Here is a 72,089-nt window from a genome sequence, read left to right as displayed (position 1 = left end):
TCAAAATTTTTGCGAAAGTAATGGGTACAATCACAACTTCTCAACTCCAAGAAATCCTCAACAAAATGGAGTAGTTGAAAGGAAAAATAGAAACCTACAAGAAATGGCAAGAACTATGTTGAATGAACATAGTTTACCTAAGTACTTTTGGGCCGAAGCCGTAAATACGGCTTGCTACATCATGAATAGAGTCCTAATAAGACCATCCTTATCCAAAACTCCCTATGAATTATGGAATAACAAAAAACCAAACATCTCCTATTTTAAAGTTTTTGGTTGTAAATGCTTTATTTTAAATGAAAGGGATGCTTTAGGAAAATTTGATGCTAAATCCGATGAAGGCATCTTTCTTGGTTACTCTTCCGTTTCTAAAGCTTTTCGGGTTTTTAATAAAAGAACTTTAGTAATTGAAGAATCTATTCATGTAGTTTTTAATGAAATTTCCGATTTAAAGAAAAATGATTTTGATGATGATCTTGGTTTTGATAATTTGAATTTAAATGAACCCTCTCCTCAAAATAGCCATTTGAATGCATCTTCTTCCGAAATTTCTTTACCAAAAGAATGGAAGTATGTAGATGCTCATCCAAAAGAGCAAATTATAGGAGATACATCAAAAGGGGTTCAAACTCGTTCTTCTTTCAAAAATTTCTGTGCTAACGCCGCTTTCCTTTCTCAAATTGAACCTAAATGCATTGACGAAGCCTTAAAAGATGATTTTTGGATCATTGCAATGCAAGAAGAATTGAACCAATTTGAGAGGAATGAGGTATGGAAGCTTGTTCCTAGACCAAGTGACCACTTAGTCATAGGTACTAAGTGGGTCTTTAGAAACAAGCAAGACGAAAATGGTATCGTGGTTAGAAACAAGGCTAGATTAGTGGCCAAAGGTTTCAACCAAGAAGAAGGTATCGATTACGAAGAAACCTTCGCTCCCGTGGCTCGATTAGAAGCCATAAGGATGCTCCTTGCCTATGCTAGTAGTAATAATTTTAAACTATTTCAAATGGATGTTAAAAGTGCTTTCTTGAATGGTTTTATTTCCGAAGAAGTATTTGTCGAACAACCTCCCGGATTTGAAAATTCTCTTCTTCCTAATCATGTATTCAAATTGACTAAAGCTCTCTATGGCTTAAAACAAGCTCCTAGAGCTTGGTATGAAAGGCTTAGTTCCTTTCTTATTTTAAATAATTTTACCAAAGGCAAGGTTGATACTACATTATTTATTAAACATTTTGAAAATAATTTTCTTATTGTGCAAATTTATGTTGACGATATTGTGTTTGGCTCTTCGGATGAATCACTATGTGAATCATTTGCCAAATGTATGAGTCTTGAATTTGAAATGAGTTTAATGGGTGAATTAACTTTCTTTTTGGGATTACAAATCAAACAACTTAGTGATGGTATATTTCTTAACCAATCCAAATATACATTAGAATTGTTAAAACGATTTAACATGGATAATTCAAAAGCAATAAACACCCCTATGAGTACTGCGACTAAGTTAGATATGGATGAAAATGGTGAAAGTTTCGATCAAAAAACATATAGGGGAATGATAGGTAGTCTACTCTACCTCACTGCGACTAGACCGGATATTATGTTTAGTGTAGGACTTTGCGCTAGGTTTCAATCTAATCCTAAATTATCTCATCTTAAGTGTGTTAAAAGAATATTTAGGTATCTTAAAGGAACTCCAAATTTAGGATTGTGGTATCCAAAATCTGAAAATTTTGATCTAATAGCTTATGCAGATGCCGATTTTGGCGGATGCAGGATAGATAGAAAAAGTACATCCGGAACATGCCAATTTTTAGGACATGCACTTGTTTCTTGGACTTCCAAGAAACAAAATTCAGTTGCACTATCTACGGCGGAAGCCGAATACATTGCTGCAAGTGCATGTTGTGCACAAGTAATTTGGATGAAAAATACATTAGAAGACTATGGAATTCACCTTGAAAATATTCCCATAAAATGCGATAATACTAGTGCCATATGCCTTACTAAAAATCCAATTCAGCATTCTAGAACTAAGCACATTGACGTTAGGCATCATTTCATACGCGATCATGTCCTTAACAATAATGTTGTTCTAGAATTCATTGACACAAAGCATCAATTAGCAGATATATTCACAAAAGCCTTGAATGAAGACCAATTTGAATTCATTAGAAGGGAATTAGGTATGTTAAATTGTCCCTAAACAATAAACTTGTTTGATTGGATTTTCCGTAAAGTTTTTCATCTTCTTTCCATATCTCATTCTCCTTCAAATTCCATATGACATGTTGTGAAATCTCGAAATCGACTTTGATGACTTGATTATGAATTTCAAGTTAGCAATTTGATTTAAATAAGTTTTATCTAAATCATAATCTTGATCTTGCAAAATTGGAATCACAAATAATATCTTTTGGCATTCATGAATTGATACTTACAAATATGAAAGTATTGGCATTCATGACTTGAATTTGATTGAAACATTGTATGCTTAAATTCATCATTCTCCTATGTTTCAAAAATTATTTAAATGCCTTATGTGATGATTAAAAAGTAATGTTGAGATTTTCATGAATTTGACGATTTGAATGAGTTTGTATTCGAATTATGATCTTGACTTCGTGAAATCACTACTTGAATTTTTTATCCCAATCTCTCTCTTATACATCTACAATTTCTATTATTCATAGAAAGAAGAGATTAGATAATATGAATGCATGCTGAATTTTCCTCTAAAATGAATTCTGCGTAAATATTTTTGCATACTTAATTTTCAATGATAAAATCGTTGTATGACAAAATATGTGCTTCAAGTCTCATTTTCCTTTTTGTTGATGACAAAGGGGGAGAAAAGTGATGACTTATATCATTCTTAATAGCATGACAAAATATGAATTGCAAAATCCTTGAGAAAAGTGATCGATCGATGATTATCTTATATGCCTTGCAAAATCCTTGAAAATATCATAAGATTGATTGATCATATTGAATGCATGTCTAAAATGTATAATCATGCAATTCAAGTTGAAAATCTTTATCTCTTGTCATAGTAAAATTTGTCTCTTATCTTTCGACTTGAAAAAGATTTTCATCAAAGTTTCGCATTTACATTATGCTTAATGAGAATAACGATAAGTTCTACGGTTAGAACTTATCGGGTTATGCTTTAATCCAATGGGATGGAATTCAAGTGTTTTTTATCTTATCATAATATGGCATATAGATAGGGGGAGTTATGTTTAACTCCGTCATCAATTGATTGTCATCATCAAAAAGGGGGAGATTGTTGAATCTCGGATTTTGATGATATAATCAATTGGTGGGTTAATTGATCTAATCCATATTATTGAGTTAAGTGTGCAGGATTAACTACGATAACCAGAAAACATAAAGCAAGGATACCGGAGTCGAGCTCGATGGACGTTTAAGAGACCGAAGAATCATCGGAGATGCTGCCGGAACCATCCGAGAAGAAATCGGGAACGTGTCGGAAGTTCGCCGAAGAAATCGTCGGAGGCTCGCGGAGATCACCGAGAAGGCTCGGCTACTCGTTAAAAGTCATCACAAAGATTGGGAGCTTGCAGGGAGTCCGTCGGAAGAAGTTCGTCGGAAAGCTCGCCGGAACAAGACTCGACGTTCGCGGTTGAAAATTTGCTTAGGATGTGTTTTGGTTATGTAGTCCACTTGTAATTAGGATTAGGATTAAGAGATAATCCTATATCCTGGTTAGGGGCCAACTGGGCCCAAAGTCAGAGTTGGTTTAGGCTAAAAATTAAGCTAAACCAGCGAACTAGAGAGCCAAGATTGAAGCCCAACTAGTGGCTGAAAACACTGTAGTTGGGCTGAAAACACTGTAGGCGGTGGCACCGCCTAGCTGGGCGGTGGCACCGCCCAGCACCCGAGTGCTGGGCGGTGACACCTCCTGGCTGGGCGGTGGCACCGCCCAGCACCCGAGCGCTGGGCGGTGGCACCGCCTGGTTGGGCGGTGGCACCTCCAGCACCGGAAACCCTAAGAAAATTCAAATTTTGGAGCCCAAAATTTGAATCCTCTTGAGGCCTATAAATACCCCTCTAATCTCAGCTGAGGTTACAACTTTTGAGAAGCATTTTGATTGAGAGAAAAGTCTTAGAAAGTCTTAGCAAGTCTTGTTTTCAATTTGCTAGAGAGTTCTCCTCCTCCTTTCTTATTGAAAATTTGTAAGAGGTTGAGCTGCTTGTAAAAGGTTGTAAGAGGGGTGTTTACCCTTCCATTTCAAGAGACTTGCTAGTGGAAGGTGGGAGCCTCATCGAAGAGGGGCCTCGCAAGTGGAGTAGGTCATTTGACCGAACCACTCTAAAAATCGGCGTAATCCCTGGTTTGCTTTTTATTATTGTCATTTACATTACTGCAAATCTTCTTACTGCTTTAGTTCCTCATTACTCTTACTGCACAATCTTGCAAATACGATTTCTTAAGCATTTCCTTCTTACTGTCAAGCATTTCCCCATTACGATTTCGTATTGTACGAAAGATTTGATTAAAATCGAAGTTTTAATCCGCTGCACTAATTCACCCCCCCCCTCTTAGTGCCGCTCCGATCCTAACAGTTAATCCTGCACACACAAATCAAAACTCAACTCCGATCTAGACAATTATTACAACGCGAATTGATATTCTGTTGCCCGGCACGTCATTGGTTGGTGCTTCGTCAGATTCTTCGGTGCATCGTCCTTTCTTGCGGCTTGTTGCCCAATCGGCGGTTGACCTCCGCAACCCCGATATCGTTGGCATAATTTCGCTCTCCTTGGCCCGATGCCCGACGTCCGAAGCATTCAACCATCCAATATCCTGACGTGATCTCTTCCGGCGTAATGTCAATTCCTCCTGCGTCAACTGTCTAAACCTGATCGAGTAGACCTGCATCGCTAAAAATGCAGTTTAAATCATAAACACATATCAAGTGGTTTCATCATCAAAATACGAGATTCAACAATCTCCCCCTTTTTGATGATGACAACCACTTGATGACGGAGTTAACCTTAACTCCCGGAGTTTAAACAAACTCCCCCTATCAATATGCCATATTGATAGAACCTTGAATTCAAACTGAATTCAAGTCATTGCAATATTGATCATGAATACTTGCAACACATCATCATGAACATATACATAAAACTTATGCATCACATGTCATGTCATCAACATACTTCTCCCCCTTTGTCATCAACAAAAAGGAGAAGTACCATAGTAAGTGTTTGTTATATGGGTTCAACTTATTGCATAAAAAACATAATATCAAGTTTTATCATCATGCAATCTAACGATTAAAGATGTGTAAGTTTAGCATGTTTGGTCTTCTTGAGATAGCTATTGATTGCTTCTCTTTAGACTATAAGCTAGCAATTTTTATGATATGCAAGTTTTACTACATACAAGCTAGCAAAAAATTATGAAAGCAAATACAAGATAGCTTTCTTGTGTAAGCTCATGATTCTTGCTTCCTATTGCAATGTGCAAGTTGCAAGTTTTGCTTCTTTTGCAATGTGCAAGTTTTCAAATTTTGCATCTTGAGCAAGCAATATTTCTCCCCCTTTGTCATTGTCAAAAAGAAAAGAAGAATACAGTTTTGTAGTTCTTTTTCCTTTTACAACGATTTCAAAATCATGACAAAGGATGAATAATCAAGTTATGAATGTCAAGACAATTTTTCATCATGAATATTTTATCATTGCATGCATCATTATCATAAGTTGAAGTATTACATGCATAATATCATATCATCATTCATAATTAGCAATTTCTTCTCAGAATGTGTAACTTAGTACTCATTGCTTCTCTTGATATTTGCGAGCTAGCTAGCAAAATTTGCTCCCCCTATGTCATTATCAAATAGAAGGGAATAACAATACAATAGTGTAATTCATTTCCCTTTACTATAATCTTCAAATCATGACAAGGGTTAAGTGTCAATCTTATTTGTGCATCATTATATTTTCAAATTAAAATATGCATATTTTCAAAAATCTTATATTTCATTCGTGCACGATATTGAATAAATCGATCGACATTATGAGGATATCATACATGATACTAAATTTTTAATTATTTATCAATATTTTGATCATGGTACCAAACAATCATCATTTAGAGCATTCATGATACAAAACATTAAATCAACATTTATCATTTTAGCAACAACTCATAGCATTTTAAATCATGATTTACATCATATGCAATACATCACATCATAATTAGAAAGCACAAGTATTGCATGCATCATTGCAAATCATAAATGTTTCATGATGGCATAAATTTTGTCAAATTATATCCTACCATGCATGATCAAAACTTCTCCCCGTTTTATCATTGAAAACAAGAAAGAAGTAGGGAAGAGCATAAAAGTGTAACATATTTCAATCATTTCAAGACATTTATATCATAGATATAAAGAAATCATATCATCAAAGATAAAACCATTTGAATACTAAAAGACATGATTCATTTTATCAAATCTCTTCCTTTTATAAATAACAAAAATTGTAGGTGTACAAAGAAGAGATTGTGATTAAAAAAGAATCTCAAGTAGTAAATCCAAGAAATCAAGATCATAATTTAAATACAAACTCATTCAAATTCAAATCATCAAATTCATCAAAATCTCAATATTACTTTCAAGAGATTCAAAATGGTATACATAGATTTATCATAATAATCATCAAGATCAATAAGATAGAGAAAAAATAAATTTTCAAGGAAAAAATATTTTTCTCTTTTTAGTTGTTTCAATTCATATGATTTTATTTCATTTATGCCAAATAAAAACATATAACATGTTTAAAACCGAAATGTAAGATTTATTACAACAAAGATCAATAAGGCACTTCCATTATAGTAAAAATCAATAATCCATAAATCGCAAGATTCATCATGCATAATTTTAAAATTTATTAAGCATGATCATTATGCATGACACTAAAACATGGTTTCAAAATATTTAATATTTTTATTGCACAATTTCATCATTATGCATCATCATATTTTCAAATTCGAACATGCACAATTTCAAAACTATATCTTTTATTTTTCATGCATGGTACAAATAACTCAATCATCAATATCGGCATATCATGCATGATATTCAAGCATTCATAATAAATCATTTTGGCAACATGATCATAGCTATTCAAATGATAGTATCTAAATGTCAAAATTCATTACATCCTATCATGCATGATCATTAACTTCTTATTTGAATTTCATATATTATTTCATTTCATCACATAAGGAATATCAAGAAGAGTTATTGGGTGATGAGATAAATATTTCATGAGTACAAGGAATTGCATAAAAATCATATCATGAAAAGATAATAATAGAAGACACGTTTTGTTTTGAAAAATCTCCTCTTAAATAATCAAGGAAAAATCTTAGGAGATCATGATATAGATAAAATTCATTCAATCTTATAATAAGATATTAATTCAAGCATATAAAATTTCTCAATTCATTATGAATCATAAAAAGAATTATGGTTCCGAAATATCACGATTCATTTAGGAAAATTTTCTCTTTAGTGCACGATAAGAAGAAATATAGCAATGATACCAATCATAATTCATTTGGATAATAGATGCTAAAAAGGAACATTGAGGATACAAGATTTTGATTTTTATAGAGTAAATCTCAAGTTATAAATCTCGAAAAATCAAGATAAAGCTCATTCAAATTCAAATCATCAAATCAAAAATTATTTTCAAGATATTCATAAAAAGATGATAAAATAGATTCATCAAACCAAGAATTTTCAAGAAAAATACTTTTATCTATTTAGTTGTTTCATATAAGTATGCCTTTGTCCTTTTTGTGCCAAAAAATATATATATATCATCAATCATTTAGGATCGAAAAATAAATTTCTTTATAACAACCATCAAGATCATTATGTATAACTTTTAAAATCTCATGCATAAAATAGTATTAAAACATTTAATATTTTCATTCCATCATTTTGCATTTTTTTAATGAACATAATTTTGAATGATTCTTATAGATAACTAAAACTTCTTTAGTTTTAATTTATATGATTGACTTTATTTTAGCATGCTCAAATTTTGTTCATATGTCAAAACCATACATCATGTTTGAAAACCAAAGACAAGGTTAAAAAAAAAATCATCAAGCCTTCCTTTCAAAAGTCATGCATCGTCATTGAAAATCAATATAGAAATCGTCAAAATACACATTCTTGCTTCTCAAGCACATATATATGATTATTTAAATCTAACATTTTATTCTATTAACATAAAACATACAATTTTTAAGAAAAATAATTATTCAAAAGAAAAGAGAAAATGCATCATGGAAAACATCAAGTAATTTCAAAATAATTCAAAAGAGTTGAGTTACTTACCTTGTAGTCGAAGCCCGTCAAAGCCCAATTCGCCGTTTCATTTTTGGAAGTTCTTGATTCATCCTTGGGTGCCTTCCTTTTCTTTGGCCTCTTCCTCCGTTCAAGTTCATTGTTTATTTTAGATTTTTGTTTAATGAACTTATTAAGAGTTAGTGTTCGAAGTTCAAGTTCATCATTGTCCTCATCACTTGAGTCATCGCTCAAGTGGTATTCATTTGTCCGGAGTTCCAAATCCTTCCTATTCTTTGGAAGGTGGTTCAAGTGTTCATTGTGTTCATCATGTGCATTACGCACCATTTCATATGTCATCAATGAGCCGATAAGTTCTTCAAATGGAAAAATATTTAAATCTTCTGTTTCTTGTATTACCGTTACTTTTGATTCCCAAGCTTTAGAAAGTGATCGTAAAACTTTACTAACAAGTTCAAAATTCGAGAAACATTTGCCAAGAGCTTGTAAACCATTGACGACATCCGTGAAACGGGTGTACATGTCAACAATGATTTCGCTCGGCTTCATTTGAAAAAGCTCGAAATCATGCATTAAAATATTGATTTTCGAATCTTTAACTCTAGAAGTGCCTTCGTGTGTGATTTCAAGAGTGTGCCATATGTCGAAAGCCGTTTCGCATAAAGAAACCTGATTGAACTCATTTTTGTCCAAAGCGCAAAATAAGGCATTCATAGCCTTTGCGTTTAAAGAAAACATCTTCTTCTCCAAATCATTCCATTGGTTCATTGGAAGAGAAGACATTTCAAATCCATTTTCGACTATGTGCCATAAATTCAAATCCAAAGAAAGTAAGAAAACTCTAATTCGAGTTTTCCAATAAGTGTAGTCCGTCCCATTGAAAAAGGGAGGACAAATGAGAGAGTGACCCTCTTGAAAGCCGTAAAGAGCCATTTCTATTTGGGTGTTAAACCAAGATAGAAAAACATGGCTCTGATACCAATTGTTAGGATCGGAGCGGCACTAAGAGGGGGGGGTGAATTAGTGCAGCGGATTAAAACTTCAGTTTTAGAAAATCTTTCGTACGATAAAAATAATATTTCGTTTGAAACCGTTTCAATTGCGTTGAAAGCGTACGTAATAAGATGAGGGCAGTGAACTTAGCAAAGTAAAGGTTTGCAGAAAGATAAATGCATAAACATAAACGCAAACCGGAGATCACGCCGATTTTACAGTGGTTCGGTCAAATGACCTACATCCACTTGCGAGGCCCCTCTTCGATGAGGCTCCCACCTTCCACTAGCAAATCTCTTGAAATGGAAGGGCAAATACCCCTCTTACAACCTTTTATAAGCAGTTCAACCTCTTACAAATTTTCAGTAAGAAAGAAGGAGGTGAACTCTCTAGCAAATTGAAAAACAAGACTTGCTAATACTTTCTAAGACTTTTCTCTCAAATAATTGCTTCTCAAAAGGTTGTGTTCTCAGCTGAGACTTGAGGGGTATTTATAGGCCTCAAGAGGATTCAAATTTGGGCTCCAAAAATTTGAATTCTCTTATGTTCCCGATGTTGGCGGTGCCACCGCCCAGCCAAGCGGTGCCACCGCCCAGCGCTCGGGTGTTGGACGGTGCAACCGCCCAGCCTAGGAGGTGTCACCGCCCAGCTCTCGAGTGCTGGGCGGTGCCACCGCCTAGGCCAAATCAGCTCACTGGTTGGGCTCCAAACTTGGCCCAAACCAGTCCGAACTCGGGCCCAATTGGCCCCTACTTGGGTTATAGGATTAACACCTAATCCTAACCCTAAATAACGTACTAACTACGAATTAAAAGACATTTTCTAAGCTATTACAATGTCTGTAAGTCAAGACTTCTTCCGGCGAACTTCCGGTGAACTTCCGACGGTGTTCCGATAAACTCTCGGAAACCATTCTACGGACTCCCGGCAAGCTCCTAGACTTCACGATTTGATCTTGGCGAGTTCCAACGAGCTTCTTCGGTAAGCTCCGATCTTTCTCGGTGAGCTCCGCGAACTTCCAACGAACCTTCCGGCGAGCTTCCGAAAAACCCTTCGACAAGCTCCCTACTCATTCTCGGCTAGTTCCGGCAGCATTCCCGATGAACCTTCGGACTTCCGTCGAACTCTCGAACTCCCAACGAATCCTTCGCGCTTGACTCCAGCAGTTTGTTTCGCTTTATGTCTTCATCGTTATCGTAGTTAATCCTGCACACACAAATCAAAACTCAACTCTGATCTAGACAATTATTACAACGCGAATTGATATTCTGTTGCCCGGCACGTCATTGGTTGGCGCTTCGTCCGATTCTTCGGTGCATCGTCCTTTCTTGCGGCTTGTTGCCTAATCGGCGGTTGACCTCCGTAACCCCGATATCCTTGGCGCAATTTCGCTCTCCTTGGCCCGATGCCCGACGTCCGAAGCATTCAGCCATCCAATATCATGACGTGATCTCTTCCGGCGCAATGTCAATTCCTCCTGCGTCAACTGTCTAAACCTGATCGAGTAAACCTGCATCGCTAAAAATGCAGTTTAAATCATAAACATATATCAAGTGGTTTCATCATCAAAATACGAGATTCAATAGTGAAAGGCCCAAACAGTGACCCAAACTGGTGGAATCATCGATGGCATAGTCTCCGAGACTGTGTCAGGCAATGGTATTACCAATCTGGGCAATGGTATCGCCCAAACTCAATCTCCGAGAGACTGTCAAGTGGTGGTACCGCTCAGTGTCAGTGCTACAGGCGATGGTACCACCCAACATATGCGATGTACCGTCAGTACCCCAAAAACTAGGGATGAGACACTTTTAGGCTCTAAGTTTGAATGCACTTGAGGCCTATAAATATCCCTCTCATCCCTAATTAACAAATAGAGAGCAAAAAAAAAGAAAACAATGTTGTAATCTTGTGAGAACTCCTCTAAAAGCTCTAAGTGTTACTGTAGTTTAAGAGAGGAGTAAGTGGGGTGTAAAGGTTCTCTCATGAATCTGTCAAAAAGAGAATCGGGTGTAAAAGGATAGTTGATCTTTGCCTATTGAAGGAAGATCGGTAGTGGAAGCCGGTGGTCTCGAGTGAAGAGGAATCAAGAGTGGATGTAGGTCACGATGACCGAACCACTATAAAAATCTAGTTTGCATTTCTATTTTGCTCTTTACTTTAATTACAAACTGAATTATTAATTTCACTACCTTACAGATATACTTTCAAGTTAACATCTTTCCGAAACAGTTTTTCATAGTATGAACATTTTTGACTCGATGTAATTTATCTACTGCACTAATTCACCCCCCCCCCCCTTTTAGTGTTGACTCGATCCTAACAGTTGGTATCAGAGCTATATTTTTCTCATTTGGTTTAACAACTAAGAGAAATGACTCTTTTCAGCTTTCAAGAGGGTTACTCTATCATTCATCCTCCTATGTTCAATGGGACGGACTACACATATTGGAAAACTCAAATGAGAGTTTTCTTGCTTTTTTTGGATTTAAATTTATAGAGTATTATTGAAAATGGCTTTCAAAAATCATCTAGACCAATAAACGAATGAATTGATCTAGAGAAGAGAATGTTTTCTTTAAATGTTAGAGCTATGAATGCTTTATTTTGCGCCTTAGATAAAAATGAATTCAATTGAGTTTCTATTTGCGAAATGACTTATGAATTTTGGCACACACTTGAAATCACTCAAGAAAGCACTAATAGGGTTAAAGATTCGAAGATTAATCTTTTGATGCATGATTTTGAAATATTTTGTATGAAGCCATGTGAAACTATTATTGACATGTACACCCGTTTTATGGATATCGTCAATAGTTTAAAAGCTCTTGGTAATTATTTTTTGAATTTTGAATTTGTTAATAAAGTTTTATGATCACTTTCTAAAAATTAGGATTAAAAAATAATGACAATATAAGAATCAAAGAACTTGAATCATTTTTCACTCGAAGAACTTATTAGGTCTTTAATGATCTATGAAATGAGTTATATGACACATGATGAATACGAGAACTACCTTCCAAAGAACAGGAAGGATTTGGCACTTCAAACAATAGAATACCACTTGAGTGACGACTCAAGTGATGATGATGATGACCTTGAACTCCTCACAATAAAGCTTAAAAAATTCTTAAAATAAGAATAAAAGAAAAAAAATGAACCTAAAAATAAGAAGCTACAAAAGAAGAAAACACTTAAGGTGGCTTGGGACGAATCATGTTTATCCGAAGATGAAGAATAAACCAATAAAGATGAGGTGGCAAACTACGCCTTTCGACGACGAGGTAACCAAAACCTCTTTGTTTTATTTTGAAATTACTTGATGTAGTTATTTTTAAATTAGTTAGTAAAAAAATATTAAAAAAATAAAAAATATCATGGTTTTTATTTCTAGTGATTTAAAAAAATTAGCATGAAAATTATATGTTAAACTCCTAGCACTAAGCATGAAAAGTTAGATTCATTTAAAAAAAAAATATTACAAACAAATTGATTTTGATTTTGATTGAAAATGCTTAATGTTTAATAAAATCATGTTTAATGATTTAATGATGTATGTTTTGATTTGGTATAAAAACTTGGGCATGATTGTAAGAAATCAAACCACTTAAATTGAAACAACTAAAAAGAAAGAAAATGCATGTTTCTCGAAAAAATCTCTATCTTATCGAGTTTTCATCTTAGAGATCCTTAGTGATGAATCTATTTATATTTTGAATCTCTTGAATTATGAATGTGATTTTGATGATTATGAATTTGAATGAATTTTATCTATATTATGATATTGATTTCTCAGAATTGTTATTTGAATTGTTTTTAAAAATCAAGATCTTTGATCTCCTAAGAATTCTTTTCGTTATTTACTAAAAAAAATATTTGTCAAAGTGAATCATGTCTTTTGGTTTCCATGAATTGATTATAAAGTTTTATTATGAATTATGATTTTTTCATAAATTGTCCTTATATGATTCTTCTTGGTATTCACTACAAAGGGGTAATGCATTCAAATTAACCATGATATATCACTAGACTTCATGATGTTTATAATTTGAAGTTTATTATGTACAATTTCATTGTATTTATGATGTGTATATCTCATCACCCAATTAATTTTTCTTAATATTCTTCATGTGATGATATAAAATTATGCATGAAATACTCTTGATATTATGTTGATACATATAATGAGAAGTTATGATCATTTGTGGTAGGATATAATATAATTTGATATTTTAATACCTTCATGATTTAAAATATTTATGATTTGGAATGATACATGCAATACTATGATTTTCTAATGAAATGATGTAAAAGTCAACAATTATCATTTTATGAAATGATACCTTGTCATTAAGAATGATATTTTATCTTTGTCATGATTTAGAAATTGATGTAAAGGGAAAAGAATTATAAAATTATATTCTTTCCTTCTTTTTGACAATGATAAAGGGGGAGAAAAATTGCTAACTTGTGCATCACAAAGAAAAGAAAAAGTTTCTAGCTTGCATGTTGTAAAATGATGTAAAATTTTGCTAGCTTATGCTTTGCAAAATAAGCAAAAATTGTTAGCTCGAACATTACAAAAGAAGCAAAAAATTGCTAGCTTGGACTTCTCAAAAGAGAAGAAAGAACTCACTAGCTTGCATATTCTAAAGTGATGGGAAATTTACTAAATTGCTAAGCTTATATCTCTAGAACATTGATAGTTGCACTTCTCTTTTCTGTTGATGACAAAGGGAGAGAAGGTATGATGATGATCATGAATGGTATGATCATGCATGTAATGATAACTTTATATTTTGAAAATATACATGATGATTTAGTATTATGCAGGCAATACTTCAACTTATGATAATGATGCATGCAATGTAATGATATGCATATAATATATTGTAAATATTCATGATGAAATATTGCTTTGAATTAAAGTCAACTTGAATTTAAGGTTTTATCAATATGACATATTGATAGGGGGAGTTAAGATTAACTCCGTCATTATCAAAAAGGGGGAGATTATGTTTATGATCTAATCTATGTTTTGAGTGACGTAGAAAGCTTTGATGAGGGAAAGATAATTAAAAACAAGAAGAATCATGTTGAGCCAGAGTGGAATATGTCAAAAGATTGAACATCAAGCCGAAGGATCGGTCGACGTATCGGCAGAAGGCTTTGGGCCATGGGTACGGGCATCAGGCCAAGAAGAGTGGAAATTATGTCAAGAAAATTGGAGTTGAGGAGGTCAACTAGCTGATTGGGTAATAGGCCGCAAGAAAGGATGATATCGGGGGTTATGCAAAATGAGTGGGTGTAGAATAGATTTCGAAAGAAAAATAATGGCATAGTTTTTTCAGATAGAAAATGAACGAACTCACAAGAAAAGTTGACAGTACAATCATATTTGCTAGAATGAGTTTTTCATACAGAAAAGGAGCGAACACATGAAGAAACATCGACAACACAATTGTATTTGCTGGAATGAGTTTTCTAAACAGAAAAGGAGCAAACTCACGAAGCAACTTTTCCATACAGAAAAGGAGCGAACACATGAAGAAACATCGACAGTATAATTATATTTGCTAGAATGAGTTTTCCAAACAGAAAAGGAACGAACTCACAAAGTAACTTTGGGAAAACAAAAAATAGCTCACTACCAAGTTTAAAATCACAAAGGGATACAGAAATATCACCACCCTAAGGATAACAAATAAGGATACATAACTGAAAGTAAAAGACTCACCACGCAAGGATGTATCCATGAGATATAGAGTTTAAGAGAGCACTCCAAGAGAGCTTCTGCCAATATCATCAGTTTCTAAAGTTCTTTCTAACCCCTAAACACCAAAATAAGTACTAGTACATGAAACAACCTTTCATGCATAAGGAATTTCGAAATTAAGTATTTTACAGCCAGTAACTAACTTCTTTAATGCATTCCTTAGTAATGAAGAAAAGCACCTTGAGACAACTGTAACTTTGTGTAGGGAATATGCTCATGAGCTGTCATAATTGACTGTGCTAAGTTGAAAACTATGAGGCAACATTATAGGCTAAAAAATATATCATAGCATCAATAAGGTCCATATGAGCAGATTGTAGAAAATTAGACACTCTTATGTCAATCTCCCCGGGTTGGAAAAGACTTGCCCTCAAGTCCTTATTTGATTCGTCATGATTATGAAAATGACTTAAATCAGCCACATTAAATATTGGGGATACTCCGTAATCTTCAAGTAGCTCGATCTTATAAGCATTTTTATCAATTATCTTAAGCACCTTAAATGGACCATTAGTCTTTGGTTTTAATTTTCCAAATTTTCTTGGTGGAAACCTCTCCTTCCTTAGATGAATCGAGACTAAATCACTTGCATTAAACGCCACATGTTTTCTATGTTTATTGGCAGATTGCATGTACCTCTCATTTTGCTTCTCAATGGTTGCTTTAACACCCTCGTACAACTTCTTTATTTGCTTAGCTCTTTCACCAGCATCTCCACTAAATTGCTTTGGTATAGAATAAGGGATTAAGTCCAAAGGACTAGTAGGACTAGCACTATAAACTATCTCAAAAAGACTCTTACCAATACTATGATGCATGGAACGATTGAAGGCAAACTCAATTTATAGAAGAATGAGATCCGATTGCTTAATGTTCTTGCTAACATAACTTCTAAGTAAGTTTCTCAAGCTTACCTCAGTTTGCCCATTGGTTTGTGGATGATGAGAGCTACTGAAATTCAAAGAAGTACCCAACTTCCTCTAAAGAGTTCTCCAAAAATGATTAAGAAATTTTAAATCTCGATCAGACACCATAGTTCTTAGAATACTATGTAATTTAATAATCTCTTTAAAATATAAATCAGCAATATGAGATACATCATTCGATTTATTACAGGGAACAAAGTGAGACATTTTTGAAAATCTGTCAACAACAACCATGAAAGAATCCTTGTTCCTTTGAGTTCTTGGAGTCCCAAAATGAAATCAAGACTCACATCTTACCATAGAGCATTTGGCACTGGCAATGGAGTGTACAAACCAGAATTTTGACTTCTTGTTTTTGTCAAATAACACACTCGGCATTACTTCACATGTCTCTCCACATCTTTGAATATCTTAGGCTAATAGAAATTTGATTAAAGAAGATCTAGAGTCTTATCCCTACCAAAATGTCCTCCCAAAATACCACCATGAGCTTCAGCTAGAATTACTTGTCTCAAATAATAAGATGGAACACACAAGACATTAGCTCGAAAAAAAAAATCATCTAGAAAATTATCGAAAGGAACCTAATTTATAATTCTGCCATATTGAGCCAAAATCTACATCATTCTCATGTAATCTTTGAACATCTCAAATCTAACCACTTTGACCTCCATTACTGATAATAAATAATTCTTTCTGCTCAATACATCAGCAACTACATTTTGAATACCAGATTTGTGCTTGATTATAAGTTATAAGATTGCAAGAACTCCACCCAAGCTACATGCCTCTTATTTAGCTTGTGTTGTTGATTAATAAAATTTAAAGCCTCATGATCATAATATAGAACAAATAGCTTTGCAAGAAGATACCGACTCCAATGAGATAAAGCTTGATAAATGACATAAAACTCCTTATCATAAGTAGAATATTTTCTTCTTGTATCATTCAGCTTCTCACTAAAAAAGGCAATAGGCATTTCATCTTGACTCAAAACAGTACCAATTCTTACATTAGAGGTGTCACATTCAACCTTGAACATATTGTCAAAATTTGGTAGAACTAAGAGAGGAGCTTCAGTCACCTTTCTTTTTAAAAGCTCAAAAACATCATTAGTCTCATTAGTCCATTTGAATTTATCATATTTCAAGCATTTGATGATTAGAGCGACAATAGAGCTGAAACCCTTAATGAATCTTATGTAAAAGGAAGTTAAGCCATGGAAACTATTCACATCATGCAATGAAGCAGGTGTTGGCCAATTGAGAATAGCTTCTACCTTGATTTGATCCATCATGATTTTATTTTTTGAAATAACATACCCCAAAAACACCACACTATGAGTAAAAAAATCATACTTCTTCATATTAGCATAAAGCTTTTGCTATCTCAAAATAAAAAAGATCTCTTTAAAATGAGTCATATACTCTTCTTCAGTCTTGTTGTATACCAATATATCATGAAAGTAAACTATAACGAATATTCTAATACATGGCTTAAATATATGATTCATAAATCTCATGAAAGTGCTAGGAGCATTAGATAGCCTAAATGGCATAACCAACCATTCATATAAGTCTTTCTAGTTTTAAATAATATTTTTCACTCATCTCTAGGCCCCAATTTATTTGGTGATAGCCACTCCTCAAATTAATTTTAGAGAAAAAAAAAGCACCATATAATTTTATCAAGTAAATCATCTGACCTTGGAATGGAAAAATGATAATCCACTGTGATATTATTGATAGTGTGATTGTCCACACATATTCTCTAAGAACCATCCTTCTTAGGCATCAACAAGGCTGGAACCGCACAAGGACTCATGCTCTCACAAACTAATCCCTTTTTCACCAATTCATTAACTTGTTTTTGAAGTTCTTCATGCTCCTCAGGACTCATTCTATATGCTGCCTTATTAGGTAGAATAGCCCCTGGAATAAGATCAATATGATACTGGATGTCTCTCAAAGGTGGGAGGCCATGTGGAATCTCTTCTAGTATAACATCTTGAAATTCCTCTAGGATTAGTTTCATGATTGTCTGTGTCTCCTTATGTCGTTCGTTCTCCTCTACTACCATTAGAGCCATAATATGACCACCCTTGTCTAATTCACCCTTACATTCACCATAGGACATGAAAGCACTAACTTTCTTCTTTGGTGCACTGATTTCAAAAGGTTGTAATAGAGCTAAAACAATCTTTTTTTCATTCACCTTAAAAAAATAAGTGTGTTTGTAACCATAATACAATACCCTTCTATTATAATGCTAAGATCTTTCCAATAGTAAATGACAAGCGTCCATAGGAGCAACATCACACCATACTTCATCTTTATAATACTTTCCAATAGAAAATAAAACTAAACATCTTTTAGTTACCTTGATGTCATTTCCTTTTTGCAACCAACATAATTGGTATGGATGTGGATGAGGGATTGTCTAACTTTAGCTTCTGCACCATCTTCAAAGATACCACATTCTTAAAGTTGTCGTTATCGATGATCACCAAGCACACCTTGCCAAGAGAAGTGCACTAGGGGGGGTGGGGGATGGTGTGAATTAGTATAGTGGTAAAATACGTCGGTTCCGATAACTTTTCGTACGATAAAAGCCGATTTCGGAAACTTAACTTGAAACACGAAGTAAGAGCATATTAAAGGCAGTTTGCAGTTAATGTAAATTGTAAGAAGTAAATGCAAGCCAGATTTTTATAGTGGTTCGGTCGTCGTGACCTACATCCACTCCATAGATTCCTCTTCCGTCGAGGCCACTGGCATCCACTATCGATCTTCCTTCAATAGGCGAAGACCAACCACCTTTTACACCCTTCTTTTCCTTTTCACAGGTTTAGGAGATAACCTTTACAAGCACACACACACTCCTCCTAAACAGAATTCTAGACTTAAACTAGAGGAGGAGATTTCTCAAGTGATTGCAATAGCATTTCTTCACTTTTAAACTCTCTGTGCTTCTATGTATTAACTAGGGATGAGAGGGGTATTTATATGCCTCAAGTTGATTCAAACTTGAAGTCTAAAAATATCTTATCCCGGGTTTCCTGGGTTCGGGCGGTACCACCGCCACTGACACTGCATTGGGCGGTACCACTACCTAGTCTGGCGGTACCATCACTTGGCACTAGGCCATTGGGCGGTACCATTGCCCAAATTGGCGGTAGCACCGCCTGGCACCCTGCCAGGGGTGATACCCTCGCCTAAACTAGCGGTACCACCACTTGACATAGTCTCAAAGATTGTGCCACGACGGTGCCACTTCTTAGGTCACTATTTGGGCCTTTTATTGGGCCCAACACAGTCCTTACATGTGCCCAACTGGTCCCTAATTAGGTTGGCCCAAATCTAATCCCAATTATGTGCTAACTACGAATTCTAAGATATTTCCTAAGCTAAACAAGTTTGTAAGTCTAGTTTCTTCCGGTAAGCTTCCGGCGAACTTTTGACGATCTCTCGGTAATGTTCTAGCGGACTCCCGACAAGCTCCTAGACTTCACGATGATCTTCTTGGTGAGTTTCAACAAGCTTCTCTGACAAGCTCTATGACTCTTGCTTCTTAAAATATATAAGTCTGTAAATTCTGCTTGATGTGCAAGTTAACATTTTTTGCTTCTTGAGATAGACAAGATAGCACTTCTTGGTGATGTTCAAGATACCAAGTTCTACATCATGTAAACTAGTGAATCTTACAACATTTTAGAACATGCATAATTACCAAATCATCATAAATTTTAAAGTTTGCATTTGTGCGTCTTGAGATTTGCAAGATAGCACTTCTTGCTTCTCTTTTGACATGAGCAAGCTAGCAAGTTTGCTTCTTTTATAATGTGCAAGTTTCCAAATTTTACATCTTGAGCTAGCAATTTTTCTCCCCCTTTGTTATTGTCAAAATGAAGGGAAGAATACAATGTTGTAATTCTTTTCCCTTTACAATAATTTTGAAATCATGACAAAGGTAACAAATTCATTCTTATTTCAAAATGCCATAATTGAGATAAACCTTGAATTTAAATCAAAGCAATTTCAATCATCATATGCAATACATCACATACATTATCATAATAAAAAGCATGAGTATTACATGCATCATTCCAAATCATAAATATTTCATATCATGATGGTATCAATTTGTCAAATTATATCCTACTATGCATAATCATAACTTTTCTCCCTTTTATCATTATAAACAAAAAAGAATAAGAGAAGAACATAATAGTGTAAAATATTTTAATCATTTCAAGACATTCATATCATAAATACAAAGAAATCATGTCATCAAAGATAAGATCACTTAAATACCAAAAGACATTATTCATATAGTTAATCACTTCTTTAAATAAAATACCAAGAAGAATCATAGGAGAACGATTAATGAAAAATCTTGATTCATAATAAATCTTAATTTATAAATATCAAGGAATCAAGATCATGATTTGGATAAAAATTTATTTAAATTTAAATTATCAAAATCATTTTCAAAGTCCAAGAGATTCATAAAAATGATACAAATCGTTTCATCAAAATCAATAAGATAGAGAAAAATAATTTTTTTAAAAACATTTTTCTCTTTTTAATTGTTTCAATTCATATGATTTTATTTCATTTATGCCAAATAAAAACATGTATCATGTTTAAAACCGAAAGTGCAAGATTTATTATGTCAAATATCAATAAGGCATAAATCACAAAAATTATCATGCATCATTTTTAAATCTCATGCATAGTATAAAACCACCGAGCATGGTACTAAAAATTTTAATATTTTCATTACATAATTACATCATTATGTATCATCGAAAATGATTTCATCAAACATAAAGCATTTTCAATCAAGATCATTTTGTTTGTTGTAGTCATGCATTTTTCTTTTTAGGTGAATAAAAAATTTCATGCTTAGTTTTCATATAAAAGCCATGCATCATTTTTAAAACCGAAAAAGCAACTTTCATTACGGTAAAAATCGATAATCCATAAATCACAAGAATCATCATGCATAATTTTGAAAGATAAACTCGTTAAGCATTATTATCAAATCATTACTTCAAATCAAACATGATTTCATTAATCATAGAGCATCTTTAATCAAAATTATTTTATTTGTTTATCATAAAACATACAATTTTCATGATTATTTTTAAAATAACTAGAAACATAAGCATGATCCAATTTTATTTTTGTATTTTAATTAAACATGTAATTCTCAAGAAAAATAATTATTCTAAACTAAATTAAAAGTAACTTATGAAAAGTATCATGTAATTTTGAAATAAATTAAAGACATTTTGATTACCTCATCGTCAAATGCCATTAAGGCATAGTTTGCCACCTCGCCTTTGTTGGTTTGTATCTCATCTTCGAAGGTACTCGTTTCGTCCTAAAGTATTTTCTTCTTCTTCAATTTGTTTTTATATTTTGATTCTTGCTTTAAGTACTTTTTAAGTTTTATTGTGAGACATTCAAGTTCATCATCACTTGAGTTTTCACTCGAGTGGTCTTCAATTATTCTAAGTCCAAAATCCTTCATGTTCTTTGAAAGGTGATTCTCAAGTTCTTCACATGCATTGCACGTCATTTCATAGGTTATCAAAGACCCTATAAGTTCTTCAATTGGTAAATAGTTTAAGTTTTTTTATTCTTAAATAGCCATTACTTTTGAATCCTAAGTTTTAGAAAGTGAGCGTAAAACTTTATTCACAAGTTCAAGATTCGAAAAACATTTACCATGAGCTTTTAAACTATTGAGGACATCCATAAATCGGGTGTACATGTCAATAATATTTTTGCTTGGCTTTATTTGAAATAGCTCAAAATCATGCATTAAAAAATTAATCTTTGAATATTTTACTCTATTCGTGCCTACATGTGTGATTTCAAGAGTGTGCCATATATCGAAAGTCGTTTCGTAAGTAGAAACCCGATTAAACTCAGTTTTATCTAAAGCGCAATATAAGGCATTCAGAGAAAAAGTCTTCTTCTCCAAATCATTCCAATGGTTCATTGGAAGAGAAGACCTTCGAAATATGTTTTCGACCATATTCCATAAATTTAAATCAATAGAAAACAAGAAAACTCTCATTCGAGTTTTCCAATAAGTGTAGTCCGCCCTATTGAAAAATGGAGGACGAATGAGAGAAAGTCCCTCTTGAAAGCCGAAAAGAGTCATTTCTCTTGGGTGTTAAACCAAATGATAAATAACAAGGCTCTGATACCAATTCTTAGGAACAGAGTCGGCACTAAGAGGGGGGGGGGGTGTGAATTAATGCAGTAGTAAAATACGTCGGTTCCGATAACTTTTTGTACGATAAAAGCCGATTTTAGAAACTTAACTTGAAATACGAAGTAAGAGCGTATTGAAGGCAGTTTGCAGTTAATGTAAATTACAAGAAGTAAATGCAAACAAGATTTTTATAGTGGTTCGGTCGTCATGACTATATCCACTCCACTAATTCCTCTTTCGTTGAGGCCACCGACATCCACTATCGGTCTTCCTTCAATAGGCGAAGACAAACCACCTTTTACACTCTTCTCCTTTTCATAGATTTAGGAGATAATCTTTACAAGCACACACACTCCTCCTAAATAGAATTCTAGACTTAGACTAGAGGAGGGGATTTCTCAAGTGATTGCAATAGCATTTCTTCACTTTTAAACTCTCTGTGCTTATGTGTGTTAATCAGAGATAAGAAGGGTATTTATAGGCCTCAAGTTGATTCAAACTTGAAGCCTAAATACATCTCATCCCGGTTTTCCTAGATTCGGGCGATACCACCGCTTGTACTGAGCGGTACCACCGCTAGTGTCAGTGTGATACTGACACTGCACTAGGAGGTACCACCACCTAGCACTAGGCCATTGGATGGTACCATCGCCTGGCGCCCTACCAAGGGCGGTACCACTGCCCAGACTAGCGATACCACTGCCTAACATAGTCTCGAAGACTGTGTCATGACGGTGCCACTTCTTGGGTCACTGTTTGGGCCTTTCATTAGGCCCAACATAGTCCTTACATGGGCCCAACTGACTCCTAATTGGGTTGGCCCAAATCCAATCTCAATTATATGCTAACTACAAATTCTAAGACATTTCCTAAGCTAAACAAGTCTGTAAGTCTAGTTTCTTCCGGCAAACTTTCGACGATCTCTCAGCAATGTTCCAGTGGACTCCCAGCAAGCTCCTAGACTTTACGATGATCTTGTTGGCGAGTTCCGACGAGCTTCTCTGGCAAGCTCCGAGACTTCTTGACTAGTTCCTGCAGAACTTCCGATGAACGTTCGGACTTCCGATGAACTCTCGAACTCCTAATGAAATCACGTTCTTGACTCCGGGACTTCATTTTTTTTTATGCCTTGCTAATGTAGTTAATCCTGCACATGTAAAAACATACTTTGATCTAGACAATGATTACTAAGCTTGAATCATGTTGTACGGCATGTCACTAGTCCATCGACGCTTCGTCCGATTCTTTGACGCATCATCTTCTCTTGCGGCCTATTGCCCAATCGGCCAGTTGACTCCACAACTCCGATATCCTTGGCGCAATATCCAATCTTCTTGGCTCGATGCCCAAATCCATGGCCCGAAGCCTTCTATCGATACGTCGACCGATCCTCTGGCCTGACGTCCAATCTTCTGACATATTTTCCTCCGGCCTAACATGATTTTTCCTACTTTAATTATCTCTCCCTGATTGAAGTATCCTATATCACACAAAACGTAAATCAAATCATAAGCACTATCAATTGGTTTCATCATCAAAATATGAGATTCAACACTTTCCGATATGGATTTCATCGAATGAAGTTTCAAAATCGACGCAAGTTTTACAAAAGCACTAATTCACCCTAAACGACTCGGTCCTAATAGTAACGAATTTGAAGAGGTTGTGCTTTACTCCGAACAACTCCTCGTAAACAAATTAGGACTATATTGTCCTGATGAAGGCATCAAGGATATTTTTTTCTAATATTATGGCACTAAAAGGAGGGTCTGATATCATAAGAGCATCTGTAGGCCAACCCTATCTATGAACATGTGAGTGAGGCTCTACCTTTGACTCACAATACTTTCACTTAGAGAATGCAGTAGCCACCCTTTCCCTATATAGATATGTTCATCTCGTCGTGAGTACCAATGCAGTACTAGCATTTGCCCAACAACCCTAGACCCTCATCTCCGGGAGTGCTATATGTTAGGATCAATACAGCACTAAGAGGGGGCGGTGAATTAGTGCATTCATAAAAATTATGTCAAGTTGGAAATCTTCATATGATAAAACTATATCAAGGAGTATTTAACTTTGAAAACATTCGTAAGAGTGTGCAGTTAAAGTAATGAGGAAGTAAAGCAGTTTGCAATAAAGGTAAACAACAAAATAGAAATGCAAACCGATTTATAGTGGTTCGATCGTCGTGACCTACGTCCACTCTCGATTCCTCTTCACTCGAGACCACCGGCTTCCACTATCGATCTTCTTTCCAATGGGCGAAGATCAACTACCCTTACACTCTTTCTCCTTTTCATAGGTTCAGGAGAGAACCTTTCACAAGTGTTCCATCATACACCTCTCTTAGGACTATCACTAAGCTCTTGGAGGAGGGATTCTATATTTAAAAGAGTTTTACAACCTTGGAATCATAGAATTTTTGCTCTCTTTTCATGTGTTTTCCAAGAAGGAATTTGTGGGGTATTTATAGACCTCAAATGGCTTCAAAATTTGGAGCCAAAATTCAAATCCTCGAGTTTTCGGGGTACAAGTGGTACCACCGCCTACCAGTTTGACACTGGGTAGTACCATCGCCTGCTCTAGCAGTACCATCACTTGACACAGTCTTGCTTGCCCCCATTCAACCAGGAATTCAGGCTGCTAGGGTCTCCTTGGTGGCTAGGAAACCCTAGCTGCTAAGGATGCCCCTTACAACTAGGAAACCTGGCTGTAGGGGCTGCCAATCCTATAGGTTGAGAGCATCCTTGTTGCTCTCAACCTTGCTAATTTTGGCCAGGTTGAGTGCAACAAGCTATGCTCTTGGCCAAGGCTACAAGCAGCGTTCGACCAAATTGTAGGGCAGTAATAGTTACTGCCCTTTCTCCCTTGTTCTATGATAATAATTTTGGTGATAAAATATTGATCTAAAACACCTTTTAGTAAGGAGAAGATGTGTAGTCCAGATCTCAAAACTATGATAAAAATCATAGTAATCATGCAAAAATAATTCTATGTGATTGAACATAATACACGTAGTTTCAATCTTTTGCACGAATACTTGGCTCTAATACTACTATTGGGAAATCTGAGGTGACATCACATATGCAGTGGAAGAACAAAAAATAAAATTCTAGATTTTCATAGAAAAATTAGTCTCTTATCGTCGTGCAAAGATTGGTGCACAAAAACCCACGGAACTGAAAAACTATGCATATAAGAAAATTATATTACTTAGAGGGATCGTATATCTCTGAATTCCTATAGATCTATGGGAGAGGATGAAGTAGGTCAAATGTCCTCCTCTCTAGTGGTGATCCACATGATAAGAGTTACGAAGATGCTCCTCAAATCACTGCTCAAATCTCCTCGCTGCACGCACCATGCAATCTAGAAGGAGACCCTAGCCTAGACACAGTCTCCCAAACTATGTCAGGTGGTGGTACCACCAAACTGGGTGGTGGTACCACCTAGTGCCAGTGCTGCAGGCAGTAGTACCGCTTAGCACAAGCGGTGGTACTGCTAGGACTTGGGAAACCCGGGATGAGACTTTTTTTGGCTCCAATTTTAGAGCAATTTGGGGTCTATAAATACCCTAGCTATTCCTGCATGGAGATGCAAGAATTTGAGTAGAAAGGGGTTCTTATTCTAAGTTAAAAAATTACTAAGTGACCTCCTCCTCTTTAAGTTTCGGGCTTAGTCTAAGAGAGGTGTGAGGCTTGTAAGGGTTGTCTCCTAAACCCGTGAAAAGGAGAAAGGGTTGTAAGAGGATAGTTGGTCTTTGCCTATTGAAGAAAGACCGATAGTGGAAGCCAGTGGCCTCGAGTGAAGAGGAATCGAGAGTGGATGTAGGTCATGATGATTGAACCACTATAAAAATCTGGTTTGCATTTACTTTAAGCTTTTTGTTTTAATTACAAATTGATTTCTTACTTTTAATATACTTATGAACGTGTTTCAAGTTAACATCTTTCCAATATCGATTTTCATCAAATATATGAAGTTTCAAAACTGACGTTTTTATCGTAAGCACTAATTCACCCCCCTCCTAGTGTCGACTCGATCCTAACAGTTGGTATCAGAGTCACGTTTTTCTCATTTGGTTTAACACCTAAGAGAAATGACTTTTATCAGATTTCAAGAGGGTCACTCTATCATTCATCCTCCTATATTCAATGAGACAGACTACACATATTAGAAAACTCGGATGAGAGTTTTCTTGCTTTCTTTGAACTTTGATTTATGGAATATCGTTGAACTTGGTTTTCAAACCCTCTCTAGATCATCTATGAATGAATAGAATGACTTTAAGAAAAAATTGTTTTCTTTAAATGTGAAAGCTATGAATGATTTATTTTACGCTTTGAATAAAAATAAGTTTAATCATATTTCGACTTGTGAAACTACACATGATATTTGACATACTCTTGAAATCACACACGAAGGCACTAGTAGAGTTAAAGATTCTAAGATAAATCTTTTGATATATGATTTTGAATTGTTTCACATAAAACTAAGCGAGACCATCGGAGACATGTACACCCGGCTTACGGATGCCATCAATGGTCTAAAAGCACTTAGTAAAAGTTTTTTGAATCGTGAACTTGTGAATAAAGTTTTACGTTCTCTTCCTAAAAATTGGGATCTTAAAGTAACTATATACAAGAAGCAAAAGACCATAATAACTTTGCTCTTGAAGAACTTATCGAGTCATTAATGAACCATCAAATGACGTACAAGGGATATGATAAACTTGATGAACATGAGAACAACCTTCCAAAGAACATGAAGGATTTAGCACTTAGAACAAAAGAAAACCACTCGAGCGAAAGCTCAAGTGATGATGGCATAAAACTCATCACAACTAAATTTATAAAATTTATAAAATATGAAACTAAGAATAAAAATAAACTTAAAGAGAAAAAGCTACCAAAGAATAAAAAAACACTCAATGTGACTTGGGATGAAACGAGTGCATCCGAAGACGAGGAGTAAACTGATGAAAACGAAGTTGTGAACTATACCTTGGTGGCTCTCGACGATGAGATAAATTACTCACCCAATGCTCCTTTACTTTATTTTGAAATTACTTAATAATTTTCATGAGTTGTTTTTAAATTAGTTAGTAAAAAAAATTGTAAAAAAATCATGCTTCTCTTTCTAGTGATTTTGAAATAATAATAATTAAAATTTGAGCATGACAATTGCATGTTAACTCCTAGCACTAAGCATAAAGAGTTAGATTCACATAAAAAGAAAATTATATTACTACAACAAATAAAATTCTTTTGATTGAAAATGCCTTATGTTCAATGAAATCATGCTTGATGTTTTAATGATGTAATGATGTAATAAAAATGTTAAAAAGTTCGGTATCCTTAATGATTTTATATTATGCATGAGGATTTAAAGTAATGATGATTTGAAATCATATGTTTTGGAATTATGTGTTACACTTTTTGATCTTGATGATTTTTGTAATAAATCTTGCACTTTCGGTTTTTAAAGATAATGTATGTTTTGTTTGGGATAAAAAAAGAAGGACATGCTTGTTTGAAATAAATCATATGAATTGAAACAACTAAAAAGGAGTGCACTTTGAAAATTTATCTATCTTATTAATTTTTCAATAAGAAAATGATAAATCTATTTATGTCATTTTCAATCTCTTGAAAGTGATTTTGATGATTTGACGATTTGAATTTGGATGAGTTTCATCTAATCATAATTTTTATCTTGATTTCTCCATATCTATAACTCGAGATTTATTCTATATGAATCGAGGTCTTTTATCCTCTATGTTTCCTTTTACTATCTACTATCCAAATAAATCATGATTGGTATCATTGCTATATTTCTTCTTATCGTTTACTAAAGAGAAAAAATTTCAAAATAAATCATGATTTTTTAAAATTATAATTTTTTATGATTCATAATGAATTGAGATATATTATACATGAATCGAGATCCTTTATGTGTTCTCTCATGATTCTTTTTGCTATAAGAATGTCTTTATCTATATCATGATCTTGAATTCTTGATATTCAATACTTAAGATTTTTTTATGAATCAAGATCTTTGATCTCCTAAGGTTTCTTTTCGTTATTTACTAAAAGGGAGATTTGTCAAAATAAATCATATCTTTTAGTATTCATGACTTAATCCTTCATGATCTTTAATATTATATCTTTCATGACATCATTCCTTCGTATTTATGGCTTGTATATCTTATAATGATTGAGAAGTTTTGCACTATTGTATTCTTCCCTTCTTTTTGACAATACCAAAGAGGGAGAAAGTCTTGCTAATTATAAAAAAAATAAAAATTGCTAACTTGCATATCGCAAAGAAAAGAAAAAGTTGCTAGCTTGCACATCATAAAGAGAAGCAAAAAGTTGCTATCTCAAGAGAAGCGAAAATTTGGTTAACTTCACATTCTCAAAAACTTGCTAGCCTTTATACTTCAAAGAGAAGTAACACTTGCTAACTTATTAGCTTGCATGTTTTAAAATAATATAAAATTTGCTAGCATGCATGATGTAAAACTTGTTATAATTACTAGCTTGCAATCTCAAGAGAAGCAAAAGTATTATCGTGCCCATCTCAAGAAGTAAAGAATTGCTAAACTTGCACATCTCTAAAACTTGCTAGCTTGCATGTTCTAAAGTGATGAAAAACTTACTAAATTTTCTAGTTTACATATCACAAAAACTTGCAAGATGCACTTCTTCTTTTTGCTAATGACAAAGGAAGAGAAAGAATTACTAGTATACACAATTTCAAAAGAAAATTACTAGCTAGCATAGTGATGTTTCAAAAACTTGAGATTATGTTTATGATGTAATGATTTGAAATTATATCTCAAAAACTTACTAGTTGCACTTCTTCTTTTTGTTGATGACAAAAGGGGAGAAATTATGATGATGATAATGTATAAAATAATAATTTAAAATATTATGTTTTGGAATGATGCATGTAATGATGATTTTATACATGATGATTTGGTATTATACATGCAATACTTCAACTTATGATAATGATGCATGCAATGATGAAATATTCATGATTAAATTTGCTTTAACTTGAATTCAAGATTCATCTCAATTATGCATATTGATGGGGGGAGTTTATGTTAAACTTCATCATCAATTGGTTGTCATCATCAAAAAGGGAGCGATTGTTGAATCTCATAATTTGATGACGAAACCAATTGATAGAATTTATAATCTAATCTGTGTTTTGAGTGACGTAGGACTAACTTCGATCATAAAAGGTAAATCAATTAAAGTAAGAGGAATCAGAAGTTGGACTAGAGTAGAATATGTCAAGAGATTGGATGTTGGACTAGAGGATTGGTTGATATATCAGTAGAAGGCTTCGTGCCGTGAGTTCGGGCATCGGGCTGAAGGATCGAACATTGTACTAAAGAGATCGAAAGTTGCAAGAGTCAACATGTTGATTGGGCAATACACCAAAGGAGAGAACGATGCACTGAAGGATCAAACTAAGTATCGGATAAACCAATGATATATTGGACAACATAGGATTCATGCTTATAATTATGTATCTAGATCATGTTAGTTTAGGTATAATCGAGTCAGTACTGGGGTGAAACAATACCAACTCAATTAGGGGCCAATTGGACCTGAATCAGAACTGGATTGAGCCTATTGTTTGGCTCATTCAGTGTCCTTTAGCAGGGTCTAGCGATGGTACCACCCAGACTGGGCAGTGGTACCACCCGTAACCCTACACTATAAAAACCCTAGTTAGGGCTGGTGGTAAAATCGCCCCCAGCCTTCTCTACACCCCTCTAAACTACTCTTCACCCCCTTTTCCTCTTATTCTTCCTCTAGAAACTCAAGAAAACCTATCACATCCCGAATTTATAAAAAAAAAAAATAAATCAGTAATTTATTATCCATAATTTACATAATAAACTTCCTCCTTTTCTTTTCATTTGTTTTTGAATTCAAATCATTGTCTTTACAATAGTAAATATTCTATTAGCTAGAAAATTGACATCTTCTTCACAAGGTCAAATTCTCTTCCACCAAGCTTCAAATCTATTACACAATAGTAGATTACTCTGAAAATAAATATAAAATAAAAACACATCAGCAACCACACATGCTGGTAGGAAACTCAGAAAAATCATAAAAATAATCTTCAATATTCATGAAATATAAACAAATATCAATAATTCAATATGAAAATATATCTATTCATCATAAAACTTATGCATCAGAAAAATGATGATAATTTCTTACATAATGAACAAAATCATGCATCAGCCACATGCAACACATACATAATAACAAAGGCGTACATCACCCAATGGTGAACTCTCCCAACAACGGATGGAGAGGCATATTCCATGGGATGGATTCCTCCCAACAGCGGATGGAGATAATCCATATCGCACTCCCAACGGCGGATGGAGTGGTATCCCTCACCCGCCCAAGTGGGGACACGTTCCTCCCAACAGCGGATGGAGGAACCGTCTAACCATCACATCTGACGGCCTGCTAATCCCCCAAGGGAATCGTCATACTTGCCCTCGGTAGGGATACATAAACATCCATGATCATTCATTTACACTCATTCAATCACTCACGCATACATCAAGAAATCAATATGATTAAATATTATGAGAGACTATACTTGATGTAAATCTACTAGACTATGTTCATTGGTGGCTCCGCACTATGATGGGCCCGTAGCTCCTTTCACAGGTTGCACTCCCAGTGTGAACTACTAGTCTAGTCACATCTACTACATGATACTTATCATATCAATATCATAAACATAGAAAACCAATAATCATTTTCAAATGACATCTTCAGATAAAACCTTTAAATTCATCATATCATAAAAGCATTAAATATCAATATCTCAATAGTCCTCAATCAATCAAAACCCTAATTGGAATAGCTCAATCGACTTAAACCAAACTCAATTTGATTATGATCTAACGGAACCAATATCAAATCCTTATGGAACCGGTCTAGAATCACCCTAAACTGGTCTAATTAGATTTGATTGATCTCAATTAGGTCAAATAGGTTTGAACCAGTTATGTTAGTTTGGAATCACCCTAAATCAGCTTTAACTGATCAAACCTATTTGATTTCGTCAATTAATGAGCTCAAACCAATAGAGAAGGAGATTGGACTTTGTCGTATAGTACTAACCCAAACCGAACCAACCCACCTTAGTCTTGGGCGGGTTATATACATTGCATATACTTGTTCCAAATACTAGGTTGAGTTGAGGTACGACGGGCTATATAAAAGGAGCGACGATATGTCTAATACCAATCGCGTAGCTGGGCAGGCTTAACTTCATGGACTAGGCTAAGCCTCACTTATAAGTTGGGCTAAGCCTTACCATTGAACTAGGCCATGCTTGGCTCATGAATTGATCATAGACATATGAGTTGGGGTCGTATCTGACCACCTAGACTGAGTTGTACCTAGCTACATAAGCTAGCCCATGCTTAGCCACATGGTTGGGTCGTACCTTACCATATGAGTTGGGTTATACATGGCCACATGGACTGGATTGTATCTAGCCACATGAGCTGGTCCATGCCTAACCACATGGTTGGGTCGTACCTTACCGCATGGGCTGGGTCATACATGGCCATATGGATTAGATCGTACCTAGCCACATGGGTTGGGTCATGCCTGACCACATATGCTAGGTTATACTTAGTCACATAAGCTAGGTTGTACATGATCACATGGTTTGAGTCGATTCGATCTGATCGATCAACTTGACTCAAGTTAGACCCCAATTAGACTCCTCTTATCAAATTAGATTTTAATATTTAAAATTATTAAAGAATTACTCAAATACATTAATTAAATCTTTAAATTCATGATCTAAAATTTAAAACTAATTACATTACAGAAATTCATGCATAATTCTTGAAACATAGATATAACTAATTAAATAAATTAGAACTATTATACTAAATAAGAATTTTAATAATTAAATCAATATTAAAATTCACTTAAGCTTAAAAGATCTATACAAATCAAATAATCAGTCTAACATCACAAATCAATTATTATTATTTAAAAATCATGAAATTTCGAAATTAAAACATCATCATTCATTATAAAATTGTAACAATCTCAATGTCAAGATTTCAAAACATAAATCAAAGCTAATTAAAAAGAAAGGATCCTACCTCTTTTCGATTAACCCTTCCTCGATATCATCTCCCCGGGAAGTCATCTCTTCAATCCTCCTATTGTTAGGCCTAGTAGAGAATGAGGGATGAATAGTCCCTTTATATAGGAGAAGATGAGATCTCCTCGAAAGGTAAGTAATAATTTAATTTTTATTTTTATATTTACTTTCACATTAAAAAAAATAATATAATATTTATTTCTTATAGTTCACACACGAAAATAGAATGTAAACTATTTACTTCCTAAATATCAAATCACTCATTAGGAAATAAATCAATTAATAATTTAATTGATTAGTAGAATTCCTAACTTATTCATATGATTAAGGAAACCAAATTTAATCATTTCCTTAACTATAATACACAAATATAGAAGTTAATAATAAATCAATATATCATTTATAGTAATTAATTTATGTTAAGGGAGAAATTATCGGTGATTACAAAACCCCTCTCTTTTACAAAGCTAAGGATCAATCTCAACTCTTTTGGTAATCACAAGAAGCTTAACTACAAGGGTAACTCTTAAACCTTTCTCTCATTCTCAATTTATTGCTTGATCTTGCCTCTTATTCTTGGTAATATATATAGTTCCTATGATACTTAGAATATCTTCAAGGGACAAAGGAAAGAGGAGATTAGATTAAACCTTTGATTCTATATTGTTTGACTCACATGAACATGACCTTAGATTCCCAACTTTTGAGTCCAGAAATGTGCATAAGGAAAAATATGTAGATCTAGAAGAATTGAGTGATTTAGAAACAATTTAATGATTTACTAAATTAGATGTCCTTCTAATTCTTCAAGTTAGTGAACCTATCTATTCTAGACTTGTTCGAGTTTTATAATAACTTGCACATAGATAAATATGATAAGATATCTACTTATCTTTTGGGGCATCATATACCTATTATGAATAGCATAATTTATAATCTTATAGGAATTCTTAAAAAAAGAAAAGGTTGATATTTTAGAGGACAATGGGACACTAAATCAGTTGGGGTTACATATTCTGAAGCATCAAGTACTATCTTTAAAAATCTTAATATGTCTATTGCTCCTAAAAGTTGTGAGCATATGCTACCATTCAACACAAAACTAATTCATCATATCATGATTAGTATTCTACTTCCCAAACAATACCATCATGATGAAGTTAGTCAAATGAAAATAGGTACAATGTATTGGATTATGATAGGATGTGATAACTGCTTTGGATATTTGATACATCAAAATATGATTGAGTTATCAATAAAAGACATGATGCTTCTATATAGTAGCTTGATTACTAGATTGATATATGCACATGACATAGTCATTCCACCAAATGAAGAAACTATGAAACTAGACAGATTCAACATTATCAATAGAAACTTATTAAGAAGATTAAGATGCATAGTAATGAACCATGTTTGGACTAGATTACATAAGAGAACTAATCCTCACCCACTTGAGTCAGAACTAGAAATACCTATACATAGGGGAGGTCAATCTTTTCCTACTAGTCCCTTTGAGGCAACACCTTTGATAGATCTAGCACCTTCCTCATCTACTGATTCCATAGCAACTCGACTGGATCGAATTGAACTTCGTCAGGATCAAATTTTAACTAAGATACAATACATTCATGCTAAGTTTGATACTTTATTTAGGCATCTTAGATTACCACCACCTGAGTAGCTTATATATTCATCTTTTTTGTTGATAACAAAGGGAGAGAAGTTGATAGTTTCTTGATATGTTCCTTGTCTTGCACTCTTTGGTCTTGCACTCTTGATGTTATAATGTACTTTTTAATGTTTTAAACTCTTTGACATTATGATGCACTTTTTGATGATATTATAATGATATACATATAATACTTTTGATATTATGTTGATGCAATGTATATAAAGTGTGAAATGATGAACTTTACAAAGAAAATGATTAAAATTATTTTGACTTAATTCTAAAGTTATCATTTTCTAAAATTTAAAGTTTCTTTCAATATAGCATATAGATAGAGGGAGTTTAGTTTAAACTACATCATCAATTGGTTATCATCATAAAAAAGGAAAGATTTTTTAATCCCAGATTTTGATGATGAAATCAATTGATGAGTTTACGATCTAATGTGTTGTTTGAGAAAAGTGATGTAAGACTAACTTCGATCATGAAAAGGTAAAATAATTAAAGCAAAAAATCAAAAGCCGAAGTCAAAGATTGGGCATCAGGCTAAAAGATCGGACGTTGTGGGAATCAACATGCCGATAGATCAAACAATATGCCAAAGGTTTGGATGATGCATCGGAAGTTCGTCGGAAGTTTGATGGGAGTTCAAATGAACAAATGATGCGCCGGATAACTTAGCTTATTATTTTATAATTGTTTAAGTCTTAATGGTCATAGTTAGGTCTTAATTTGAGTTAGGTTTAGGTGTAACCCTACTAACTCAATTAGAGGCCAATTGAGCTTGAATTAGGCTGAATTGGGTTTGTTGTTTGGCCCATTCAATGACTTGGAGTCACCTCAAGCGGTGGCACTACTAGGGCTGGCAATGGAACTGCCTAAGGCTCGGCTTCCTAGAACTTGCCTAGGCAGTGGTACCATCAACAATTAATATTGTCAAGTGATGGTATTATCTTGTAAGCGATGGTACCACCAGAACTCAATCTCCAAGGCTTTGTCAGGCGATCATACCACTCAAACTAGTGATAGTACTGCTAGTTGTCAAGAGACCAGGTTGTGGTACCGCCCAATACTGGTAGTTGTACCGCCAGTACCCTAGAAACCCAAGATGAGATACTTTTTGGCTCCATTTTTGAAGCCATTTGGGGCTTATAAATACCCCACATTTTCTTGCTTAATAGAGCACGAAAACTGAACGAAAGTCTTGAGATTCTAAGTTATAAAAGACTTGAAAAAGTACTAGGTGTCCTCATCCTCTTCCTTAAGATTTATGATCATTCTAAGAGAGGTGTTGACTTGTAAAGATTATCTCTTAAACCTATGAAAAGGAGAAAGAGTTGTAAGAGGGTAGTTGATCTTTACCTGTTGAAAGAAGATCGATAGTAGAAGTTGGTGGCCTCGATGGAGAAGGAATCAAGAGTGGATATAGGTCATGACAACCAAACCACTATAAATTTAGTGTGCTCTGTTCTTTTGTTGTTTACCTTCATTGTCTTTTTATTTAACTGTCTACTACTTTTGCATGCACTCTTATGAATATTTTCAAGTTTAAACGTATTTTCGTTAGAGGCCTTATCAAAGGTAATTTTTTAAAATCATCGAAAGTTTACAATAGTACTAATTCACCCCATCTCTTAGTACCATTCACGATCCTAACAATAATGTAATCATAGGTCAATCTACATCGAATAAAATGCAGATAGTAGTATTGACCTACCACATAATGATGAAGTTCTCAACCATCATTAACATTGACGAATTAAGGAATAACCTGAGGGAGTCCCGATAGTGCTACCTTATGATGATCTCCTTGCCTAAGAAGGTCTAACCTAAGGTACCACCTATGGAACTTAGAGATTTTGCCAAGTCCTTCCCACATCCGAAACCAATGAAACCATTGATTGAAATACCCTTAGACATGGCTCACCCTGATCAAGTCGTTAAGATGGGCACAATATTACACAACTTATCAGCTTCTTTAAAAAGAAAACTGAGGTGTTCACATGGTAACTAAGGGATATGCTGGGAATCGATCCGAATGTAGTCCAACATCGTTTGAACATCTCTCCCGGAGCTCAACTAGTCAAGCAAAGGCCCCACAAATTTGCCCCCAGGCACTAGCATACTATTAGCAACAAAATTGATAAGTTATAAGGAGCATGGTTCATTGTCAAGGTGTAATACCCATAGTAGCTTGCTAACATTGTACTTATCAAAAAGTCAAATGGAAACTGAAGGATGTGTGTTGGTTATATCAATTTCAATGAGGCATGTCCAAAGGATAATTATCCGCTCTCTCGGGTATAGATCAATTGGTCAATGCTACCTTCGGTTATGAGCTCTTCACCTTCAAAGATGCACTTTTGAGATATAACTAGATAAGAATGATTCTAAATGATCGGGAACGCATATCATTCATTACCGATTGGAGCACATATTACTATCAAGTCATGTCACTTGGGCTGAAGAACATAGGGGCAATGTAGCAAAGGATGGTAAATAAAATCTTCAAGCACCAGATCGGGAGGAATGTCGAGAGATATATATACGACATAGTAGTCAAAAGCAGAATGATTAACTCACACTTGATAGACCTAGCTGAAACTTTCATATCATGGTCCCTTCCTATTGTCCTTGGGACAACATCGATTTATAATAGTTGGGATTGACTGTTGAATCTCGTATTTTGATGATTAAACTACTTAATATATGTTTATGATTTAATCTTCGTTTTGAGTGACGCAGGATGCTTTGATCAGGATGAGACAATTAAAGCAGGAAAATCATGTTGTGCCGGAGGAACATGTCAGAAGATTGGACGTCGGGCCGGTGGATTGGTCGACGTATCGACAGAAGGCTTCGAGTCGTGGACTCGGGCATCGGGCCAAGAAGAGCGGGTATTGTGCCAAGGATATCGGAGTTACGGAGACAACTGGCCGATTGGGCAATAGGCCACAGGAAAGGACGATGCGCCAAAGAATCGGACAAAGCGTCGAGGGACCAATGACATGCCGGACAACTTGGTTAATTGCTTAGGATTAATTGTCTCGATCGAAGCTTTGTTTACATGTGTAGGATTAACTACGATGAAAGTTAGACATGCAACAGGAGTTGCGCCGGAGTCAAGACAATGATCACGTTGGGAGTTCGAGAGTTCGACGGAAGTTCGGACAGTCGTCGGAGGTTCTGCGGGAACAAATCCGAGAAGTCCATAAGCTTGCCAAAAGAAGCTCGTCGGAACTCGCCAAGTGGATCGTCGCAAGTCCAGAAGTTTTCCGGAAGTCCGCAGGAGCATCACCGAGGGTTCATCGGATAATCGACGGAAGTTCGCCGGAAGCTCGCCGGAAGAAGCGATTGACACACCGGAGCAAGTTGCAGAAATTATCTTAGGAATTATCGTAGTTAGCACAATGATTAAGTTGGAAATGGGAGGTGATCCCATTAACTTAATCTTGGGGCAATTGGGCCCCTAAAAAAACCCAAATTGGGCCGAATGGATCAACCCATTCGGACCCTGATTGCTGTGGGAGGTGCAACCGCCCAAGCCAGGAGGTGGCACTGCCTGGGCTAAGTCTCCCAGCGAAACTGGGCGGTGCAACCGCCCCAGCCAGGAGGTGGCACCGCCTGGGCTCAGTCTCCGAGCGAGATTGGGCGGTGCAACCTCCCCTGATAGGAGGTGGCACCGCCTGAGCTCAGTCTTCGAGCTCTGCCAGGCGGTGCAACCACCTTAGTCAGGAGGTGCAACCACCTGAGCTCGGTTTTCGAGCTCTGTCAGGAGGTGCAACCACCCCTGACAAGAGGTAGCACCGCCTAGAGGCTCAGTCTTCGAGCTTTGCTAGGCGGTGCAACCACCCCAGTCAGGAGGTGCAACCGCCTGATCCCGGAATTTCGGGAATTGACAGTTTTGAGCTCCAAATTTGAACTGGGTTGGGGCCTATAAATACCCCACCCATTCAGCACTGAAAGAGCATGAACTTACACCGAAATCTTGATCTTTTTTCGTGATTCTTAAAGCTCAAAATTATTGTAAAGGCCAAAAGTTCTTCTCCCTCTGTTCTTCCAAGTTCTGAGTTGTAAAGAAAGGAGAGAAAACTTTGTAAGGGTTGTCTCCTAAGCCCGTCAAAAGGAGTGAAACTGTAAAAGGGTGGTTGGCCTTCGCCTATTGAAGGAAGGCCTCTAGTTGACGTCGGTGACCTCGTCGATGGAGGAAGCCAAAAGTGGAGTAGGTCAAGATTGACCGAACCACTCTAAATCTCGGTTTGCATTTACTTTGAGCATATTATCTTTACTACAAACCTCCTCTAAAGCTTACTGCTTTCTGCGCATATACAATCGGGTTTTAAGCTTTGCACTTTCCGAATCAGCGTTTAGACGTAAATCTGGTTTTTCGTACGATCATCATATTTCAGTTTGCGTTTACGTTTTGATTTCAACCATAACTGCAAACTGCCTTTATATCCTTGCTTAAACTGCATCTCGCCTAATCAAGTGATTTACGAATCAGCATTTAGACGTAAATCAGTTTCTTCGTACGAACGTCATATTTCAGTTTGCGCTTATATTCTGATTTTCATCATAACTGCAAACTGCCTTCATAGATTGATTTTAACATCATCTCGCTTGATCTTAAGTTGAAGTAATCTTAGGATCAGCTTTCACAACGAAATCGTTTTTATCGTTCGAACGTATTTTATCATTGAAAGATTTCTGCTGCACTAATTCACCCCCCCTCCTCTTAGTGCTCTTGATCCTAACAATTGGTATCAAACCCCGATTTTTCTCATTTCGGATTTACACCCGCGAGAAATGGCTCTTCATGGCTTTCAAGAGGGCTTATCGGTTTTTCGTCCACCGTTGTTTAGCGGATTGGACTACACTTATTGGAAAACTCGAATGAGAGTTTTCTTGATTTCTATGAATTTAGATTTATGGAATATTATTGAAAACAGTTTTCAACTTCCCTCTAAACCGATGAACGAATGGTCGGATTTGGAGAAGAAGTATTTTTCTTTAAACGCAAAGGCTATGAATGCCTTATTTTGCGCTTTGGACAAAAATGAGTTCAATCGGATTTCTACGTGTGAAACGGCTTTTGACATTTGGCGAACACTTAAAATCACGCACGAGGGAACTAGTAGAGTCAAAGACTCGAAAGTTAACATTTTATTGCATGATTTTGAGCTTTTTCGAATGCAACCAAGCGAGACTATAGGCGACATGTACACCCATTTCACGGATGTCGTCAATAGTTTAAGAGCTCTTGGAAAATGTTTTTCGGATTTTGAACTCGTAAACAAGATTTTGCGTTCGCTTTCTAAGAAGTGGGATTCAAAAGTAACTGCAATACAAGAAGCTAAAAACCTAAACAACTTACCACTTGAAGAACTAATTGGTTCATTGATGACATATGAAATGGTGCACAATGCACATGATGAACATGTTGAACAAAATCACCTTCCAAAGAACAGGAAGGATTTGGAACTCCGGACAAATGAATACCACTTGAGCGATGACTCAAGTGATTAGGACAATGATGAACTTGAACTTCGAATACTAAATCTTAATAAGTTTATTAAACAAAAATTTAAAATAGACAATCAACTTGAACGAAGGAATAGGCCAAAGAAGAGGAAGGCAACCAAGGATGATTCAAGAACTTCCAAAGGTGAAACGGCAAATTGGGCTTTGACGGGCTTCGACTACATGGTAAGTAACTCAACTCTCTTGAATTATTTTCAAATTACTTGAAGTTTTTCATGAGTGCTTAATTTAGATAGTAGGAATAGGAAATAAAAAATTATTTTTCAAAAATTATATCATGTTTTTCTTTTTAGCATCTTTGAAGAATTAAAAATTTGATCATGAAAAGTATATTGCTAAGGTTTCATGCATGTTTTGAAATGTTGAATGATGTATGCAACATTATGGATGATAGTTATATGATATGTGATAATGCTTAAAATAATCCATGCATGTGTATTTTGATGATTTTATGTCATGCATGAGCTTTTGAAGTAAATGATTTGAAACTCTCATTTTGGATTAACATGTTTTTGGTTTAATCATTTTTATGACGAATTAAGATGACATTCTCATGACATATTAAGATGACATAGTGCATGTACATCTATGTATGAATTTCTTGATAGTCTTTTGATGATAGATGTGATATCATGATGTTTTATTTTTGATGTGTTTGGTCTTGACGGCTTTATAACGAAACTTATGTTTCGATTTTAAATGATGATACATGTTTTCACAAAAAGACTTGAACACCCTCACATGAAATCAATTGTATGAAATGGAAATGAATTTTATATCCTATTGAGATTAATGAATTTATTTTACCAATCTTGTGAATCTCATGAAAATAAATATGATGAATATTTTGAAAATAAATGAGTATATCATGCATTTGGTCTTAATGATTTCTCTTGAACATACTTTTTGAAATCATATTTGATAATGAATATCAAGATATAAAAAGGATGTTATCATGGAATCATGCTTGATAATTTATTTTACAAAATTTACCTTTCTATCTTGAAGGTTGATATTTTTTTTAAAAGCAAAGGCATGCTCATAAGAAGCAAATCACATGAATAGAAATTTATAAAAATGAAATGTAATCCTCTATCTTATTGATTTTTCAATAAATCTATGCTTGTCATATATGAATTTATTGAATGTAATTTTGAGGATGATTTCAGATTTGACAAATGCTTGATTCGTATATACGACATAAGATACAATTTAAATATGAATCATGCTTCAATCATGTTAAATGCTTCAATCATTTTCTATCTCTAGAGTTCTCGATTTTGATGAAATACAAGTGATAAATTCATTTATGATATCTTGTAAATCACTTGAATTATGAATGAGTTTTTTTATGATGTGTTAAAAGAATCACTTAAAAAGAAAATGCTTTTCCCATCTTATCGAGATTAATGATTTCATGATATTGTGTGAATCTCGAAATTGATTTTGATAAAATAGTAATAACGTTATTCATGTTATGAATCTCAAAAATGATAATATGCTTCATGTGATAATATGAATACATGAAACACTTATGATATGATTTTTATATAATTCCGTGTATTCATAAAATATTTATCTCATCATCCAATAACTCTTCTTGATATTCCTTATGAGATGAAATGAAATAATGCATGAAATACAAATGAAGAGTTAATGATCATGCATAATAGGATGTAATGAATTCTGACATTTAGATACCATCGTTTGAATATCTATGATCATGTTGCCAAAATGATATATCATGAATGCTTGAATATTATGTTTGATATGCTCATAATGATGATTGATTTTTCGGTATCGTGCATAAAAAAATGAAATGTACTGTTAATGAAGTTGTGCATTGAAACTATAATGATGCACAAATAAGAATGATTACTTACCTTTGTCATGATTTAGAAATTGATGTAAAGGTTTTTTTCCCTTCTTTTTGCCAATGACATAGGGGGAGAAAGAGTTGCTAATGTGCATATCTCAAAGAGAAAATTGCTAGCTTGCGTGTCTTAAAATGTTGAAAATTTTTTGCTAGCTTGTATATTGTAAACTTGCTATCGTACTATCATGATGATGAGCATGTCTTATCTTCATGATTGTACTTAAAAAACTATGGCAAAAATATGTCCAAATGATTGAACTTGTTAAAATTAATTTTCGGACTTTCTTGATTGAATGATCAAATCACTCGACTGCCATGATGATTTTACACAATTACATGCCCTAATAACAGGTTGGAAATTATGTGATTTGGATACAAAAATTTTCATGATAATAAGTATGTTTTGTCCTCATGATTGTATTTAAAAATCAATAGCACAACCTTGTCCGAATGTATGAAAGTGTTAATTTTATTTTCGGATTCTCTTAACTATTGGTATCCCAACAATTGGATTTTCGAATTATCCTCTTCCAGACTTAATAAGCATATGTCATATCAAGTTTAATTCATATCATTGATTTTTGACATATGGAATCAACTAGCAAATACATCTCTCATACACTTATCATGTGAACAATATTTTGTTTTGAGAAATGAATTTGATGAAATGATTCCTGCTTATAAATTCCTTCTTGAAAAAGGAAGTCATTTTTACGTATAAGGATTTGATTCATATACATATCTTGATACTTGTAAAAATGAAGCGTGCTTTAATATCTTATCGATTTTAACTTCATTCGAGTAAGCTCAGAAATAGCTTTCCTCCTTCATGCAAAAAGAAAATAACAAATAAAATAGAAGAAGTTTTCAAAGCTATCTCCATGTCATGTTTTCCTTGAGATGTGTGAATATTTGGTATCTTATCACTCTTTGTTGAAAAATGACATGAACCTGCTTATGACATCGCACTTATATTTAAAATTTGCTTATATCATTCTCCTTTTTGTTGACGACAAAGGGGGAGAAATATATGAATTGATGCTATGATTGCCATATTTGCTCTATGCCAAGGTTGCATTATAGTAATATATCAAGAACTAGCATCGCAACTTTACTTATCGATATCATGCCATATGATGAAATGCTACAATTGATAAATACTTGAAATGTTTGCGTTACGATATCAAAAGCCAACATTGCAAAGGAAGCAAAAATTTGCTAGCTTGCAACTTGCATATTTCAAGAAGCAAGAGTTGCCTTCTTAAACATCTCTAAATTGCTAGCTTGCAAGTTCTAAAATGTTGTAACATTGCTAGCTTGCATGTTCTAAAAGTGCTATCTTGTATGCTGTAAAACTTGCATATCTAAAACTTGATAGCTTGAATGTTCTAAGCATAATGTAACATTTCCTAAATTTTCTGGCTTCAAAATTGCATGATGATAAAACTTGATATTATGTTTTTCATGCAATGAGTTGAACCAATATCACAAACACTGATTGTGGTACTTCTCCTTTTTGTTGATGACAAAGGGGGAGAAGTATGTTGATGACATGACATGTTATGCATAAGTTTATGCATGAGTTCATGATGACGTGTTGCAAGTATTCATGATGAATATTGCAATGACTTGAATTCAGTTTGAATTCAAGGTTCTATCAATATGGCATATTGATAGGGGGAGTTTGTTTAAACTCTGGGAGTTAAGGTTAACTCCGTCATCAAGTAGTTGTCATCATCAAAAAGGGGGAGATTGTTGAATCTCGTATTTTGACGATGAAACTACTTAATATATGTTTATGATTTAATCTGTGTTTTGAGTGACGCAGGATGCTTTGATCAGGATGAGACAATTAAAGCAGGAAAATCATGTTGTGCCGGAGGAACATGTTAGAAGATTGGACGTCGGGCCGGTGGATTGGTCGACGTATCGACAGAAGGCTTCGAGTCGTGGACTCGGGCATCGGGCCAAGAAGAGCGGGTATTGTGCCAAGGATATCGGAGTTGCGGAGACAACTGGCCGATTGGGCAATAGGCCGCAGGAAAGGACGATGCGCCAAAGAATCAGACGAAGCGTCGAGGGACCAATGACATGCCGGACAACTTGGTTAATTGCTTAGGATTAATTGTCTCGATCGAAGCTTTGTTTGCATGTGCAGGATTAACTACGATGAAAGTTAGACATGCAGCAGGAGTTGCGCCGGAGTCAAGATAATGATCACGTTGGGAGTTCGAGAGTTCGACGGAAGTTCGGACAGTCGTCGAAGGTTCTGTGGGAACAAATCCGAGAAGTCCATAAGCTTGCCAAAAGAAGCTCGTCGGAACTCGCCAAGTGGATCGTCGCAAGTCCAAGAGTTTGCCGGAAGTTCGCCGGAAGAAGCGATTGACGCACCGGAGCAAGTTGCAGAAATTGTCTTAGGAATTATCGTAGTTAGCACAATGATTAAGTTGGAAATGGGAGGTGATCCCATTAACTTAATCTTGGGGCAATTGGGCCCCTAAAAAAACCCAAATTGGGCCGAATGGATCAACCCATTCGGACCCTGATTGCTGTGGGAGATGCAACCGCCCAAGCCAGGAGGTGGCACCGCCTGGGCTAAGTCTCCCAGCGAGACTAGGCGGTGCAACCGCCCCAGCTAGGAGGTGGCACCGCCTGGGCTCAGTCTCCAAGCGAGACTGGGCGGTGCATCCTCCCCTGACAAGAGGTGGCACCGCTTGAGCTCAGTCTTCGAGCTCTGCCAGGCGGTGCAACCGCCTCAGTCAGGAGGTGCAACCGCCTGAGCTCGGTCTTCGAGCTCTGTCAGGAGGTGCAACCGCCCCTGACAAGAGGTAGCACCGCCCAGAGGCTCAGTCTTCGAGCTCTGCTAGGCGGTGCAACCGCCCCAGTCAGGAGGTGCAACCGCCTGATCCCGGAATTCCGGGAATTTATAGTTTTGAGCTCCAAATTTGGACTGGGTTGGGGCCTATAAATACCCCACCCATTCAGCACTGAAAGAGCATGAACTTACACCGAAATCTTGATCTTTTTCTATGATTCTTAGAGCTCAAAATTATTGTAAAGGCCAAAAGTTCTTCTCCCTCTGTTCTTCCAAGTTCTGAGTTGTAAAGAGAGGAGAGAAAACTTTGTAAGGGATGTCTCCTAAGCCCATCAAAAGGAGTGAAACTGTAAAAGGGTGGTTGGCCTACGTCTATTGAAGGAAGGCCTCTAGTTGACGTCGGTGACCTCGTCGGTGGAGGAAGCCAAAAGTGGAGTAGGTCAAGATTGACCGAACCACTCTAAATCTCGGTTTGCATTTACTTTGAGCACATTATCTTTACTGCAAACCTCCTCTAAAGCTTACTGCTTTCTGCGCATATACAATCGGGTTTTAAGCTTTGCACTTTCCGAATCAGCGTTTAGACGTAAATCTGGTTTTTCGTACGATCATCATATTTCAGTTTACGTTTACGTTTTGATTTCAACCATAACTGCAAACTGCCTTTATATCCTTACTTAAACTGCATCTCGCCTAATCAAGTGATTTACGAATCAGCATTTAGACGTAAATCAGTTTCTTCGTACGAACGTCGTATTTCAGTTTACGCTTATATTCTGGTTTTCATCATAACTACAAACTGTCTTCATAGATTGATTTTAACATCATCTCGCTTGATCTTAAGTTGAAGTAATCTCAGGATCGGCTTTCACACTGAAATCGTTTTTATCATTCGAACGTATTTTATCATTGAAAGATTTCCACTGCACTAATTCACCCCCCCCTCTTAGTATTCTTGATCCTAACATTGACTACTTCACAAATTGGGGTTGAGGTTGAACTTTCATGTCTGTTACAAAGAGGTATTTCGAAAGATGAAAGATTGTCACATCCCATATTTATAAAAAAAAAATCATTATTTTATTATTCATAATTTACAAAACTCTTTTTATCTTTGAATTCAAAATCCCTATCTTTATAATACTAATTTTTTATAATTAAAAAAAGAATCACATCTTCTCATAAATGATGAAAAAATCTCCTCCACCCAAACCTCATATCTATTACAAAATCATAGGTTATTTTAAAAATAAATATAGGATAAAAATATATTAGTAACCACACATATTGATAAGAACCTTTGAAATATCATCAAAATAATCTTTAGTGCTCATGAAATATATATAAATATTCATAATTTAATATAACATGATAATATATTAGTTTATGTATAAAAATAATAATAATTCTTATGTTGTAAGCAAAATCATACATCAGATATAGTCTTCTAATAAGATATACATCATACCTAATAATATACTCTTCTAATAGCGGATAGAAATACATACTCTATGAGATATATTCCTTTCAACGACTAATGAAGAGAACTTATATCATACTCTCAATAGTAAATAGAGTGGTATCCCTCACTCGCCCAAGTAGAGACACATTCCTCCTAAAAGCAAATAAAGGAATCATCTAATCATCACATCTAATAGCTCGTTAATCCCCAAAGGGAATCATCCCATCTACCTTTAGTAGAGATACATAAACAATCATAATCATTCATTTACATTCATTCATACATATATTTATTCGTTGTGGAGGTCATGATAAAGTAAAGCATAGATTGATACAATGATAGCATTACTATGGAGGTGATTGCTTAAAAGGCGATGAATGCAACCTAATGGGGTGGAAGGTGATTAAGCGAGATATACGCCAGGGGTAAAGCAATAAAAATGATTAGGAAGGGATATTATATGGGAATAAAACAAAAGAAAAATATTTTGCAAGAAATAATGGAAACTCGAAACATTTTTAACAAATTTATCATATATATATATATATACATAAAATAGTGAATAAAAATTTTCAAGTTTTGATTTTTTTTATATTCATGAAAATAAATCTAATTTTTTAATGTACAAGAATAATAGAAAAATATTTTTTTTATTTATCTAGAGCTTAAACTCGAAACCAACCACACATCATATGATGATAAACGCTGAAGATTTTTGTTGAAGATTTTTTCCTCAACCTCTGTAGATCTATTAGTGAAAAATCAAAAAGTGTATTCAAAGTAATTCCTTTTGTAACTTAAATACCAAAAATCTTAAAATATATTGTATTTATATAGCAACTAACCCTTAATTGTCAAGGGTTTTTTCTTCTTCAAGCAAAAACTTTTTTCGTGAGGCTTCAAGTAACTTATCCTCCAAACAACATATTTTTAATTAAAAATATTTATCAACCCCATTAATTTATTATAACATATGTGATATGAAGAATAAAACAGAACTTTTAGGCGGAAAAAAAAAAGAAAAAATCGCTTCAACTAAGTATGATTCTTAAGTTGTGTATGCACAAAGAAGTGAGTTAAAATAATGTTAAATCATAGTAAAATTTGTTGTCGCTTGTTGACTGTTATTATGTCTTATTTGTTTTCAACAATACTTGATCTATTGTGATGCGATCTGCCCCATGACACCATGTCTTATCTTTATTGAATTGGTTGTGTGCATGGCCATTACAGTTTTTTACAATCAAAACAATTGCATGGCTAAGCCTCCAACACTACACAAATTCAATCAAATCAGGAGTTAATTGCAGAAACTACTTTGGTTTTTGTCTAGCAAAAAACTATGAATGATTCTTTTTAATGAGAAAGTGAGAACGCGCATGCTAGGAGGAATGCTATAAAACTAATACAAATATATAATTTTATGAGAAAGATCACCTCCATCTTTTTAATCCAAAGCTTGACAAAGAGGTTATAAGTTAAATATATTTTATTTTTATTTTTTTTCGACAACATATTAAAACTACGATTTCATCTTTTGGTTGCTTCACCAAAATGATGTCCGATCCGTTGTGATAAGAACAGTTGTTACTTGTGTGACGATTCAAAGCCGCCACATTGGGCCACGTACGTATCAGCTCCCAGTACCACATCATTGGGGGTTATTCCCAACCACAGAAACCGTGCAATCTGTCCTATTCTGGCGGGTCCCAAAGAAATGTTCACACGCGTCGGTGAGCGAATTGTCGAAATCCACGAAAAGAATCCCGGTAACCGCAGCCATCACGGCCAATTCCTGTAATTCCCGCACCGTGAATTGAGAGTCTCCTGCTCGAGTAGAAGCAGGCGATCCGAGCACGGACGGCAGCGACTCATCGCGTCCGTTAAAATAGTCCTTCAGGATTTCCCAGCAGCCGTCGGGATCGAATCCAACGACCAATGTCGCTTCCTAATCCAATCGTCCCCTCTTCGCGCATCATGTGACAGCCTCCGTTGGAAACAGCCTACGAGGGACGTGAGGAGGAGATGGAGGAAGGGGACGAGAAGGCCTTCCGATAATGGCGTCGCTCCGCAGTCCCTCGATCCGATCGGAACCCTAATTTGATCTTCTACCTGCTGTTCGATCCTTCTCGCTCCGGTTGAGTCCTTGCGAGGAGCTCCTTGGTTCTGGCTCTCGAGCCCATGCGACGCTGGATCTCCGCTACGCCCCTCCCGAGAGAGGAAATCCAAGTTCTCGGTTGGTGCCCCTGCCTCTATCGATCCGTCTTCGGCACGAATTCCCTCGATGGCGACCGAGACCCATAGCCTTACGACCAGAGGACTCCTCTGCCACGCCGCCGCCGGCGCTTCCGCTGGTACTCCCAAATCTTTAATTTCCCCATCTTATTATGCGAACATAAGTTTTTATTGGATTATTTGATATGGTCATGGTGGAGTTTGGAATTTTCGGATAGGTGCCATTGCGGCTACTTTTGTTTGCCCATTGGATGTGATCAAGACCAGGTTGCAGGTCCATGGATTGCCAAAAATAGATAGCAATGGTGCTAAAGGTATGGATTTTAGCTGTTTGGATCATTTTGATTCCATTTTTGCTGACATATATTTTTCTGTATTTTTTTAGGTGCTCTTTTGGTTTTTGTACCTCATAGACATGCCTTCTTTATGGTGGATAATTTAGATGTCTCTGTTGTCAATTAATGCATATTCTGGAATGTGTTGACACGAGGATCTTAATATGCATTGAATAATTTGAAGTAATTTAAAAAATAAATCATCAATCTTGCGGTCTTTTGTATAAAAAAGCTTGAATAATTAAGCTGCCCAAGTTGTTCTCCGCATTTATTTTTTTAGTTCTTACTAAAAATTTTGTGATCTTATGGTCTATGTACACAGTATACAAATACATAGACTTCCCAATTGGTTCCCCATCTTGGTTTTTCTTTTTTAAATTAAGGTTTAAAAAAAAAATTGAAGAGTGAGCTTTATAACTTTGAGAAAGAAACCAAGATTTAGGTGACTCAAACTGCCACAATTAAGTATGCTCTCTTTGCTTCTAATCCTCTCTTTCGAGATACAATTTTTCAACACTCAAGTAGGCTCTATTTGTTTGTGTTCTGTTTGTGCAATTTTGCTTTGGAAGTATTCTACGATCTTGGCATCAAAAGTTCCTATAATAAAAGTCTCTAAGATTAATGGCTGCTACTGTTAGAATGATACCAAAATGAATACGGGAAACAAGAGAAAAGGATGACAGAAGATCCAACTAAAAGGATGTGTACAATTAGAAAACAAGACAAAATATAGAAAGAATATAATAGAACAAAGGGGCTTGGTAAAGCATGAAGAAATGTGGGACATGGACAAATAGGTAGAAAATGCTTGGAAATAATGTTGTTGTCAATGGAATGAGAGGCAAATATGAAAGGGGAAAAGGCGAAAGTCGGTGTTTGAAAATTCTTAAGTGTAGAAATATATTTTAAAGAAATCCAATTCATAAGCGATGGATGGGACAACATTCCTAGATTAGACTTGCTATTTCACAGTTAATTCATATGATCAATGGCCTTTCCACTTATACATTGTTATTTTTCACCTCAAACTGCATACCACTTTTAAATGCTTTCCTTGGACAACATCTAAGCATTTCTACAATGTTTGTCAGACTTGAAATTTGTATATACTAAAATAATAATTTCAACACTCAGTTTTGGTATAAATCTATAAATAGATAGTTTGAGTGATGTAAAATGAAACTGTGTGCTGTACCTCTCTGGTTTGAAACTTAGACAATATATGTATCTAACTTTTGTCTGCAGCAGAAATGTTATAAGAAAAGCCTGAATAACATAACAGGGAATTTCTATTTAAGTCATGTCATAAATTTAATGCCATAAACTAACTTTCCTATTAAAATTATTCTCTCTTGATTCAAAGTCAATTTGTTACAGAACATTATGTATATTTGGCCTCAATTATGTGAATATTTTGTTAAATGGGTAATTGAGCCTTCAAAGTGATGCCAGAGCATAGATATTGGTGCTACATCAACTAGAGTGCTAAATGTCATGTATTTACATCATATGGTGATAATTGAAGTATACTATCTCTGCTGTTTGTAGTGGTTAGTCTTTTTTAGAATGTGATTCTTGGACATATGACTTGAATTAGAATCTGATAGCCTCTGTAGTTGGATGTGATTGAATCACTAAATATCATCTCTAGTGTAAATGTGCCTATCGCATCTCCAAATTTATAAAATGTAATAAATCATAATTTTATTATTATTATTCATAATTTACAAAATACACACATCCCACCCCCCCCCTCGTTTTTCTTCATCCTTGAATTTAAATCCTTGTCTTTACAATAGTAAATATTCTATTAACTAAAAAAAGGATCACATCTTCTTGGTAGGGTCACAAGTCTCTTCCACCTAAACTTCATATCTATTACAAAGTTGTAGATTACTCTGAAAATAAATATAAGGTAAAAACATATCAGCACCCACACATGCTAGTAGGAACCTCGGAAAAATCATGAAAATAATCTTTAATATTTGTGAAACAAATGTCAATAATTTAATAAAAATAATAATATATCGATTCATCATAAAACTTACGCATAAATAAAACGATGATAATTTCTTACATAATAAATAAAATCATGCATTAGCCATGTGCAACACATACATAATAACTAGATAACAAAAGTATATATCACACTCGATGGTGCACTCTCCCAATAGTGGATGGAGAGGCAAACTCTACGGGATGAATTCCGCCTAACAACGGATAGAGATAATCCATATCGCACTCCCAACAGTGGATGGAGTAGTATTCATCACCCGCCTAAGTGGGGACATGTTCCTCCCAACAGCGAATGAAGGAACCATCTAACCATCAGTCTAATGGCCCGCTAATTCTCGAAAGGAATCGTCATTCCTGCCCTTGGTAAGGATACATAAACATTCATAATCATTCATTTATATTCATCTATTCACTCACATATGCATTAAGAAATCAATATGATCAAATATTATGAAAGATCATGCTTGATGTATGATCTATTAGATAATCTTCATTGGTGGCTCCATATTATGATGGGCCCACAGCTCCTTTCATTGGTTGCACTTCCAATGTGAACCACTAGCCGAGTCACATCGACTACATGGTAACAATCATATCAATATCATAAACTTAGGAAAAGTAAAAAACTAATAATTATTTTCAAATGACATATTTAGATAAAACCTTTAAGTTCATCAAATTATAAAGACATGAAACATCAATCTCTTAATAGTCTCAATCAGCTAAAACCCTAATTGGAATAGCTTAATTGACTTCGACCAAACTTAATTCGTTTATAACCTAATGGAATCGACCTCAAATTCTTATAGAATCGATCTGGAATCACCCTAGATTGGTCTAATTTAGATTTGATTGATTTTGATTAGGTCAAATAGGTTTAAACTAGTCAAGTTAGTATGAAATCATCTTAAACCGACTTTAACCGATCAAACCTGTCTGTTTTAGTCAATTAACGATCTTAAACCAATAAAGGACTGTCATATGGTGCTAATCCCAAACCGAACCAACCCACTTGAGTCTTGGACGAGTCACATGCGCTGCACATGTCTGTTCTAAGTAATAGGTTAAGTTGAGGTACAATGGCTAGATAGAGGAGCGACGATGTGTCTAATGTCAATCGCTTAGCTAGACGAGCTTAACTTCATGGACTAGGCGAAGCCTCACTCATAAGTTGGGCTGAGCCTTACCACCAAATTGGGTCATGCTTGGCTCGTGAGTTGGTTGTACCTAGACACATGAGTTGAGGTCATATCTGACCCACGTGAACTAGGTCGTACTTAGTATTAGGAACGAGTCGGCACTAAGAGGGGAGGTTGAATTAGTGCAGCGGTAAAAACATTAGCTTGAAAAATATTTCGTTTAATGAAAATCGATATCATAAAGATACTTAACTTGAAAGTATATGAAAGCATAATGAATAAGTAAAGCAAATTGCAGTATGCAAATGGCAACAATAGAAATGCAAACCAGAGAAGAACACGTTAATTTTATAGTGGTTCGGTCGTCCGACCTACATCCACTCCCGATACCTCCTCCAATAAGGTCATCGGCTTCCACTATTGATCTTTCTTGAAGGGCAAAGATCAATCACCCCTTTACAGAACTTTCACAAGTGGCTCACTCTCCTTTTACAAACTTTTACACTTAGAAATGATGGAGGTGAACTCTCAACTTTTGCAAGTTATTTCACTCAAGGTATACAATACCGTATCGTACTGATGTTTCGAGGTTGGATCGGTACGGTACGGTACCGTACCGTGTACTGCTCGGTACACCAGCGTGTATCGCTCGGTACACCAGGGCGTACCGAGTGGTTTTAAATAGTTCTTCCTCTACTGTAGCAGTGCTACAGTATAGCACTGTAGCACGTTCCGTCTGGTAGCGGGCGGTCCGCGTACTGGTATGTCGTCGGACCGGTACGTATCGCTCGTACCGAGCGATACTATTCGAAATTATATACCATGATTCCACTATAGTATGGGATCAATTCTTATCACTGCTCTTTCTTTACCAGTTGAGAAGTAAGGGGTATTTATAGCCCTCAATTGGCTTTAAAATTGGAGCCAAAAAATGTCTCATCCCGGATTTCCCGTGTCTTGGAGGTACCACCGTTTGTGCCGAGCAGTACCACCGCCTGCAGCACTGATATTGGGCGTGAACAATCGCCCAAACTGGTGGTACTACTACTTGGGAGACTATGTCTGGGCTGTACCACTGCCCAAACTGGCGGTTTCACTGCCTGACACTGACACTGGGCGGTACCACTACCCAGACTGGTGGTACCATCACTTGACAGTCTAACACAATCTCGGAGACTGTGCCACGACGGTGCCACCTATTAGGTTACTGTTTGGGCCTTTCATTAGGTCCAACACAGTCCATACATGGGGCCAACTAGCCTTAATTGGGTTGGCCTAATGCCAATCCCAATTATGTGCTAACTACGAAATTTAAGACATACACTAAGTAAATCTGGTCCGGTTAGTCTAGGTTTCTTCCGGCGAGCTTCCAACGATCTTCCGACGAACTTCCGATAATCTCTCGACAATGTTTCAGTAGACTCCCGGCAAGCTCCTGGAATTCACGACGATCTTCTTGGCGAGTTCCGACGAGCTTCGTTGGCAAGCTCCTGGACTTCTCGATCAATTTCGGTAGAACTTCCGACGAACGTCCAAACTTTTGACGAACTCTCGAACTCCCAACGAAAGCTCGTTCTTGACTCTAGGACTTCATTTTGCTTTATTCCTTAATCGCTATCGTAGTTAATCCTGCACAAATAAAACCTAATTCGATCTAGACAATTATTACAAAGCTTGAATCATATTGTCCGGTATGTCTTTGGTCCCCGACGCTTCTTCCGATTCTTCGGCGCATCATCCTCTCTTGCGGCCTATTGTCGAATCAGTCAGTTGTCCTCCGTAACTCCGATTTCCTCGGCATAATTTTCGCTCTTCTTGGCCCGATGCCCGAACTCATGGCCCGAAGCCTTCTGTCGATACGTCAACCGATCCTTCGGTTCGACGTCCAATCTTCTAACATCTTTTTCTCTGGCCTAACATGATTCTTCCTGCTTTAATTGTCTCTCCCTGATCGAAGCTACCTGCATCACTCAAAACGCATATCAAATCATAAACACTAACAATTGATTTCATCATCAAAATCCGAGATTCAACAATCTCCCCCTTTTTGATGATGACAACCAATTGATGACGGAGTTAACTTTAACTCCCCCTATCAATATGTCATATTAATAGAGGATTCAAAAATCCAAGCAACATGTATCATAATAAAATCATGCATAACATCATACATCTCCCCCTTTGTCATCAACAAAAAGGAGAAGTGCAACTATCAAGTGTTTAAGATATAATATCAAATCATTGTATAATTTCAAGTTTTTGAAACATCATATATCATCGTATAATTTTAGGTTTTTGAAACATCATTGCACATATCATTATGCAAGCTAGTAAGATAGTGAGTATTGAACATACAAGCTAGCAAGTTTTAGAGATATGTAGAGTTTAGCATATTTGCTTTTCTTTGTAATGTTTAAGCTAGCAAGTTTTCGAAAAGGAATACAAGATAGCATTTTTGCCTTTTGTTGAAGTGTGCAAGCTAGCAATTCTTGCTTCCTTTTGCAAGTTGCAAGTTTTTCTCCTTACAATTTGTAAGCTAGCAAATTTAGCAAGTGATACATCATATTAGAAACTGTAAGCTAGCAATATTTGAGATGTTCAAGAAAGCAAGTTCTTTCTTCTCTTTTGAGATGAGCAAACTAGTAAGTTTTGCTCCCCCTTTGTCATTGTAAAAAAGAAGGGATGGTTGCAAAACTTTTCCCATTATATCATTTTTCAAATCATCACATGAAATATATCAAGAAAAATTAACTTGGTAATGAGATATATAATTCATGAAGACAAATTGTGAATATCAAAAGATAAATTATAATTCTTTTAGATAACTCAAATAGCGAAAAGTAGACTCATAGTAAATGATCTTAATTCATAAAAAATCTCATGTTATAATTCCAAGAATTCATAAGAAAAAATCATGATTCATTTGATGAAAAGATTATCGATTCATGCATTTGAATAAATATTTTTAAACTATTATCACTTCAACTCATCAATTTGTCAAATCAACAATGTCACTTTCAAGAGATTCAAATGAAATAAAGAGATTTATCAATCTCTTGAAATGTCAGTGATTTCCTTTCTCCCCTTTATCATTGTAAACAAGAAAGAAGGGAAGAACATAATGGTGTAAAATATTTCAATAATTACATGGCATAAAAGCCATAAATACGAAGAAATCATGTCATGAAAAATAAGATCATGTGACTATCAAAAGACATGATTCATATAGTAAATCTTCTCTTTAAAAAAATACTAAGAAAAAATCGTAGGAGTACAAAAAAGAGATCTTGATTCAAAAAAAAAAAATCTCAAGTAATTCCAAGAAATCAAGATCATGATTTGGATAAAACTCATTTAAATTCAAATCATCAAAATCATTTTCATAGTCTAAGAGATTCATAAAAATGATACAAATAGATTCATCAATCTCTCTTTTTGAAAAATCGATAAGATAGAGAAAAAGAAATTTGCAAGAAAAATATTTTTCTCTTTTTAGTTGTTTTAATTTAAGTGATTGATTTCATAAATGCATGCCCTTGTCCTTTTCGTCAAATCAAAACATATATCATCGTTTAAAATCGAAAGAGCAAATCTCATCATGGAAATCATCAAGATCAATAAACCATAAATTACCTAAAAATCATCATTACTTCAAATCATCATGTATAATTAAATATAAAATCATCAAGTATGATAGTTACATTATTTTATATAAACATGCCTTTTTCATTTATGCCAAATCAAAACATGTATCATTTTTAAAACCGAAAAAACATCTTTCATTATGGTAAAAATTGATAAACCATAAATTATGAGAATCATCATGCATAATTTTGAAATATAAACTCATTAAGCATGATCATTATGTATTATTAAATCATCAAGCATGATTTCATTAAACATGAAGCATTTTTAATCACATTCAAAAATCATCAATTTAGATACACATTATTTTTTCTTAAAAACATACATAGGATTAATCATTAAATTTACATTTTATTGTATTTTCATGAAACATGCAATTATCATTATCATTTTCAAAATTAGCTAAAAAAAGAAAAGCATGATCACCTTTTATTTATATTTTTATTTATTTCTAAATTTAAAGATAACTCATGAAAAGCATCATGTAATTTCGAAATAAAGTAAAGGGTTTTTGGTTACCTCATCATCGAAAATCGTGAAGGAGTAGTTCGTCACCTCGCCTTTGTTGGTTTACTCCTCGTCTTCGGAGGTACTCGTTTCATCCCAAAGTGATTTCTTCTTCTTCTTTGGCAACCTCTTCTTTTTAAGTTCATTTTTAATTTTCGATTCTTATTTTATGAACTTTTTAAATTTTAATATTAAGAGTTTAAGATCATCATTATCACCATCACTTGAGTTTTCTCTCAAGTGGTCTTCTTTTGGTCTAACTATCAAATCCTTCCTGTTCTTTGGAAGGTTGTTCTCAAATTCGTCATGTGCCACATTGGTCATTTCGTAGGTCATCAAAGACCCGATAAGTTCTTCGATCAGAAAATAGTTTAAGTTCTTTGATTCTTGTATTGCCATTATTTTCAAATCCCAATTTTTAGAAAGTGATCGTAAAACTTTATTCACAAGTTCAAGATTCGAAAAACTTTTACCAAGAGATTTTAGACTATTGATAACATCCGTAAAACAGGTGTACAGGTCTCCAACAGTCTCGTTTGGCTTCATCCGAAAAAGTTCAAAATCATGTATCAAAATATTTATCTTAGAATCTTTTATTCTACTAGTGCCTTTGTGTGTGATTTCAAAGTGTGCCAAATATCGAAAGTCGTTTCACATATAGAAACCCGATTGAATTCATTTTTGTCTAAGGCGCAAAATAGAGCATTCATAACTCTAGCATTTAAAGAAAAAGTCTTATTCTCCAAATCATTCCAATCGTTCATTGGAAGAGAAGACCTTTGAAATCTGTTTTCGACCATATTCTATAAATTTAAATAAATAAAAAGTAAGAAAACTCTTATTCGAGTTTTTCAATATGTGTAGTCCGTCCCATTGAACATGGGAGGACAAAAGATAGACAAGCCCTCTTGAAAGCCGAAAAGAACCATTTCTCTTGGGTGTTAAACCAAATGAGAAATAACGTGGCTCTAATACCAACTGTTAGGAACGAGTCGGCACTAAGAAGGAGGGTGAATTAGTGCAGTGGTAAAAACGTTGGCTTTAAAAATATTTCGTTTGATGAAAACCGATATCATAAAGATACTTGACTGGAAAGCGTATGGAAGCGTAATGAATAAGTAAGTAAAGTAATTTGCAGTATATAAATGGCAACAATATAAATGTAAACCAGAGAATAACACGCCAATTTTATAGTGGTTCTGTCGTCCAACCTACATCCACTCCCGATACCTCCTCCAATAAGGTCATCGGCTTCCACTATTGATCTTTCTTGAAGGGCAAAGATCAATCACCCCTTTATAGAACTTTCACAAGTGGCTCACTCTCATTTTACAAACTTTCACACTTAGAAATGATAAAGGTGAACTCTCAACCTTTGCAAGCTATTTTACTATAGTATGGGATCAGTTCTTATCACTTCTCTTTCTTTACCAGCTGAGAAGTAAGGGGTATTTATAGCCCTCAATTGGCTTCAAAATTGGAGCAAAAAAAGGTCTCATCCCGAGTTTCCCAAGTCCTGGCGGTACTACCGCCTGCAGCACTGACATTGGGTGGTACCACCGCCCGTTCTGGCGGTACTACCACCTGGGAGACTGTGTTTGGGCGGTACTACTGCTCAGACTAGTGGTACCACCGCTTGACACAGTCTCGAAGATTGTGCCACGACGGTGCCACCTGTTGGGTCACTGTTTGGGCCTTTCATTGGGCCCAGCACAATCCATACATAGGCCCAACTGGCCCCTAATTGGGTTGGCCCAATGCCAATCCCAATTATGTGCTAACTACGAAATTTAAGACATACACTAAGCAAATCCGGTCCGGTTAGTCTAGGTTTCTTCCGGCGAGCTTCCGGCAAACTTCCAATGATCTCTCGGCAATGTTCCAGCGGACTCCCGTCAAGCTCCTGGACTTCACGACGATCTTGTTGGCGAGTTCCGATGAGCTTCTTCGGCAAGGTCCTGAATTTCTCAGTCAATTCTAGCAAAATTTTCGATGAACGTCCGGACTTCCGACGAACTCTCGAACTCCCAACAAAATCTCGTTCTTGACTCTGGGACTTCATTTTGCTTTATGCCTTGATCAGTATCATAGTTAATCCTGCACAAATAAAATCTACTTCGATCTAGACAATTATTACAGAGCTTGAATCATATTGTTCGGTATGTCATTAGTCCCTGACGCTTCGTCCGATTCTTCGGTGCATCGTCCTCTCTTGCGGCCTATTGCCCAATCGACCAGTTGTCCTTCACAACTCCGATTTCCTTGGTGCAATTTTCGCTCTTTTTGGCTCGATGTCCGAACTCATGGCCCGAAGCCTTTTGTCGATACATCGACCGATCTTTCAGTTCGACGTCCAATCTTCTGACATGTTTTTCTCCGGCCCAACATGATTCTTCCCGCTTTAATTGTCTCTCCCTGATCGAAGCTACCCGCGTCACTCAAAACGCATATCAAATCATAAACACTAACAATTTGTTTCATCATCAAAATCCGAGATTCAACACCAAGCCGTATGAGTTGGCTCATATCTTGCCATATGATTGTGTTGTACCTTGCCATATGTGTTGGGTCATGCTTGGCCATATGAGATGGGTCGTACCTTACCACATGGGCTGATACGTACATGGTCACATGGACTGGGTCATGCTTGGCCACATGGGTTGGGTCATATCTTGCTACATGGGCCGGCTTCTGCTTGGTCACATAGGCTGGGTCATGCCTAGTCACATGAGCTAGGTCGTACTTGACCACATGGGCTAGGTCGTACATGACCACATAGGCTAAGTCGATCCGGTCTAACAAATCAACCTAACTCAAGTCAGACCCCAATTACACTCCTCTTATTAAATTAAATTTCAATATTTAAAATTATTAAAGAATAAATCAAATTCATGAATTAAAAAATTTAAATTCATGATCTTAAATTTAAAACTAATTACATCATAGAAATTCACACATAATTCTTGAAACATAGATATATCTAATTAAATAAATTAGAACTATTATGTTAATTTTAAAATAAGAATTTTAATAATTAAATAAATATTAAAATTTACTTAAGCTTAAGAGATCAATATAAATCAAATAATCATTCTAACATTATAAATCAATTATCATTATTTTAAAATTAAAACATTAAATTTCAAAATTAAAACATTATTATGCATCATAAATATATAACAATCTCAACATCAAGATTTCAAAACATAAATCAAAGCTAATTAAAAAAAAAAGGATCCTACCTCTCCTCGACGATCCTTTTCTCAGGATTATCTCCTTGAGAAATCCTCTCCTCAATCCTCCCATTGTATTTAGTGAGAAATGAGAAAAGAGGAGCCCCCTTATATAGGAGAAGATAAGATCTCCCTGAAAGATAATTAAATATTTAATTTTTATTTTAAATTTATTTATATTTTGCTTTCACACATAAAGATAGAAATATAATATTCATTTATTATGGTTTATACATAAAAATGGAATGTATACTATTTATTTCTAAAAATCACATCACTTATTAGGAAATAAATCAATTAATAATTTAATTGACTAGTAAAATTCCTAACTTATCCACATGATTAAGGAAATCAAATTTAATCATTTCCTTAACTATAATATATAAATATGGAAGTTAATAATAAAGAAATACATTATTTTTAGTAATTGATTTAAGTTAAGAGAGAAATTATTAGTGATTATAGTGTCGGTCAATGCTGCTACATTGTGAAACTCATAAAAGCTTGCAGTTGTTAGTTTGTTGTTTTCATGATATTTAGCCGATACATCCAAGAGGCAGAAATTGTTTATCCTAATTGATTCATTATTCTCCAGAAATAATTCTTGTATTTATTTTTTTATTAGGTAGCATCATAATTAGAAGTCTTGAGCAAATAGTCAAAAGGGAAGGTGTTCTTGGCATGTATCGAGGATTGTCACCAACTGTTTTGGCGTTGCTCCCTAACTGGGCTGTAAGTCATTGTCTTATTCAGCAAGATGAAAATTTATGTTTGATCTATTTATAGAAGCTACATCAGGTAGGTTCTGTCATGGTCTTTTATCTAAGTTTCTTGGTGGACAGAATATTTTTGTAATTAGTTGGTCACTTATGTAAATTAACTGCAAGAGATTTGTATGGTGTATTGTGTTTAGTTGGTTAACATTCTTTTGCAGAAATATGATTGTTAGGTGGATATTCTGAGTTAAAATTTAAAAAATTCGGGATTGAATATTTGCAAAATTATTGTTGGGATAGAGATACAAACCGAGAATGATTTGTTGGTCACTTCCAATTCAGGAACCATGGTTATGTCTTGAACATTCTTTTCTTTTTTTCTGAATGCTTTCCTTCCGGAACTGACTTGAACATTACAAGATCAATGACATGAACATTGACTCACCCAGGAACTTGCATTGGCAGGAGCCTTGTGCGTTGAATTGCCCAATTTTTTTAAATTTATTTTTAACATTTCCCTTCTAATTTGTGATTTTCTACCTTTCCAGGTTTACTTTACAGTCTATGAACAATCAAAAAGCTTACTTTCTTCAAATGGTTAGTATATGTATATGACATATTCATATGAAGTTTGTGTCCTTTCACTGACTAGTTTCATTTTGCTCTCTTATTGTACTTTATGAAATTCAATACTTGGATAGATGGAAACCATCAACTATCTATAGGTGCCAATATGTTTGCTGCATCCGGTGCTGGAGTTGCTACTACTATTGTGACAAATCCACTCTGGGTTGTCAAGACAAGATTCCAAGTATGTCAGATATGTCCAGCAATATATTTTAATAGGAGAATATGTTAATACTGAGCACCTTGTTTGGTAGCAATTACCATTCATTCTGAAGCAAATTTTGAATTATATTATAGACGATGGATTCTTTTTTTTCACATGATGAATTACTTGTATAATGGATTCAGGATGCACTTTGGATCTCTTTTTGTTCTATTTCTTTTTCTTAAAGTTCTTTTGTTATCAGATAGTGGATAAAAGATGCACAAATTTTAGTTCTAGTTCTGCCACATTCTGTCATTTTCAAAGAATTGATCAGGGTTTTTCTTCTACTTGGACAGCTCCATTGAGAACTTTTATCATTGTGGATATTGTGTTTGTTAACAGGGCAATTTTTATACTCAATTCTGCAGAGTCTTGTCATAGTCTTGCATATTGCCAAGGATGTTTCCTGAATGGAGGCTATTCACATCCATGCATGTAGAGCAAACTTAAAGTTTGACGTTCATGCATTTGTCTCATCAGAAATTTGAAATTAAAGTTTCTGATCTTTACTTGATAACTGTGCTATGTCCATACATAAGTTGTTTCAGCTTGAAACTTCTTTTTCCCGTTAATTATTGTGCAAAATGAAGTGCTATAGAAGCAAGAATGTTTTCTGTGTAGGCCAAAAACCATTAATTTTTCCTATTTCGCTTTTCCAGCTTCTGGAGATTCTCATTGCTCACTTATAGCATTCCTAATATCCTATTCTGCCTTCATCTTAGAAGATATTGAATGTCTTTAATCAGCCTTAGACTCAAATACACTTTTTAAATGATGATTTTAGGTTCTAGGTGAAGCTTACCTGCATTTATCTTCTCTTTTTTTTTATGCACAATTTTACATGGACTTCGATTTTCTTGATTTTGTTAAATAAAATTTTACCTGATATTGTTATTTCATAGAGTTAAATGCTAAGACACTGCTAGGATTTTTGTGAATGTATCATTACTGTGAAATCTTAGAGGTCATTGGATCATATTCTAGTATCTCATCTAATTTCCTGACGTGTATATTCTTCACTGATCATCACAATTATCATATAATGACAGACTTTTAGGACGCCAAAATAAACTCCTCCAACTGAGTTATTCTAGAAAGCCATTTATTGAACTTATCTAGTATTATTTCCCAATCCACAATTTCAGTCTTAGCAAATTCACAATTTTATGAGGTACATTGAAGTATAATCAGGATGTTAGAAAAATAATTACTAGAGTTACCATTTTAAAAAGTTGGCACCTTTTTTCCCTGTAAACAAATCATCTAAATTCATGTGGTCAGTATGCATGATCCTTTAACAGCTAATGCATAATGGTCATTCTTTTACAAGCTCAAGGTTTACTGGGTTGCACTCACATGTAAGAAAAAACATGAAGGACACCAATTGGCAGCAATTAAACCAGTGTGATTATATTTTTGATTTCATGATCCATGGATCTTTAGTTCTTTAAGGCATGCATGGAGAGTAAAAGTTACTTGTTGTCTGAATTATTGAGTTGTTATAACCTTAACCATTTAATGCACTATGTGCAGGCTCAAGAACTTAGGGTGGGCATGGTTCCTTATCAGGGCACACTAAATTCATTGAGGAGAATAGCCCATGAAGAAGGTATCCGAGGGCTTTACAGGTGAGGCCTTTTTGAAGAACTGTAATATGACATTATTGTAAATTCAACTTGAATATCATATTAATTGAATGTGCTGATATTATGTCTTGCACAGTGGTCTAGTGCCTGCTTTGGCAGGGATAAGCCATGTTGCCATACAGTTCCCTGCATATGAGAAGATTAAATGTTGCCTGGCTGAACGAGGTATTATCTATCATTAATCTGAAACTATATAGTTAAGTTATTATAAATCTATTAATTTCTTCTTTGCATTAATATATGCTCTTATGTTAGATAATACTACAGTTGATTCGCTTACTGCTCGTGATGTAGCTGTTGCTTCATCTATCTCAAAGATAGTTGCATCGACATTGACCTACCCTCATGAGGTAACTTCCTCTAGCCAAGGATATTAAAGTCATTCACCATGCCAAACAAATTTACCATAGACAGCATTAAGTTTGTCTCCATTTTCCATAATTATCTTCTTATGATAGGTGGTACGGTCAAAGCTTCAAGAACAAGGTTTTCATGCTGAGATGCAGTATAAAGGTGTCATTGACTGCATAAAAAAAGTCTTTCGGAAAGATGGTATTTCTGGATTTTACCATGGTTGTGCAACAAATTTGCTTCGAACAACTCCAGCTGCTGTAATTACATTTACCAGCTTCGAGATGATTCACAGATTCCTAACCAATTTATTCCCACCCGAATCAAATCCACATGTGCTGTAATCAGGGATGATGCTCTGTCTACAAAATGTTGTCCTTGATGAACCAGCCAACACATACATTCTGTGCCATGCTGCAATTCTTTTACCTGAAGGCTGCCTTCTGGTACTGACCTTATGACTTCAACTACAATCATGAGCTATGACAAACTTCCGGTGATGAAAAAGGAAGTAGGAAATTTTGGATCTATAGAAGAACATGTCGTATTTGGAAGCATAAAGCAATTGGATGACCACTGAAATTATTATTAGTGAGCTTTTGAGTTCTTTTGGTGTTCATTTGTTGTTACGCAAGATTTTGCATTCTATAAGAACTAAAAAAATTCATGCTATTTTAGGGATGAGATGCTGAGACAAAATTGTCACTAGTGAACTACGATTTTATTTGGAGCTCATTTTTTTGGGATAGTTATTGGTAAATCAGAATTGTAAAACTGATGCTGATCCATTATTCATAGTCATTTAATATGTTATAGAAGACAGCAAAATTAGTGTGCGGGTCCTACACAACAGATATGGCTACCAAATTTTTGGTCACTATGAATTGTCTCAAATCTCTGTGCTTCTCTTCTACCAAAGCTCACAAGTAGTTCCTTGTCATCCATATCTAATTATCTTTTTTTTATTTCTCTGTTGCAGCCATATAGTTTTTTTCTCAGAGTAGAATGAGATGCATAAAATCTGCACTTGGGTTCGAATTTACGAAGGAGAAATCATGTGGTATATATATATAATTTGACATGCAAGGATTTTAGATAAACTTGATACTGATGCCAAAGATGCCTTTGTGGTGTAACTCCATTTGGTAGCTTCTTAAAAAGCTTTATTTTTTACTGGTGAGATTATTACAAATTATGCAGCATTTAAAGCTGACCTACTATAATGATCTGTGGACTAATGTAATGATCTTCTCATCGCATCTAATATTGTTTATTTCTCATAAGAAATATTTTATAATTATATGTCTTCTTATTGGTATCACTTGTATAATATGATTAACATTTCTATACCTAATAGCGGTCATTTCATAAGAGCATGGAAATTTTGATTTCTCAAGACAATGACGTGAACAATTTTTATTCTCTGAATCTACTTTAACTATTTTAAAGATATCTGCACCTATAATTTGATTTTAGTATCCAAGGATTTAAATTTTAAATTATACCGTAATTATAATTTGATTTGAGTACGAGAAAATATATTATAGTATCCAAGGATTTAAATTTCAAATTGTACCACCTGTATCGAGCAGTACATACCAGTCCTCCAGCAGATCGATATGCAGACCACCTATTATCGGGCGATACACTTGAAATACGGTGTTGTATCAGATGGTAACAATCGAAATTTCAATTGTATCGCCCTGTAACAATATTCCAACAGTCAATTTAATCGTTGAAATCTTTTCTATAAGCTTTTAAACCCATCATCTCACCTATTATACTCCATTTCACCCTCACACTCTTTTAGCAACGAGTAGCAAAAGTAGAAGCTCTAATATTCACCAATACATGTCTTAGGAGTTGTTTTGGACATATGTGATTCATAATGATTAACCTACGATCTATAAGGAAATCTAGGGGCGTCATCACATGCGTAGTGGAAGAATAGAAAACAAAATCCCCAAATTTCTCATAAATTATGTTCGTCGTAGTGCGAAGATTAGTGCGCAAAATCCGTAAAATCGAAAACTATGTATATGAAAGATTATGTTTTACCTAGGGAGATTGTATATCCCTGAATCCCTATAGATTTGTAGGAGAGGATGAAAGAAGTCAAGCACCCTCCTCTCTAGTGATGATCCACACAGTAGGGCTGCAATGACGCTCCTCAAATCTCCAAGTCTACTATTTGAGGAGAAGAGGAGAGGAGAATAGGAGATGACAACCAAGAGAAGCTCTAGTCTATGAACTTTGGTTCTCTCCTATTTATAGAGGCCCTTGTCAACTTAACCATAATGGATCCTACCCTATTGGGTATTGGATTTCCATCCAACTATCTAAGCTTCTTAAATTAGTGGATCTCTATCCAATAATCTCTTATTGGCTCTTATTGGATCTCATCTATAGAATCTAATAATTCAGGAGCTTATTGGATATCCAATAAGATAGGGGCTCCGACGGATATCTTACATCCGAACCTCTACTCGTCACAATGCTTACCATATGTGTGTGACCCTCTATACTTAATATCGAGCTGGCCATGAGTCATACCTATCAAAACTCCTTCTGGCTCAGTGAATTATTAGACCTAATATCCTAGAGACCTACTAGGCCACTACGCCGTAATCCCCAAACGATACAGGCGAATCCAATCCATTAGACCTATCTGTCCTCAATTACTATGTATCTATAGTTTCTCATTCATCTAATATCTCAAAAACTGTATACTGGGCATAGTACCATCAGGCCCATATAGTTTCTACTTGAGTCTCCCTCAAATCGGATTCTCCCGGAGAACTCTTTCTCTCTTAATCCGAATGACCCTAGCTAGGGATTTGTTTGAGCAAGAACACATAGGATATTCTTTTCATGACACCGAGAGTGGATGATCCTCTATCAACACTCAATAGTATTGGAAAATCTTAGGGGCGACATCATATGCACAGCGAAAGAATATAAAAAATAAAATCCCCAATTTCCCAAAAAGATATTCATCGTCGTGCGAAGATTAATGCATAAAAATCCATAAAACTTAAAAATTGTATATAGAATAGATTGTATTACCTATAGAGATTATATATCCCTGAATCCTTATAGGACTCTAGGAAAGTGTGTCGGAGGTCAAGCGCCCTCCTCTCTAGCGATGATGCACACAGAAGGGTTGCGACGATGCTCCTCAAAACTCTAGACCTACTCTGAGGTGGAGAGGGGGAGGAAAATAGGAGAGGCAAGCAAAGACTCTAACCTATGAACCATTGAATCCCTCCTATTTTTAGAGGTCCCCTATCAGCTTAACCATAATGGATCCTCCTATATTAGGTATTGGATTACCATCCAACTACCCAAACCTCTTAGATTAGTGGATCTTTATTCAATAATCTCTCAGGGCTCTTATTGGATCTCGTCCATGGGATCCAATAATTCAGGGGCTTATTGAATATCCAATAAGATAGGGGCTCCGGTAGATATCTCATATCCGAACCTCTACTGATCGCAACGCCTACCATATGTTTGTGACCCTCTAGGCCTAATATCGAGCTGGCTGTGAGTCATATCTATCAAAACTCATTCTGGCTCAGTGAATTATTATCTCCATAATAATTCACTCGACTTATCGATTACGGACGTACTAGGCCACTACGCCGTAGTCCCCAAACAATATAGAGGAATCCAATCCATTGGACCTGTCTATCCTCAGTTATCATGTACCTATAGTCCCTCATCCATCTAATATCTCAAAGACCGTATATCGGGCTCTAATCGGATTTTCTGGAGAACTTTTTCTCTCTCAATCCGAATGACCTTAGTTAGGGATTTGTCTAAGCAAGAACACATGGGACATTCCTCTCATGACACCGAGAGTAGATGATCCTCTATCGACACTCAATAGCCCTCGTAAGGTTGACTATCACTCTTGAAGATCGACTGTGCTAGATCTGGGATATCCAAACCTATAAGTCTGGTATTAAAGAGTGGAGCACTCATATAAGACATCCTTGATGTTTCAAGTCTAAGGACCAGATACATCACTGGGATCACAAAATCGCTGTCTGACAATAAGGCATCATCAACCATCTAGCATTTCGTAAGCGCATCAATCAGTGAACTCATTCTCCACTGAGCACCTGTACTATATCCCTAGTGTCCCTACACAAGCAACTATGAGACCAGCTATATCCATCATATGGACGGGTATATAGCATACCGGTCTATCTGGTTATCTCGAGTAACCTATGATTGGGATTATTTAGGATTTATATTTAAAGGCGGATCGATTTCATTATCATGATCTCATCACGATCTAATTTTGATTACACAGATCTAAGGACATCACTATATATATATATATATATATATATATATATATATATATATATATATATATATATATATATATATATATATATATATATATATATATATATATATATATATATATATATATATATATATATATATATATATATAATATAAAATGATAAAATATCAAATAATATAATGAGCAAAAATAATATGTATCATGTCATATATGTCATCACTCATGTGATTGGCTTGTAGGGCACCTATAACTAGCATAATCATCACCACATTAATGTATCAATGATAAACATTGTATCAATGTATTATTTCGTAGGATCAATTTCATGATTGGGTCTAACAAATATATCATATCGGTATATAGATACATAGGATCGAGGATCTCGATCCACCACCTATGAAGGGTTGTCGTTCATTTTGGTGACAGAATTAGCAATCAGGTATATATATATATATATGTGTGTGTTTGTCTGATTATTTAATTTATTAGAATCTTAAAGTTTATATTATAACAAAACAATCTAATAATTCAAATAATTTTTCTATAGATAATTCAATATTAATAGAACGACAATTCGTTTCGAATAAAAATTGCATAAGACTATTCCTTAAAACCTAATATAGATATATGATACTATTCTTACTTAATTTATATTGATTTTGGTAAACCATATATATTTATTTTTAACTTAAAAATTATATTCTAATTATTCTTCAAAAATAAATAAAATATATATTTATTTTTAAAGAAGTTTACACCTAAATTAGGTGTATTGCTCGGTACATCGTATCGTACTATACCGAATAGAGCTCGGTACATCGGTGTGGTATAATATTATTATTATTTGAACATGAGTCTTAAGTCATGAATATTTAACTACCTTAGATAATAGAATTATATCAGTATGACAAATCAAAATAATCATAAACTTCATTAAGTACTATCTTTCATGCAAGATAAATATTTAGTATATTAACTCTAAATTTTCTTTTTAATACCAACCGTAGAGCATAATTAATATTTACCATTATTACTTCTTAAACACATATAGCATGATTTCATAAGATATTTTTAATCAAAATTATTTTTTTATTAAACATATAATTTTTATTATCATTTTTGAAATTACTAGCATGATCCTAATTTTTGTATTTTTCATTACATTATTAAATATTTAATTTTTTTAAAAAAAATTTATATAATTTTTTAAATAAAATTAAAAATAACTCATGAAGAACATCAAGTAATTTCAAAGTAAACTAAGGGAGTTTCATTTGAGTTGTTTACCTCATTGTAGAAAACTATTAAGGCATAGTTTGCCACCTCGCCTTTGTTGATTTTTTCTTCGTCTTAGGAGGAGCTCGATTCATCCCAATTTGTATTTTTTTTCTTGCGTTCATAGTAAGTAGTTGCGTTTTTTTTGTGCTTTAATTTTTGTTTCATGAACTTTTTAAATTTCATGAATAATTCAAGTTCACCATCACTTGAGCTTATGTTCGAGTGATCTTCAATTGTTCTAAGTACCAAATCCTTCCGGTTCTTTGGAAGGTGATTTTGTTCATCATGTTCAGTATGTGCATTATGCACCATTTCATATGTTATCAATGAACCGATAAGTTCTTCAAGTAAAAAAATATTTAAATCTTTTGTTTCTTGTATTGTCGTTACTTTCAATTCCTAAGTTTTAGAAAATGATCTTAAGATCTTGTTAATAAGTTCAAAATTCGAAAAACTTTTACCAAGTACTTTTAAACCATTGACGATATCCGTAAAATGGGTGTACATGTCAACAATAGTTTCACTTGGCTTCATTCAAAAAAGTTCAAAATCATGCATTAAAAAATTAATTTTTGAATCTTTTAATCTACTTGTGCCTTCGTGAGTGATTTTAAGAATATGCCAAATGTCGAAAGCCATTTCGTAAGTAGAAACCTGATTAAACTCGATTTTGTTTAAGGCACAAAGTAGAGCGTTCATAGCTCTAGTATTTAAAAAAAATGTCTTCTTCTCCAAATCATTTTAATCTTTTATTGGAAGAGAAGACCTTTTAAAACCGGATTCAACAATATTCCATAAGTTCAAATCCAAAGAAAGCAAGAAAACTCTTATTCGAGTTTTCCAATATATGTAGTCCATCCCACCATTGAAAAAGGGAGGACAAATGAGAGAGTGACCCTCTTGAAAGCTGAAAAGAGTCATTTCTCTTGGGTGTTAAACCAACTGAGAAATCATGAGGCTCTAATACTAATTGTTAGGATCAAGAGGTTGGTCGACACTAAGAGGGGGCGGGTGAATTAGTGCAGCGATAAAATAACATCGGTTTAAAAACTTTATTGTGATAAAATCAGTTTCGTAAAGATGTTAACTTGAAAGCGTGTTCGTAAAAGAGTAGTGGATGTAAAGAGTAAGTAAGGAGGTTTGCAGTTAAAATAAATTGCACAAATAAAATGTAAACCAGATTTTAGAGTGGTTCGGTCGTTGTGACCTACATCCACTTCGTCGATTCCTCTTCCGTCGAGGCCATCGACATCCACTATTAGTCTTCTTCAATAAGCGAAGACCAACTACCTTTTATACCCCTCTTCTCCTTTTCTCGGGTTTAGGAGACAACCCTTACAAGCACTCACTCCTCTCTTACATAATTCTAAACTTAAGAGTGGAGGAGGGAATTTCTAAAGAGATTGCAACAGCGTTTCTTCACTTTTAAAATCTCTACGCTTGTGTCTTTTAACCAGGGATGAGAGGGGTATTTATAGGCTTCAAGTTGATTCAAACTTGGAGCCTAAAAACATCTCATCCCGGGTTTCCCGGGCATGAGCGATACCACCACCTGCGCTGGGCGGTACCACCGCTAGTGTCAGTCTGATACTAACACTACACTCGACGGTACCACCGCCTGACATAGTCTTGAAGATTATGCCACAACGGTGTCACTTCTTTGGGCATTGTTTAGGCCTTTTCATTAGGCCCAACATAATTCTTACATGGGCCTAGCTAGCCCCTAATTGGGTTATCCTAAATCCAAATCTAATTACATACTAACTACGATTCCTAAGACTTTTGCTAAGCTAAATAAGTCCCTATGTCTTGGTTTCTTCCGGCGAGCTTTTGACGATCTTCCAGCGAACTTCCGACAATCTCTCGGCAATGTTCCGACAGACTCCCGGCAAGCTCCTGGACTTCACGATAATCTTCTTGGGGAGTTCCGATGAGCTTCTCTAACAAGCTTTAAAACATCTCGGCTGGTTCCGCCAGAACTTCCGACAAACGTCCGGACTTTCGACGAACTCTCAAACTCCCAACGAAATCACGTCCTTGACTCTGGGACTTTATTTTGCTTCATGCCTTGCTATCGTAGTTAATCCTGCACATGTAAAACACACTTCGATCTAGACAATTAATACTAAGCATTAATCATGTTGTCCTACATGACATTGGTCCCTCGACGTTTCGTCTAATTCTTCGGTGCATCGTCCTCTCTTGCGGCCTATTTCCCAATCTACCAGTTGACTCTGTAACTCCGATATCCTTGGCGCAATATCTACTCTTCTTGGCTCGATGCCTGAATCCATGGCCTGAAGCCTTCTGTTGATACGTCGACTGATCCTCCGGCCCGACGTCTAATCTTCTGACATGTTTTCCTCCGGCCCAATATGATTCTTTCTGCTTTAATTGTCTCATCCTGATTGAAGCATCCTACGTCACTCAAAACACAGATTAAAATATAAACACTTATCAATTGGTTTCATCATCAAAATCCGAGATTCAATAGATTTTGCTAAATCATATATATTTATTCCTAACTTAAAAATCATATCCTAATTATTCTTCGAAAATAAATAAAATATATATTTATGCTCGGTACATCGTACCGTACCATACCAAATAGAGCTCGGTACATCGGTGTGGTACAATATTATTATTATTTGAACATGAGTCTTATGATCATAAATATTTAACTACCTTAGATAATAGAATTATATCAGTATGACAAATCAAAATAATCATAAACTTCATTAAGTATAATCTTTCATGCAAGATAAACATTTAGTATAATAACTCTAAATTTTCTTTTTAATACGGACCGTAGAGCATAATTAATATTTACCATAATTTGATTCTATTTTTTTTAATGAAAGAACTATTATATCCCTTATGATTCCTATATAATCTTGATAAATTACATTAATGCACTTTATGAACTTGATATTTCTGATACTTTCAGTCTTCCCACGAGCTACTTTCATCCACAATTGAAAACTATGTATTGGACATATATCTTATAGCTTCTTGTTGCAACATATTTGATCTTAAAATTTTATCAAATCACATATTCTTTCAAGGCTCATAGAATTTCTTTCCGGTCTCAAAATACCTATAGAAAGATATTTATTGGATTAGAAATTAATATATAAAAATATATAATAAATTAAATTTAATGTCATTCAAATATCACACTTGACCAAAAAAAAAGATCAAAATGAAGAACTATCATTTAACAAAACACTATCATCTTGGCTATCACCATATTCAACAAGTATTTGTTCAATGCTATGATACGTACCCTCACTTAAAACAACTCACTCACTAATGACATTAAATGTATCATAACCTTTAACCTATTCTTGTAATTTTTTCTTCAGCTAATTTATTTTCAAAGACATCACAATTATTATCATCTTCATGATAATAAAATAGACTATTCAAATATATGCTATGATTGACAAAATCTGAGCAATTTGGTATTTAGCTTTTACCTACACATGGTGTATGACTATCAATACTATTAAAAACTAAAAATACTTGTTCGGGAAGAGGATTATCCCTATAATGAGATCATTACAAAAATAAACATATAAGCTAAAAAAATAAATACATGTAAATTAATATTCTAATAGGAGAAAAATTAGCATAATTTTGACCTTTCTATCACGGACTTAGCTAGTTTTGCCTAAGTCGTGCGGCACCCTTGCGTATCCGTCCGCAAAGATCGGCCTTCCCAAAGCCTCCCATGGTCCCTTATGACCTACAAAAGAGAAAACGGGTTAGAGAAAATGCCTCACTCACGATCCACAAGCAAATATTCCAAGAAACACTTAATAGACAATGCAAATTACAAACAGACTTTACAAGCTCTGAATAGTTACACAATAAAGGGTCAAAATGGTCCATTATAGACCGAAAATCTCTCACAAGTGTCCACATTATACAACCTTTATTTACAAGCCTAAAGCGGCCACCAAACCCAACTAAAATGGAACTATTAAGCCTTC

The 72,089-nt window shown here is 35.0% G+C and overlaps 1 protein-coding gene across 5 annotated transcripts; it reads left to right on the top strand.

The window, feature by feature from the left end:
• The first annotated feature begins 47,833 nt into the window (after positions 1–47,833).
• LOC135652125 (nicotinamide adenine dinucleotide transporter 1, chloroplastic-like) lies at positions 47,834–63,372 on the top strand. Of its 5 annotated transcripts, none has more exons than XM_065172846.1 (9): positions 47,834–48,194; positions 48,294–48,389; positions 59,576–59,682; positions 60,215–60,263; positions 60,368–60,477; positions 62,032–62,126; positions 62,221–62,309; positions 62,439–62,494; positions 62,603–63,372. In XM_065172846.1, the coding sequence occupies exons 1-9, from the start codon at positions 48,125–48,127 to the stop codon at positions 62,837–62,839; spliced, it is 909 nt and encodes a 302-aa protein (XP_065028918.1). In that variant the 5' UTR covers positions 47,834–48,124; the 3' UTR covers positions 62,840–63,372. The 5 variants fall into 5 exon arrangements, with proteins under 5 accessions (XP_065028918.1, XP_065028916.1, XP_065028919.1 ...); XM_065172844.1 differs by having other exon boundaries at positions 62,400–62,494; XM_065172847.1 differs by having other exon boundaries at positions 47,953–48,194; positions 48,276–48,389; positions 62,400–62,494; positions 62,603–63,090.
• Positions 63,373–72,089: the final 8,717 nt, after the last annotated feature.

The sequence above is a fragment of the Musa acuminata genome, chromosome BXJ3-11 (genome assembly GCF_036884655.1).
Source record: "Musa acuminata AAA Group cultivar baxijiao chromosome BXJ3-11, Cavendish_Baxijiao_AAA, whole genome shotgun sequence".
NCBI lineage: Eukaryota > Viridiplantae > Streptophyta > Magnoliopsida > Zingiberales > Musaceae > Musa > Musa acuminata.
Note: the sequence above shows the minus strand (reverse complement) of the source record. Positions and strands in the feature narration are given on the sequence as shown.

What these genes read in the sequence shown, in the direction of transcription:
- LOC135652125 (XM_065172847.1), top strand. Translation starts at nt 48,125, where the DNA reads ATGGCGACCGAGACCCATAGCCTTACGACCAGAGGACTCCTCTGCCAC. An exon ending in GGTATCCGAGGGCTTTACAG is followed by an intron (nt 62,127 to 62,220) that starts GTGAGGCCTTTT and finishes TGTCTTGCACAG; the next exon opens with TGGTCTAGTGCCTGCTTTGG. An exon ending in ATGTTGCCTGGCTGAACGAG is followed by an intron (nt 62,310 to 62,399) that starts GTATTATCTATC and finishes CTCTTATGTTAG; the next exon opens with ATAATACTACAGTTGATTCG.